Source organism: Capra hircus, chromosome 5 (assembly GCF_001704415.2).
Source record: "Capra hircus breed San Clemente chromosome 5, ASM170441v1, whole genome shotgun sequence".
Classification (NCBI taxonomy): domain Eukaryota; kingdom Metazoa; phylum Chordata; class Mammalia; order Artiodactyla; family Bovidae; genus Capra; species Capra hircus.
Genome location: NC_030812.1, coordinates 43648991 through 43721079, shown reverse-complemented (window position 1 = coordinate 43721079; position 72089 = coordinate 43648991). Strand labels below are relative to the sequence as shown.

The 72089-nt window shown below is 39.8% G+C and overlaps 2 protein-coding genes across 2 annotated transcripts; one reads left to right on the top strand and one right to left on the bottom strand.

Moving 5' to 3' along the window:
* On the top strand, nucleotides 16074-48087 carry LOC102185900 (lysozyme C, milk isozyme). Its single transcript, XM_018049034.1, has 6 exons — nucleotides 16074-16209; nucleotides 17654-17818; nucleotides 21153-21218; nucleotides 22502-22564; nucleotides 46093-46268; nucleotides 48070-48087. Exons 1-6 carry the CDS (start codon nucleotides 16074-16076, stop codon nucleotides 48085-48087), a joined length of 624 nt encoding a protein of 207 aa, XP_017904523.1.
* LOC108633237 (lysozyme C, tracheal isozyme) lies at nucleotides 47883-53229 on the bottom strand. The gene is made up of 4 exons (XM_018047957.1): nucleotides 52995-53229; nucleotides 51647-51811; nucleotides 49935-50010; nucleotides 47883-48747 (listed from the first exon to the last, which is right to left on the bottom strand). The coding sequence occupies exons 1-4, from the start codon at nucleotides 53212-53214 to the stop codon at nucleotides 48681-48683; spliced, it is 528 nt and encodes a 175-aa protein (XP_017903446.1). The 5' UTR covers nucleotides 53215-53229; the 3' UTR covers nucleotides 47883-48680.

The window sequence follows — 72089 nt, the reverse complement described above, 5'->3', positions numbered from 1 at the left end:
TTTGATGTTAGCAATACTAGACTTTTTGAGTTAATGAATCTTCTCTTTTGTTATAAGATCACTGTACTTTATTATAAATCACTATGAATCACTGTGTCCTTGCTATGCAAAAATGTAACTTTATCTCTATCGTAAAACAAAATAGATCTTAAGGGGAACATTGGTGAAGGGTTTACATTTGTTGAGCCAATATTTGCTGCTAAATCTCCATATTCCTGCCCTTATAATGAATATAACTAGCATATAGGAGAAATAAGTATTAACCTTTAAGATAGGAATTTACCTTAGGTTAAGTAAATTCCTTTCTTGATTGTAACTCACTACACCCTCACCCTATAGGAATGCAACTTTATTTGGAGGGTGGCGCCTGATTTAAGAAAAAAAATCACCCCTGGAAAAATAAGTTTTCTGGTTAACTGACCAGTATCAGAAAGGGCCATAAAATGTCAGCAGACCTCATGGCTAAAAGATGATGAAACTCATAAGACCTTTGTATAATTTTATATGAAGCACCTGCTGTGACAAGGGTCAGGTCTGCTGACCCCCGCGTGACTCTGTATTCATCCCTATGTATAACAAAAAGGTATATAAACAAACCTGAAAAATGAAATCAGATCAGTTTCTGGAAAGACTGATTCCCCCGTGTCGTTTCTTTCTCGCTCCCCGTTTTCCTGGCTGAATTCCCATCTGAAATGTGGGTACTCACCAAGCCTGCTAATTCTGCCTGGGCTTCTGAGATCGGACCAGGGAGGCCTCAGTGCCTCCTCTCCTTCGGGAGAATGAAAAGACGCCTGTGGCCTACATAGGTGGTGATTGGTATTCCATGTAAACCAGTTATTCAGCCTCTTTTCTCCACTAATTCTCCTACTACACTAACTGTTTCTAATCTCCCTCTATATCTGTAATTAAATAAGTTTTTTCCAGGACGCCGACTCCGTCCCCACCTTCGAATCACCCTGGATCCACCGGGGCTGGACCCCAGCAGTTTTGGGTTATTGAAAAAAGGGGAAATTTATTAACAGGTCTTCCTTGATTTACTGTGGGGTTACATTCTGATAACCCATCATAAGTCAGAAATAACATAAGTCAAAAATGCATTCTACACATCTAACCTACCAAACATCATAGTTTTGCCTAGCATACCTTAAACCTCCCTGGGACACATTCATTAGCCTACACTCAGGCAAAATCATCTGACACAAAGCCTGTTTTAGAATCAAGTGTTGAATATGTCAGGCAATATTGAATATGCTCCTGAAAGTAGAAGACAGAATGGTTGTCTGGGTACAGAATTGTCTTAAGTATATTGGTTGTTTACCCTTGTAAACAAAAGGTAACACTAGCCTGGGATAAGATCACATTTCAAACTCCAAGTATATTTTCTACTGAATGCATACCACTTTTACGCCATCGTGAAGTTGAAAAACCATAAGCCATGTTGAAGTTGGAAGACCTTCTGTATGGTAACAGCAAATTCAGACACAGTGCATGCCATGTCCCAGGCATTATTCTAAAAAGCTTAATATGTATTAACTCACTTAACTCCCCTTGAAAAAGGTATTGTCAACATTGGCATTTTACAGATGAGGAAACAGAAATTCACTGAAGTACAGCAGTTTGCCCACAGCCCCTCTGGGAGTGAGTAAAAGGCCCCCCTGCCTGTCCACCTGCTTTTCCTGTAAGCTCCACCCAACACTTCAGTAAAACTACCTATTAAAGGCCCATCAGAGTGCCTCTAACAGGAAGTTCATCTGAAAGCAGACCAGTTAGAAGAGTTGGGATCTGCGGGAAGTGGAAGGACAGGCTTGGTGTCAGAGTGCTGTATCATCCTTTTGTCATCGCTATTCACTTAGCATTCCATTTAAGTGGTCATACTAAGTTACATAGAAGGAGACGCCTACCTATGTTTTTGTTTATAGGTTCTTTTGCATGCAAGAAGCTGACAGGTCACATAATCAAACTTTGTGATCATTGTGCTCATTGTTACTAGGGTAATTCCCTGGCTCCACCCAAAAAATAGCTTCAGGGAGAAGTCACAGTTCCCAGGAGCCTCCAAATACTTGCAAAGGCTGGAGTTTTCACTTCCTCATCAAGAATGAGCCTCTTCAAAGAAAGACTGGAAACTAAGTATGCAAATTCTTGAAAGTATACATTTGCTTAGTTAAGAAAACAGCTTTGTATAAGGATGGGGGGAGAAAAAGGGACAGGAGGTGGTGGAGATGGTGCTGGAAAGGAATGGACAGGATAAATAACTGTTAGGGCAAATGTATTAATTCTATCTGCAGAGTTTTTTGGTTTTTAATTTTTATTGGTTTGGGGGTTTTGGAGGGTTTTTCAGGTTTTGGTATCATTTTGATTTGTTTTTTGGCAGATCTTTCTCTTTAATTCTGCAAGGTGAGAATGACGAAGCAGAAAACAGACCCTCTGATCTTAGTGATGACAGCTTCCAAAGTTACTTGTTACTCACTTGGTGGCTGTTGAACTCTGAAATCTCCTCTTTTACTTTCTGAGAAAGGTGAGAATTCCATTTTTAAGTTTGCAGACAGAAAACATCAGGATTCTGTAAACTTCATAAGAAGTTGGGTTTGGGCTTTGTGTCTGGGAGGGAGTCCCTTTATCCAGGAGAGTTGGTTTTGATCTTTCTAGGCAACGAGGCTTACCGTGGATGCTCCTCTCTCTTCAGCAGCCACAGGTCTGCTTGCGGCCTGGCGTGTGCACCCTCCCCTCGTTTTAGCCACCCTGTGTGGACACAGGAGATTAATTAAACCCTGTGCAGTTCCTTTTCTTTCAAGTTCTGCTTGAGAGAACGTTCTGATTTTCAAGTGAAACAATTTGTTTAAGTTCTAGTCATTCTGGAGCAGCATCCTGAGGTGTCTTGCCACAGGTTAGAATCCTTGAATTATAGGCCGGGAGGCGATAGCTTAAATTCAAATCTTTTTCTTGCATGTGTGATCTCTCAAGGAAAATGTTCCAAGTCCATGACTTATAGGTAAAACTGAGCATGTCATTAAATGATGGAGGCTAATAAAAAATGGAGGCTTCTCTTTTGGCTCAGTGGTAAAGAATTAGCCTGCCAATGCAGGAGATGCAGGTTTGATCCCTGGGTCAGGAAGATTGCCTGGAGAAGGAAATGGCAGCCCACTCCAATGTTCTTGAGTGGGAAATCCCACAGACAGAGGAGCCTGGTGGGCTACAGTTCATGGGGTCATGAAAGAGTCAGACATGACTTAGTGACTATAACAACAGCAACAATGAAAGAGGCTTGTCTGAGAATTTACATGGCAGGCTTAGAAATCCAGGAACTTGACTGTCATCCTTCAGAAAAGCCCAAGCCTCATTGCCTTTGTTCCAGACAAATTTTCTGTGGGCATTTGTGTGTTTGGAAAGGGTATGTGCTTCAAGGAAGACAAGGAGCAGTGTGCAGGGTGTGGGTGAGGCTGGGAATGGTGTTCCTGTCCCTTCTGTCACGCCTGTGTCACTTTGTGCCACCCTCCACTCCTGGCTTGCTTTTAAAATTTCTGTTGTTTTGCAAGCAAGGTGAGCCAAGTAGAGGCACTTGGGGGATAAGTTGTTGTGAAGCTTATAGTTGGGAAAGGGTGGTGTTTAAGATCTGTTAGATTGTATTTTAAGACAAAACAGAGGTAATTACTCTATTTCTTTATGGACCACCTGCAGAACTACTGGAGGTACTGACTTTTAAAAAGAAGAGTTTTCTATACCCCACCAAATTTGATATTAAGCCCTGAGAATCTGTTACTTTAACAGGCACGCCATGTTTTTCAAATATTAACTGTAAATCTTAGAGCTTCGCAGAGTATTTCATAGACTGAAGGGGTATATACATGGGCACAGTTCTCTCTCTTTAAAAAAATTACTTCCACATTGAGAGTAATGGCCAGCCTGCAAAGAGATTCCCTATCCTGCCTCACTTAGCCCTGGAAAGGATTCAGTTCAGTTCAGTCGCTCAGTCATGTCCGACTCTTTGCGAACCCATGGACTGCAGCACACCAGGCCTCCCTGTCCATCACCAGCTCCCGGAGTCTACTCAAACTTATGTCCATTGAGTCAGTGATGCCATCCAACCATCTCATCCTCTGTCCTTCCCTTCTCCTCCTGCCTTCAATCTTTCCCAGCATCAGGGTCTTTACAAATAAGTCTGTTCTTCCAATCAGGTGGCCAAAGTATTGGAGTATCAGCTTCAGCATCAGTCCTTCCAAAGAATATTCAGGACTGATTTCCTTTAGGATGGACTGGTTGGATCTCCTTGCAGTCGAAGGGACTCTCAAGAATCTTCTCCAACCCCACAGTTCAAAAGCATCAATTCTTTGGCACTCAGCTTTCTTTACAGTCTAACTCTCACATCCATACATGATTACTGGATGGACCTTTGTTGGCAAAGTAATATCTCTGCTTCTTAATATGCTGTCTAGGTTAGTCATAGCTTTCCTTCCGAGGAGCAAGCGTCTTGTAATTTCATGGCTGCAATCACCATCTGCAGTGATTTTGGGGCCCAAAAAACATAAAGGCTGATACTGTTTCCTCTGTTTCCCCATCTATTTCCCATGAAGTGATGGGACCAGAGCCATGATCTTAGTTTTCTGAATGTTGAGTTTTAACCCAACTTTTTCACTCTCCTCTTTCACCTTCATCAAGAGGCTCTTTAGTTCTTCTTTGCTTTCTGCCATAAGGGTGGTGTCATCTGCATATCTGAGGTTATTGAGATTTCTCCCAGCAATCTTGATTCCAGCTTGTGCTTCTTCCAGCCCAGCGTTTCTCATGATGTACTTTGCATAGAAGTTAAATAAGCAGGGTGACAATATACAAACTTGATGTATTCCTTTCCCTATTTGGAACCTGTCTATTGTTCCATGTCCAGTTCTAACTGTTGTTTCCTGACCTGCACACAGGTTTCTCAAGAGGCAGGTCAGGTGGTCTGGTATTTCCATCTCTTTCAGAATTTTCCACAGTTTGTGGTGATCCACACAGTCAAAGGCTTTGGCATAGTCAATAAAGCAGAAGTAAATGTTTTTCTGGAACTCTGTTGCCTTTTCAATGACAGTTCCATGTATATGTTACCCTGTGCCCTGACCATTGCTAACTGGATTTTAGTTAGACCTGGGATACAGGTTTGTTGATCAATTAGAATTTCTTAAAATTTAAAGTAAATAAACAAAGCAATTGTCGTTAGTCCATGATGAGTACTCATAAACCAGGGGACTGAATGCACCAATGGGCCTTGTATCAGGGGCAGAGAGAGATTACAAACAAATTTAGCCTCTACCACTAGACAGCTTTGCCCTGTCCAGGAACCTGCAGTTGAACAGGTTTTGGCAAAAGGTTTGTCCCAGTTTCTCATGGTAAACCAGGTTTGGTCATTATATTACTCACACATTGCCAAAGTTAGTTACAAAAGTTTTTTTGTGTGATGATGTTAAACATGTACTTTCAACAAATTTAAATGTGCAATAGAGTAACTGCCGGGAGCCAGCGTGAGGAAACCCACCCATGACAAGGTCATGTGGAGAGACCTGATGGGCAAGGCGAGTCAGGCCTCAGGGTTTCCCCCTGGTATTTCCTGAGCATGTACCCCCCAAAATAAGAATCTGCCTGCCTTATTGTATTGTACTTTTCCACTCTTCTGGCACACTCTGGAAAAAGTTAACTCAGGACTTTAGTCTTCTGCATTTGAAAGGAATGTTTCAGTTCAAACCCCCTCTGATAACACTCTAGCCTGCCTACAGGACTCTTACAGCTGTGCATGTGATTGTTTACAGTCTCGCAACCACCAGAGGCACAGGAAGCTTAAAACATCCTAGGAATGCAGGGGCTTCCGAGGTGTCAAGATCATTAGAATAAAACTGATTAAGCGTTTCATTGTTGAGCCAATACTTGCTGCCAAATTTTCGTATCTTTTATTTGTTGATATAGTTGGTATATAGAAAAAACAAGTAGTAACAAGTAACTATAGTCACTGTGCTGTACTTCGTATCCCCAAGACTTGTTTTGTGACTGGAAGTTAGTACTTTTGGACCTCCTTCACCTTTTCTTCCACTGCCCACCACCTTCCCCCACTTCTGGCAACTTTTCCTCTGTTCTCCATATCTATGAGCTTGGTTTTCTTTCCTGTTGTTGTTGTTTTGTTTGTTTATTTATCCCATGCTGGGTCTTTGTTGTAGCCCTTGGGATCTTTGATCTTCACTGGGGCATGTGGGATCTTTAGTTGCAATACTTGGGATCTCTTTTTTTCTTCAGTTGCATCTTTGGGATCTAGTTCTCTGACCAAGGATCAAACCTGGGCTCCATGCAGTGGGATTGTGGAGTGTTAATCACTCCACAACAAGGAAGTCCCTGTTGGCTCACATAGTAGAAGAAGAACTTTCAGAGTTCAACAGGCACCAAGTGAGTCACACGTGACTTTGGAAACTAAGATCAGAAAGTCTGTCTGCTACCTGGACATTCTCATCTTGTAGAATTAAGAAAAAGATCTGCCAAAAAAACAAACCAAAATGAAACCAAAACCAAAAAAAACACCAAATATTTAAAAACCACAAAACCCTGCAGATGGAATTAATACTGTAGGTAGGCAGAATAGGGAAAAGGAGTCCAAAATGGCGGTGGCTAAAAGACAAAGAAGGGAAAAGCCCATGAAAATAGAGCAAAAGAAGGTCCGAGGACCAGAGTGAGGACCTCAGGTAAAACAAACAACACTCCTGGCTGGCCCAATTTACACAGGACAGGCCCAGGGAGAGATAAACATATAAAAAGAGGAGCCAAAGCTAGCTCTCTCTCTCTCTCTCCTGCATGCTGGGACGCTTTTCTCCTCGTGTCTTTGGATCACCCTCATGCCTCAGAGATGGATTTTCCTGCTATCTTCTAAATAAAATAAAGCTGTAACAATGAGCTGTAACACTGCTTTGTCTAAAAGCTATAACATGGTCCATTCGAGACCTGAGAGCTATGACACAGTCTATCCAAGACCTGAGAGCTGTGACACACCGAGGGGGCTTTAATGTCCATCACTCCAGATCTCTGTTGTGACGAGACAAAGAACTGAGGAACATACACTCACGTGACAATACATTTCCCCTGACAGTTATTTAACCTTTCCACTCCTTTCCAGCACCATCTCCACCACCACCCTCTGTCCCCATTTCTCCCCCATCCTTATTCAAAGCTGTTTTCTTAACTAAGCTAGTAGTTATTCACTCCAGACAATGTATACTTTTAAGAGTTTGCATACTTAGTTTCCCATATTTCTTTAGAGAGGCTCATTCTTGATGAGGGAGTAAAATTCCAGCCTTTGCAAGTATTTGGTGGTTCCTGACTTCTCCCTGAAGCTATTTTTCTGGTGGAGCCAGGGAATTACCCTACTAACAATGAACACAATGAACACATGGTTTGATTATCTGCCCTGTCAGGTAGGCCTCGCCTTCTGTGTAACTTAGAATAATCACTTGGATAGAATGCTAAGTGAACATCAACAATAAAAGGAAGTCTGATAGAGCACTCTGACATCAAGCCTGTACTTCCATTTCCCACAGATTCCAACTGCTTTCTGATGAACCGCCCATTAGGGCCATTTTGATGGGCCCTGATTAGGCAGTTTTATTGAAGTGTTGGTAGGGAAGCAACAGTTAGAACTGGACATGGAACAACAGACTGGTTCCAAATAGGAAAAGGAGTACATCAAGGCTGTATATTGTCACCCTGCTTATTTAACTTCTATGCAGAGTACATCATGAGAAACGCTGGACTGGAAGAAACACAAGCTGGAATCAAGATTGCCAGGAGAAATCTCAATAACCTCAGATATGCAGATGACACCACCCTTATGGCAGAAAGTGAAGAGGAACTAAAAAGCCTCTTGATGAAAGTGAAAGAGGAGAGTGAAAAAGTTGACTTAAAGCTCAACATTCAGAAAACGAAGATCATGGCATCTGGTCCCATCACTTCACGGGAAATAGATGGGGAAACAGTGCAAACACTGTCAGACTTTATTTTTTGGGCTCCAAAATCACTGCAGATGGTGACTGCAGCCATGAAATTAAAAGATGCTTACTCCTTGGAAGAAAAGTTATGACCAACCTAGACAGCATATTCAAAAGCAGAGACATTACTTTGCCGACCAAGGTCCGTCTAGACAAGGCTATGGTTTTTCCATTGGTCACGTATGGATGTGAGAGTTGGACTGTGAAGAAGGCTGAGCACCACAGAATTGATGCTTTTGAACTGTGGTGTTGGAGAAGACTCTTGAGAGTGCCTTGGACTGCAAGGAGATCCAACCAGTCCATTCTAAAGGAGATCAACCCTGGGATTTCTTTGGAAGGAATGATGCTAAAGCTGAAACTCCAGTACTTTGTCCACCTCATGCGAAGAGTTGACTCATTGGAAAAGACTCTGATGCTGGGAGGGATTGGGAGCAGGAGGAGAAGGGGACGACAGAGGATGAGATGGCTGGATGGCATCACGGACTCGATGGATGTGAGTCTGAGTAAACTCTGGGAGATGGTGATGGACAGGGAGGCCTGGCGTGCTGCAATTCATGGGGTCGCAAAGAGTTGGACATGACTGAGCAACTGAACTGAACTGAACTGAAGTGTTGGGTAGAGCTTACAGGAAAAGCAGGTGGACAGGCAGGGGGGCCCTTTTGCTCACTCCCAGAGGGTCTGTGGGCAAACTGCTGGACTTCAGTGACTTTCTGTTTCCTTACCTGTAAAATGCCAATGTTGACAATACCTTTTTCAAGGGGAGTTAAGTGAGTTAATACATACAAATAATGCCTGGAACATGGCAAGCACTATGTCTGTATTTGCTGTTACAGTACAGGAGGTCTCCAACTTCACAATGGCTAAAGGTTTTTCAACTTTACAATGGTGTGAAAGTGGTATGCATTCAGTAGAAAATATACTTGGAGTTTGAAATATAATCTTGTTCCGGGCTAGTATATATTTTGTTTACAAGGGTAAACAACCAATATACTTAAAACAATTCTGTACCAAGACAACCATTCTGTCTTCTGCTTTCAGGAGTGTATTCAATATATTACATCAGATATTCAACACTTAATTCTAAAATAGGCTTTGTTGCCCAATCATAGGCTAATGTATGTGTCCCAGGGAGGTTTGAGTTATGGTAGTCAGAAGTATGATATTTGGTAGGTTAGGCGTATGGAATGCATTTTTTATTTACATTATCTAACTTATAATGGGTTTGTCAGAATGTTACCCAACTGTAAATCAAGGAAGATCAGTATATAGACTCCCTTCTTCTTTCAGAAACACAAAACTCCTGATAAAAATCACCTGGCAGAGGCCCAGAGCAGTGTAAATTCATGAGAACTAATTTTGAAACATAAGAATATTCATTTAAACAATGGCATCGCTGGGTGTCCCAGAGGGTGAAGAATCCACCTGCAATGTGGGAGACCTGGGTTCGATCCCTGGGTTGGGAAGATCCCTTGCAGGAGGACATGGCAACCCACTCCAGTATTCTTGCCTGAAGAGTCACGGCAGGCCTTAGTCTATGGGGTTGCAAAAGTCAGACACAATGGAGCAGCTAAGCACAGTAAATTCCTAGGGCAAGAGCTAATTCCCTTCAAATGATTAAAAATTCTAAAACATTCCCCCTGCACTTTGTCTGGAAGTTATAAAAAAATAGTTTTATAAAAGAATATAAGGAAGTAGCTACATTCTTATAACTATTAAGCAAGAATTTGTTGCTATTGTTCAGCCGTTAATTTGTGTCCATCTGTTTGCAATCCCAAGGACGGTAATCTGCCCAGTTCCTCTGTCCATAGAGTTTTGGCAAGAATAATAGAGTGAGTTGCCATTTCCTTCTCTAGTAAAGCAAGAATCAGTTCAGTTCAGTTCAGTCACTCAGTCGTGTCCAACTCTTTGTGACCCCATGAATCGCAGCACACCAGGCCTCCCTGTCCATCACCAACTCCCAGAGTTCACCCAAACTCATGTGCATTGAGTCAGTGATGCCATCCCAGCCATCTCATCCTCTGTTGTCCCCTTCTCCTCCTGCCCCCAATCCCTCCCAGCATCAGGGTCTTTTCCAATGAGTCAACTCTTCACATGAGGTGGACAAAGTATTGGAGTTTCAGCCTCAGCATCAGTCCTTCCAATGAACACCCAGGAATGATTTCCTTTAGAATGGACTCGTTGGATCTCCTTCCAGTCCAAGGGACACTCAAGAGTCTTCTCCAACACCACAGTTCAAAAGCATCAATTCTTCAGTGCTCAGCTTTCTTCACAGTCCAACTCTCACATCCATACATGACTATTGGCAAAACCATAGCCTTGACTAGATGGACTTTTGTTGGCAAAGTAATGTGCTGTTTTTGAATATGCTATCTAGGTTGGTCATAACTTTCCTTCCAAGGAGTAAGTGTCTTTTAATTTCATGGCTGCAATCACCATCTGCAGTGATTTTGGACCCCCCAAAAATGAAGTCTGACACTGTTCCCACTGTTTCCCCATCTATTTGCCATGAAGTAATGGGACCAGAAGCCATGATCTTTGTTTTCTGAATGTTGAGCTTTAAGCCAACTTTTTCACTCTCTTCTTTCACTTTCATCAAGAGGCTTTTTAGTTCCTCTTCACTTTCTGCCATAAGGGTGGTGTCATCTGCATATCTGAGGTTATTGAGATTTCTCCTGGCAATCTTGATTCCAGCTTGTGCTTCTTCCAGCCCAGCGTTTCTCATGATGTACTCTGCATGTAAGTTAAATAAGCAGAGTAACAATATACAAGCCTTGACGTACTCCTTTTCCTATTTGGAACCAGTCTGTTGTTCCATGTCCAGTTCTAACTGTTGCTTCCTGACCTGCACACAGATTTCTCAAGAGGCAGATCAGGTGGTCTGGTATTCTGTCTTTTTCAGAATTTTCCACAGTTGATTGTGATCCACACAGTCAAAGGCTTTGGCATAGTCAATAAAGCAGAAATAGATGTTTTTCTGTAACTCTCTTGCTTTTTCAATGATCCAACAGTGGTTGGCAATTTGATCTCTGGTTCCTCTGCCCTTTCTAAAACCAGCTTGAACATCTGGAAGTTCATGGATCACGTATTGCAGAAGCCTGGCTTGGAGAATTTTGAGCATTACTCTAGTCAAGTGTGTGCTGCTGCTGCTGCTGCTAAGTCGCTTCAGTCGTGTCCGACTCTGTGCGACCCCATAGACAACAGCCCACCAGGCTCCCCCATCCCCGGGATTCTCCAGGCAAGAACACTGGAGTGGGTTGCCATTTCCTTCTCCAATGCGTGAAAGTGAAGTCACTCAGTCATGTCTGACTCTTAGCAACACCATGGACTGCAGCCTAACAAGGCTCCTCCGTCCATGGGATTTTCCAGGCAAGAGTACTGGAATGGGGTGCTATTGCCTTCTTCCAGTCAAGTGTGTGAGATGAGTGCAATTGTGCGGTAGTTTGAGCATTCTTTGGCATTGCCTTTCTTTGGGATTGGAATGAAAAATGGCCTTTTCCAGTCCTGTGGCCACTGCTGAGTTTTCCAAATTTGCTGGCATATTGAGTGTAGCACTTTCACAGCATCATCTTTCAGGATTTGAAATAGTGCCACTGGAATTCTATCACCTCCACTAGCTTTGTTCATAGTGATGCTTCCTAAGGCCCACTTGACTTCACATTCCAGGATGAGACTGTGGCTCAGATCATGAACTCCTATTGCCAAATTGAGACTTAAAGAAAGTAGGGAAAACCACTAGACCATTAAGGTATGACCTACATCAAATCCCTTATGATTATACAGTGAAAGTGAGAAGTAGATTTAAGGGACTAGATCTGATAGACAGAGTACCCTTTTCCTAAGGGATTCCTGCCCACAGTAGTAGATATAATGGTCATCTGAGTTAAATTCACCCATTCCAGTCCATTTTAGTCCGCTGATTCCTAGAATGTTGACAGTCACTCTTGCCATCTCCTGCTTGACCACTTCCAATTTGCCTTGATTCATGGACCTAACATTCCAGGTTCCTATGCAATATTGCTCTTTACAGCATTGGATCTTGCTTCTATCACCAGTCACATCCACAACTACGCATTGTTTTTGCTTTGGCTCCATCCCTTCATTCTTCCTGGAGTTATTTCTCCACTTATCCCCTGTAGCATATTGGGCACCTACTGACCTGGGGAGTTCCTCTTTCAGTATCCTATCATTTTGCCTTTTCATACTGTTCATGGGGTTTTCAAGGCAAGAATATTGAAGTGGTTTGCCATTCCCTTCTCCAGTGGACCACATTCTGTCAGACCTCTCCACCATGACCCACCCATCCTGGGTGGCCCCACATGGCATGGCTTAGTTTCATTGAGTTAGACAAGGCTGTGGTCCGTGTGATTAGATTGACTAGTTTTCTGTGATTATGGTTTCAGTGTGTCTGCCCTCTGATGCCCTCTCGCAACACCTACCATCTCACTTGGAGTGTGAAGACAAACGAGTCTGAAATACAGTACTTGAATGCCATCTCAAAAATGACAGAATAATCTCTGTTCATTTTTCAGGACAAACCATTCAATATCACAGTGATCTAAGCCTATGCCCCAACCAGTAATGCTGAAGAAGCTGAAGTTGAAAGGTTCTATGAAAGCCTACAAGACCTTTTAGAACTAACACCCCCAAAAGATGTCCTTTTCATTATAGAGGACTGGAATGCAAAAGTAGGAAGTCAAGAAACACTTGAAGTAACAGGAAAATTTGGCCTTGGAATATGGAATGAAGCAGGGCAAAGGCTAACAGAGTTTTGCCAAGAGAATGCACTGGTCATAGCAAACACCCTCTTGTAAGGAGGCCTTACAAATAGCTGTTTAAAGAAGGGAAGTGAAAAGCAAAAGAGAAAAGGAAAGATATTCCCATTTGAATGCAGAGTTCCAAAGAATAGTAAGGAGAGATAAGAAAGCCTTCCTCTGTGGTCAATGCAAAGAAATAGAGGAAAACAACAGAATGGGAAAGACTAGAGATCTCCTCAAGAAAATTAGAGATACCAAGGGAACATTTCATGCAAAGAAGGGCTCAATAAAGGACATAAATGGTATGGACCTAACAGAAGCAGAAGATATTAAGAAGAGGTGGCAAGAATACACAGAAGAACTGTACAAAAAGATCTTCATGACCCAGATAATCACAATGGTGTGATCACTCACCTAGAGCCAGACAAGCAAGAATAATTGGATATAAATGGTGTTTCTGGCAGATGGAACAAGTTAGGTTTACCCACCCAGAAAGTTGAATCCTTTTACCAGTATTTGTGGGGAGACATTTTAAGGTTTTTACTTGCCTGTTTTTAACTTTAATTTTTAAATGGGGGGAAATTGCTTTACAATGTTGTGTTGGTTTCTGATGTACAACAACACAAATGAGCCATAATTATACATGTATCATCTCCCTCTTGAACTCAGAATTGCTCTTCTCCACAGAAATTTTTAGTAAAAGGTGAAAGATTTATATGATAGGAAGAGAAGCAGAATATTACTTGCCTTTAATAGATAATCTTATGGGGGCTGTGGATAAAATTTGTGGCAGTTACAGAAGTTGCAGAAATATCAAGTAAACAGTTTGCTGTTTAAAACCTCTTTCTCTCTCTCTTTTTTTTTTTTTTCCAGTCCCAAGCAAGGATGCTTTAGCCAACCATTTGGATGCTCCATTTCAAAGATATGATAAGATCAATATTTCCAAGGGACTAAGAATCATAAGTTTTATCTAAGGAGGAAGTCAGGAACATATTTGCCTGTTATCGGAAATCTAGGATAAGTACTATAATCTTTTTTATTTTCTTTAATAGTCTGTAGATTAGTTCAATATTTTTTGTGTGTGAAGTGCTGTCCCCAAATACACAAAGATCTGGACCTGGTGGGGTCTGCTTACAGAGTAAGGGACAATAAATCAAGCCTTTCAGTACATTTCCTGGACTTTTGTCAAAGCAGTTTCCTGGCTATCAATATTTACATAAGTTTTATACTTGCTGTGTGCCATTGTAGTTCTTGACATCAATATTTAGTTTTATACTTGCTGTGTGCCATCTGTAGTTCTTGACATTTGTTCTCTGATTTTCCCCTCTTAATCTTGTAGAAGCAATAAAGGGCCCTTATAACATCTTTATAAAGACAAACTTTCCTGAGACCCAGTGTGGTTAGTTAGACAAAGAAAATGTTGACTGTTACTTCATGTCTTAGGGTCCTAACTAGTTACTGAGGCAACCTGCACCCCTCAAGTGGCAAAAATGAGAAGGAATACTCTCACTGGTTACAAAAGTTCTCAGTACATACTGCTGCTGCTGCTAAGTCGCTTCAGTCGTGTCTGACTCTGTGCGACCCCATAGACAGCAGCCCACCAGGCTCCCCCATCCCCGGGATTCTCCAGGCAAGAACACTGGAGTGGGTTGCCATTTCCTTCTCCAATGCATGAAACTGAAAAGTGAAAGTGAAGTCGCTCAGTCATGTCTGACTCTTAGCAACCCCATGGACTGAAGCCCCCCAGGCTCCTCTGTCCATGGGATTTTCCAGGCAAAAGTACAGGAGTGGGGTGCCATTGCCTTCTCCGTCTCAGTACATAAAACAAGACAAATAGAGATTCTTGTTTTAATGTTTTTCATTCCTGTGACAAATGAGAGAGACAAAGGAAAGCATGACTCTTTCTGGGAGGCTAAGAATCAATAACCATAGGTGTTGATGACCAAAAACAAATTCACAAGAGGCATGATTCAAGATCTATTTTCACAAATGTTTTTCTCCTGCCAGTGTGAATTTGGAAAGGAACAGAGAAGGAGAAATTTTTATCCTCCTCTCTTGAGTGCACTACAGAGAGCTGGGAGACTGACATGGTAAGAATCCTTACCTTCTGCTGGTATCTTGTCGATTATTCCATATCTCAACTGCAGTTTGAGGAAAGAGGAGTGTTCTAACCTTTCCCTGTCCATCCTCATCACTAGAAACTCTACAGGAAGAAACGTGTTTCCTTTTGCCATTTTAAGGTTTTGGTTTGGGTCTCTGTAACAAAAGATTAACAAGAGAAAAGTAAATAAGTGCATTAACACACACATCTCATATATGCTTATGAGAAATGCTAGTAGGCATAACTCAAAAAGATGGCTAGAACTTAGACTTACAGATTATCTTAGCCAAAGAACAATATACTTTTAGAGTAGCAACAAGACAGAGGAAAAGAATGCTAGGCTTCAAGGCTGGCAGATTGTGGGATGATAATAAATACATTAAAAACTAATACTCAGTAAAGGTTGTTTTATTGAGTCCTCTGATGTTGTCTTGGGGCTGATAAGAGTCAAGGGTTGTTGGTGATTAATATCTGCACAAATTTATGTTCTGCTTTCAGGGAACTAGGGGGAGGGCAGAGAATTTTTCTTGGATCTGCTTCTTTTCAATTGCCTCAGTTCAAAATAATCCTTGTGCCAAAGGGGAAGATTTTTGGGTGGCATATACTGTTATCCTCCTGTAAGTTTTGCTGTTAAGTTCTTTTCCTTTACAATGACCCTTTATGTTCTAACATGGAAATGCGAAGTAAGGCATTGTCAGAAAGGAGTTAGGAATGTGTTCACAGGAGCAGTTTGGTTGAACAACATGGTGTGGTGCTACATACTTATCAGAATACCAGGCAGTATGTCATGTTGTTCTGTGGAAAATATATATAAAATAATTTTACGTGAAAAAGAAGACAACATAGTGAAAGCACATAAAGAAATTTAATGAAAGACTAGAGTTCTTTTTTGGTTGGATAAAATATTCATTCAGTAATCTTTTTCTTTATAGTTACTCAAATTCGTAATAAAATAGGAGGAAATTCTTCTTTGGGCTAGAGTGCTAATCCCAGTTCTTCCTGAGCAAGGTCATTAAGCAATATCATTTTAGTATTTTCTTGCTGGTTAATACTTAGGATATCAGCATATTCCTTTAAACATAAGGAAGAAAACTTTGGTCAGTGGACCAAAACACAGGACCTGCTTTCCACATGTCACCAAGGGTGGAGCCCCCAAACTAATCAGAGAAGGGGGAAGTGAAAAGATGTTAAATACCAAGTCCAGCCTAGATATCTGGCTTGTCAGTCAACATGAAGGCTGTCCTTATTCTGGGGCTTCTCCTCCTTTCTGTCACTGTTCGGGGCAAGAAATTTCAGAAGTGTGAGCTTGCCAGAACTCTGAAAAGACTTGGATTAGATGGCTATAAGGGAGTCAGCCTGGCAAAGTGTAAGTTAACTATTCCTCCTTCAAAATAGTGAGCCAAGTGTGGAACAGATACTAATAGAGGATGAATAATAAGAAAGGGATGTTGTGTAATGGACTTTTCTTATTTCTTTGAGGTTTTGTACATTCACAGTGGATAAAACATCAATGGTTCCTTTAGAATCAGATGTACCAGGTAAAGGACTGAGGCATGGGAGGGTCAAATTCTGTACCATTCTAAGCATGCCAGGTACTGCTATACTCCTCTAGAGCCACTGAATTTGCCAGCTGGCGTATGGAGGCTGACTATAAGATATATTTCAGAACCTGACATATGTCTGCTAAGCCCTTGGTATTTGACTCTAGCCATTTCCAGTTTGGAACCTGAGTTCTGCAAGCCTGAGTAAGGCAGTATTTTTCTCATTTTTAATGCCCTTACCATGATGTTGGGCAAAGTTTTTTAAAAATTTCATTGAACTCTTAAAACAGGGACAAATGGAACCTATTTCCCCTCAATCAATATCTATATAAGGATCCCTGAAATGCAGTAAGAAATGACATTATTCTGACTCTAGTTGATGAATTATTTTTCATTTTCTTCCATTCAAGATGTGTCCTAAGGAAAAGTGACTGTGTATTTTAGTCCATATTTGTCAGTCATCACTGTATTTTTCAGATTGAATTCAGACATTTCTCCTCCACAACTATTTTTAAATGAATGAGTAACTGGCTAGAAGGATGGTTGGATGACATAGTCTTTCCTATTCTATGACTCTTTTCAGGATTCTAATTTGATATCCAAATTCAACTTTAGGTATCATAAGAAATTTTTTTTTCCTCCCAGAAAAAAATACGTAAAAAAAATTTTCCCTAATATAAGTATTTTTCCATTAGTGTATGCATATGCCGCTAATTGGGCTTTCCAGATGGCTCAGTAAAAGAAACCATCTGCTGATGCAGGAGACGCAAGAGACATGGATTCGAGACCTGGGTTGAGAGGAGGGCGTGGCCACCCACTCCAGTATTCTTGTGTGGAAGTCCCATGGACAGAAGAGCCTGGCCGGCTACAGTCCATGGGGTTGCAAAGAGTCGGACACCACTGAAGCAACTTCGCTCACACATATACTGGTTATGACAAAATCTACTCAGTAACTCTGTTGATTTTTCTATTCTAGGCTGAATCTTACATGAGCAATGGGAGCAGGGGAAGGGTAATAGCAATAGAGGAAACATCTATTTTAATATTTTTAAAAATATGTTACTTGTTTCATTAGTATTAACAAATGTTTTGCTAACAAAAGAATTCTCTTAAGGGCCCTTTAACACGAAAGTGTTAAAATATTTTACAAATAAAATACATCTTTATACTTATAAAATAAGTTGTTAGTAAAATAGAATTAAATAGAACTAATTATGCTGTGAAGTATAAGTTATGTCGTGTTGCTGTTTACTATTAATTTTTTTTCAGGGATGTGTTTGGCCAGATGGGAAAGCAATTACAACACACGTGCTACAAACTACAATCATGGAGACAAAAGCACTGATTATGGGATATTTCAAATCAATAGCTGCTGGTGGTGCAATGATGGCAAAACCCCAAGAGCAGTTAATGCCTGTTGTATACCCCGCAGCAGTAAGACAAGATAATGTGGAGTGATGGCACAGGACTCACTTGGTTATACCTGTTGGGTTATCCAAAAGGTTCACTCAAGCTTTTCCATAAATATCTTACGGGAAAACCGGAATGATACTTTAGGTCAAGATTCAATAGAAATAATGAGTGATGTTGAGCATTTTTTCATGTGTTTGTTAGCCATCTGTATGTCTTCTTTGGAGAAATGTCTATTTAGTTCTTTGGCCCATTTTTTGATTGGGTTGTTTATTTTTCTGGAATTGAACTGCAGGAGTTGCTTGTGTATTTTTGAGATTAGTTGTTTGGCCATTGCTTCATTTGCTATTGTTTTCTCCCATTCCGAAGGCTGTCTTTTCACCTTGCTTATAGTTTCCTTTGTTGTGCAGAAGCTTTTAAGTTTAATTAGGTCCCATTTGTTTATTTTTGCTTTTATTTCCAGTATTCTGGGAGGTGGGTCATAGAGGATCCTGCTGTGATGTATGTCGGAGAGTGTTTTGCCTATGTTCTCCTCTAAGAGTTTTATAGTTTCTGGTCTTACGTTTAGATCTTTAATCCATTTTGAGTTTATTTTTGTGTATGGTGTTAGAAAGTGTTCTAGTTTCATTCTTTTACAAGTGGTTGACCAGTTCATTATCAGAGAAATGCAAATCAAAACCACAATGAGGTACCATTTCAAACCAGTCAGAATGGCTGTGATCCAGAAGTCTACAAGCAATAAATGCTGGAGAGGGTGTGGAGAAAAGGGAACCCTCTTATACTGTCGGTGGGAATGCAAACTAGTTCAGCCACTATGGAGAACAGTGTGGAGATTCCTTAAAAAAATTGGAAATAGAACTGCCCTATGACCCAGCAATCCCACTGCTGGGCATACACACCAAGGAAACCAGAATTGAAAGAGACACGTGTACCCCAATGTTCATCGCAGCATTGTTTATAATAGCCAGGACATGGAAGCAACCTAGATGTCCATCAGCAGACGAATGGATAAGAAAGCTGTGGTACATATACACGATGAAGTATCACTCAGCCATTAAAAAGAATACATTTGAATCAGTTCTAATGAGGTGGATGAAACTGGAGCCTATTATACAGAGTGAAGTAAGCCAGAAAGAAAAACACCAATACAGTATGCTAACGCATATATATGGAATTTAGAAAGATGGTAACGATAACCCTGTATGCAAGACAGCAAAAGAGACACAGATGTATAGAACAGTCTTTTGGACTCTGAGGGAGAGGGAGAGGGTGGGATGATTTGGGAGAATGGCATTGAAACATGTATACTATCATGTAAGAAACGAATCACCAGTCCAGGTTCGATTCATGACACTGGATGCTTGGGGCTGGTGCACTGGGACGACCCAGAGGGATGGTACGGAGAGGGAGGAGGGAGGGGGGTTCAGGATGGGGAACACGTGTATACCTGTGGCGGATTCATGTTGATGTATGGCAAAACCAATACAATATTGTAAAGTAATTAACTTCCAATTAAAAAAAAGATTTAATAGAAATAAAAAGGTCTTGAGGGGCTCATTAGGGACCTAAAAAATCTCCATCTTAACTTCTAGAAGCTCTTTACTTTGCTCCTCATAATTCCTTAAGTTAGAAATTAAAGAGCTGGTATCATGAAAGTTTGCTGTTTGTTAACATACCAGAGTTTCTGGAGTGACCTATCACTTCATCATAACTGGACATATTAATGCTTTGTAAAGAACAATGCCATTCCTCCTACTTTCCTTGTTTGTGAAGGTTTAGGGATAATTTGGTTGTGTGGGAGTTTGTTTGTTTTCTTCAATGTACCCTCCTTTATTAAAAAATAAAAGTATTAGTGGTTAACCAAAAAGAGGAATATATGTGGTCTTTTTAAAATATAACTTTTACTTTTTATTGTGAAATGTTTTAAATATTTGGAAAATTAGAAATATTAGCATAATAAACATCAATTTGCTCATCATGTACTTTTACAGTTACTTACATTTTGTCATATTTACTTCTTTTATGTATATCATATATATGGGATTGTTTGCTGAGTGATTTTAAACTGATTTAGAAACATTATGACATTTCCTTTCTAAATTTTTTGGTTTGCATCTTCAGAAAATCCAGTGCCTATATAAGCATAATCATTCTAATAAGCTAATTAACAGTTTTGTGTAAATGGGGTGAAAAAAATATTCTATTGAGTTCCTTTTAAATTAGAGATAACATATGAATCTTTACTGCATAAAATATTGAAGAAATATTGAAAAACTGATAGTTATATTTTAAATATTCAAAATCCTAATAAAAGATTAATCTTTAGAATATTATTTTGTATGCAGTTAATTTATTTTATACAAATATTTTACATTATAGAATAACCTGTGGTCATTGAATAGAAATTCTTACTACCAAGAGATGCATGAACACTGGTAACTTTTGGTATCCATATCTTCTTTCAGAATCTACATCACTCATGTAAATGAATTAAAGCTATATTATGCACATTTGTATCCACATATGAACATGTAAGCAATGTGTTTCAACATAAAAGAAATTGTACTAAATTTATAGCTTTACAATTTGCTCTTTATTACACAAAACTATTTTTGTTACCAAATACCAATCTTTATTATTTTTTAAGATGAATAGAGTTATACTGTGTAGATGTTCTATAATTTATCAATCCACTTCTTTTTTAACATTTGTTTATTTTTGGCCATGTGAAGTCTTAGTTGCCACAGGCAGGATCTTCATTGTGCCATGCAGGCTTCTTTCTAGTTGGGATGTGCAGGCTTAGCTGCCCTGCAGCATTTGACATCTTCCTTCCCCCAGAGATTGAACCAGCATCCCCTGCACGGGAAAGTACACTCTTAACCACTGGACCATCAGGGAGACCCTCAGTCTATCTCTCACTGTTAAGCACTTAGGCTGTTTTGATTTTCTCCTTTTATATTAACTGCTATGAAACATCTTATACACACATCTTTGGGTACATACCATGACTTTTTTAAGATAAATTTCCATTAGAATTGCTAAGTAAAAAACTCTAGACCTGTTTCTGCTTGTTTGTTTTGTTTTTACACTGCCTAGTAAAAAGGGTTCCTTGTATCACATTAGTTCATAGTTCCTGAACATCTACTGACTTTGGTAAAGGAGAAACAGAATGCTTTATTTCATACCAAAGGAGATGGAATGAAGAAAGAGTTTCCCTCCAACATTCACACAGATACATGGACTTTTAAAAAATAATTTTAGTTGTTCTTTCCTCAGCCTAAGAGAAAGCTGACTTAACCTAAACTTAAAATGAAATTTCTATGAAGATTGTTTTCACTTCTCACCACTTCTTTTTCAGATTTGCTGAAAGATGACATCACTCAAGCTGTAGCAAGTGCAAAGAAGGTTGTCAGTGATCCACAAGGTGTTAGAGCATGGCATGTTTTTTTTCCCCCTTTCCAGTTTTACTGAGATGTAATTAACATACAGCACTGTGAAAGTTTAGGGTGTACAGCATAGTGATTTGATTTATAGTCATCATGAAATGATTATCACAATAGGTTTAGTAAGCATTGATTATCTCATATGGATACAAAATTAGAAAAATAGAAGAAAAAAATTCTGTGTGGGATGAAAAGTCTTAATAATTTACTCTCAACATCCTTTATATACATATAACATATAGCTGTGTTAATTATATTTATCACATTGTATATTGTGTTGTTGTTTAATTGCTAAATCCTGTCCAGTTCTTTCAGGACCCCATGTACTGTAGCCCGCCAGGCTCCTCTGTCCATGGGATTTCCTATTCAAGAATACTGGAGTAGGTTGCTATTTACTTCTCCAGCGGGTCTTCCCGACCCAGGGATCAAACTTGGGTCGCCTGCACTGCAGCTGCAATCTTTTGCCACTCAGCCACCAGGGAAGGTCTGTTGTGCATTACATCCCTACTATTGTCTTATAACTGGAAGTCTATAGTACCTTCCACTGCCTTTGTCCAGTTCCTCACCCCTCACCCCGCCCTAAAGCCCCACTCTGGATAACCACAAATCTGACCACTCTTCTATCAATTTCTTTGTACATTTGTGTTTGAAATATAATGGACCTACAACACTGTGTAAATTAGTCTTTAGAATAAGACTAATCTTATTAGTCTTTAGTTCCTGTTATAGAGCACAGTATGCGTTAAGCACTAAAGAGGAGAGCTGATTCATCCTGCTGTTATGAGAGAATTGAGGGAATATTCCCAAAGACCCTGGTAAAACTGTAGCTTTAGGTTTATGCTAAACAGTGTATTACATAGAAACAACATTTTACCAGATTCAGAAGCTTACTCTTTTACTACTCAATTTTTTTTAGGGAATTTCTAGAGGCTTTACAATTCTCCATATAATACCAATACCTTGTCATATCTCAAAATTAGTTTTGGAATTAAGTAAATGTGGACTGCACTTTGCAGTGCTGTTGTGGATTGCACAAGACTCAACATTTGTGTTCAGCATTCTGTGCCCTAGTGAAGCCTTGGGGGAGATGTGAAGGCCTTGGTATACATGTCTCCAGTTAATAAATAAGCAACACTTGGATCTGTCTGTATCTTGATTTCATGTACTGATTAACTATTTTGTTCTGGCAAAGGAGTTGAAGTATCTATAACACAATGAAGATATGTTTCAACCTTCTTACCATATGTTTCATCTTTTTCTACAGGGTGGCATGGAGAAACAAATGTCAAAACCAAGATCTCAGGAGTCATCTTCAGGGTTGCAGAGCGTAACAGTGGATTTTTCACTTCAGCTCATTTTGTCTCTTTTTGATATAAAGGAAGTAATAGTTGAGTAAAAGGTTACACTACCACTCTTCAAACAAATTATGTTTTTATAGAAGCAAGAGCATGCAGTCTTTCTTCTGAGAGGCTTGGCGTTTACCTCACGTGTTTATTGTTTGATATTAGGCCTACAACATTTTTCAGCTTGCTAACAGAACTAATGCTGGTGAATATTTGTCTAAAATCTTCATTATCAAATGTATCTAGTACATTCAGTTCTTAATCAAAGAAATAACCCAGACTTAATCTTGAATGATACAAGTACGCTCCAGTATTCAACAAAAATATAATGAGTATCTTTAAACAAATTGATCTTAGGCAAAGTCCCACCTGTGTAGGCATGTAAACCTTCATCTGTTCAGTCAAAAGGAGCAGAACAGTGAAAGCACGGAGTCTTAACCATGGGTGTTTGTGTTAGTCACTCAGTCATGTCCACTCTTTGCAACCCCATGGACTATAGCCCGCCCAACTCCTATGTCCATGGAATTCTCCAGGCAAGAATACTGGAGTGGGTTGCCATTTCCTTCTTTAGGGCCTAACCATGGAACCACCAAGGAATTCCCCTCACCTTAACCTCATAAACATAAATTTAAATTGGGCCCTCAAGTCGGCCTAGTCATCTTAGTCACTTCTCTGCAATCCTTCTGTGTTGGTGTCCCCACTCACCAAAACGATGGTCACTAATTTTTTTTTCTTTTCCTTTTTTGACTGTCACTATTTACCTCTCTCTTTTCAAAGTCCCAGCACATACGCCCAACCACTGGCCTTCTACACCTGCATTCAACTAGATGATCTAACCTCATTTCACACTGACAGAACAGAAGCAACTCATACAAATTTTTACCCTCCTGGCCACCGTAATAGAGTTCGCGTCTTTCCCTGGGCCCGCCTTCCCTTCCTTCCCCTTTATGGCTAGGATGAAGGGCCTCTGCTCCAGCCAGTGGCAGTGTCTCCACATGCAGTCCATCACCATGCTGCCCTGGTAACCTGGCTTGTTACACAGAACTCTCCGTGGCCTCTACGTAACCCTCCAACTGCAACGTCATTCTCTGCTCCCTTTCCAGTAACACCTCTGGGGTGCGATATCTATTTCACCCACTCCATGCTCTCACCTCCCTTTGTGTTTTCACCTCTCCTTAATCTGACTGCGGTCCTCACTCAGCTGAAAACGGCTCCAACGTGACTCCTTCCAGGATGCACTGGGGCCAGTTCTAGTGATCAATTGTTTTCTGCTCACCCTACTTGATCTCTCAGCAGCATTTCACAGAGTGAACCACTTCCTATTTCTGAAAAGTTCTTCTTCAGCTCTCCTCCTTTATATTCTGTCTCATTGATGGTTCCTACTCAGCCTTTCTTGGCTGGCTGTTTCTCTGCTGACTGATTTTTAAATGTTGGAGTATCCCAGGGCTCAAGCCTGTAACCATTTTATACATGTTTTACTTATTCTTTTATTTATTCTTTTTTGATGAAGTATAACTTTCAAAGGAATAGTTTTTCCCACTTTTTAAAGAGACTGAAATAATCTCATTCTTTCCCCAAATTTGCAAATACAGTACAACCTTTTATGTTTTCTGAACAGTTTGAGAATACACTGCCAACACAGTGCCCTTGGCTCTGAATCCTTCAGTGTTTAACTCCCACAGAACCTGAAAACGTCATCCAAATCATCAGGTGAACACTGACAAGTTAAGACCACCTAGTCATCTGATCTATGCAATTTCATCGATTGTTCCATAAACCCTTTATTAAAAGGTCCAGTTCAGAATCACATGTCATATGTGGTTGTCATGTTTTCCTGTTTCCTTCAGTCTAGATCACTTCTTCATCTTTTCCATGACGTTTATGACCTTAACCCTTTTGACGACCTCAACCATCTATGGTGTAAAATGGCCTAAGGTTTTTCTGATATTCTCTGGAGTAGATTAGGTTATGTGTCTTTGGCAGGGATGCCACAGATGTGATATCATGCACTCTCATTGTGTCCTTTTAGGTGACATGCAGTTTTGAAATGTTCTGTTATGGATGATGTTCACACTGATCATTTGATTAAGGTAATGTCTGCAAGTCACCTCCACTGTGAGGTACTTGGGAGAGGATGAGGTACTTTGAAATCTGAGAAATTTGAGAAATTTTCTTCCTCATCAAAATGTCAGTTTTTGCATGTACTTATTATATCAGTATGGACCCCTGGCTTCCTACTTTATTCCAATTATAATGAGTCATAATCCATTGCTATCATTTATTTTGATGTTCACGTTGTTCCTTATATTTCTCCTTTCAGAAAGCCTCTGCAAGCTAGCTTCTGCGTCATCTTGACATGACCTCATCATTCTTTGGGCACTTTTTTGTTTTCTGGCACAAGCTATTGTAATGCTCACCTTGTTCTCTTCCTGCTTCAGCCTAGAATCAGGTATTTCTCTAAAAGCTCTTAGCCCTCACAGTTGATAACAGTATTAAAAAACCAGTTCTGGGCACTAGAGTGGCACTGTTCCCATGCCCCATCAAAGGAAAGAGCTAGAAGATGTATGTATTTGCCTAATTTTATCTACTCTAACTGAGTTCATAAAATACCTCCAATTCCAATGCCATATTACAAGGTTAATTGTAGATTTTCTTTTATGTTGATAACTTCCTTGTAATACAGTCAGAAAGCAGGTACCCATTTTTCTTAAAATTCTTAAAGCATATCCTGATCAGTTTGCCTGTATGTAACCAATCTCCCAACACTGCCACACAATGGAATAGATGGTCTCCACTCAGGCTTTGATACTCCTCAGGCAGTCACCCCTTCTTCCACATTGGGACATCTTTACTGCATTTCATCTCTGACATACCATGCTGGGACACTGTTTTTACAGCAAGGAGGGCAAAAAGTTTTTCCTCTTGTTTATGCCCACATTCCCAATACCTAGAACTGTGCCTGTAACGTGATATATGGTCAATAAAAACCAGCTGCTTGAATGAATCTCCCTGAGGATTTAGTATATTCCCCCATGCTGGTCATTCTGAGAGTTTTTTACTCTCCAATCTCACTTCTAGTATAGCAGCTTCTGTGGCTTTAAGGGCCAGGTCTCAAATCTATGTGACCAGTCCCCTGGAGGACAGCAAAGGGGCCCAACTCAGGTGCATCCTAAGATTTCAGGATTCTGGGAGCATTTTGATATGAATCAACAGGAAAGAATGGGTTTATTCATATCAGGATATCCAGGGGTGCATGAAGAATGAGTCAAGGTAGGGGAGAGAGGCTTGAAGAGTAAGAGCTCAGATGCAGAGATAGGATGTATCTGAGAAGCACCAGGACTGAACCATGACAATGGCTGACTGAAGAAACAACCAGAGATTAGCAAAAGTTGGCCTAAGAGAGAAAGCAATTCTTGTTGGAGATTTTGCTTAGTGCTTTTGATAAATGTCGTGTCTTACTTATACCTGTTATTTTAATGCAATCAAGTTCCCAAACCAAATTTTCACCCTTATTTAGAGAACGAAGTAAAAACAGATATGAAAGTTTCATCATTTTTAAAAGAAACTCAATTCCGATGTTGCTTAGTTTCACTTCAGGATATTACTTGAAATGCTGAGTGATATTACAGATTAAAACTGGGCTTTCATGTGGCACTAATTATAGTTGAGCTCTGAGCACATTTCTTCCACTTTTATTTCAGTTCAGTTCAGTTCAGTCGCTCAGTCATATCCAACTCTTTGCAACCCCATGGACTGCAGCACACCAGGCTTCCCTGTCCATCACCAACTCCTAGAGCTTGCTCAAACTCATGTCCATCGTGTCAGTGATGCCATCCAACCACCTCATCCTCTGTCATCCCCTTCTCCTGCCTTCAATCTTTCCCAGCATGAGAGTCTTCTCCAATCACTTGTATTTAGGAGACTTTAAAAATATTTTTTAAAAGTTGCTAAGGAGCTTCCCAGGTGAATCTGCCAGTGCAGGAGATGCAAGAGATGCAGTCACTGGGTTGGGAAAATCCCCTGGAGGAGAGCATGGCAACCTACTTCAGTATCCTACCCAGAGAGTCTCATGGATAGAGGAGCCTGGCAGGCTAGGGTCCATAGCCACACACAGAGTCAGATATGACTGAAGAGACTTAGCAGGCACAAAGGGAATTACTTAAAGTTATAGTCATGAGTGACTAATATCATATATTGATACAATGTTTTCAATTAAATATATGTCTATTAAACAAATTATATTTTAAATCATTTAACAATTTTATGAGGTTATAAGTTAATGTTTATAGTCAGATAGTTCTACAAGATTTTTATGTAACTCCCCATTTTTCCCTCTTCACATGAAACAGTGTTCTACTCTTTTAGCTTAATGTTAGGAAACCTAGGCAGCAGGCACCGCAACTACTGAGCCCCTGGGCGGCAATCACTGAAGCCCACACGCCCTAGAGCCCATGCTCTCCAACAAGAGAAGCCACTGAAATGAGAAGCCTGAGCACCACAACTAGAGTGTAGTCCCCACTTGGTGCAACTAGAGAAAGCCCCTGCGCAGCACAAAGACCCAGCGCAGCCAAAAAATAAATTTAATTAAATTTAAAAACAAATCCTAGGAAGTTCCCTGGTGGCCTACCTGTTAGGTCGGTGCTTTCAGTTCCATTGCCTGGATTCAATCCCTGGCCTGGGAACTGAGATCTCAGAAGCTGTGAGATATGACCCAAAAAAAACAAAACAAACAAAGAATTTTACATTTTCTCCCATGGTTTTATGTATCAGGCTCGTATTGTTCCTGATGTTGGTTCCTAAAGTGGAAGTTAAGGATTAAGTTCTATTTCCTCCTTCTGTATCTCATCACACATGGCACCTTTCCCTAAAACCCATCCTTCCAATGTAATTCCATATACTTTTTAAGATCAATACTCAGTATTTGCATAGTTGTAAATACAATTACTTTCTTCTCTTATGCAAGATTGTATTTTCCCTAGAGCCAGTAGCTGCATATTTGTTATACTGGCTTACCTTTATTTGTATCTATCATTAGTTCAATTCCCAAACTCTAGGGCTCTTTTTTCTTTATTGAGGTATGGTTCATGTACAATATTACTAAGTTTGAGGTGTACGACATAGTGATTCACAGTTTTATAGGTTATATTTCATTTAGTTATTATAAAATATTGGCTATATTCCCTGTATGGTACAATATATCCTTGTAACTTATTTATTTTGGACTGTGCTGCATGGCTTGTGAGATCTTAGTTCCCAAAGCGGGGATCAAACACATGCACCCTGCAGTAGAAGTGATGAATCCTAGCCACTGGACAGTCAAGGAAGTCTCAGTTTATTTTATACATGCTAGTTTGTACCTCGCAATCCCCACTGCTCTATGTCTTCCATTTAAATCTCCTCTAGGTCTTCAGAGGCAATGAGAATTTCATTAGTCTAACCTTGCTCTGAGTTTGTTTTTTTCATTTCTGTTATCATAGCTTTAATTTCCAACAACTCCTTTTCATTTTTGAATATTCTTTTATCATTGTGTCATGTTTGCTATTTCTTATTTTGTATACAGTATTAATATGGGCTATATTTACTATATTTTGTATATAGTAATAATAAGAGCTTCCCTGGGAGCTCAGCTGGTAAAGAATCCACCTGCAGTGCAGGAGTCCCCGGTTCAATTCCTGAGTCTGGAAGATCCCCTGCAGAAGGCATAGGCCACCCACTCCAGTATTCTTGGGCTTCCCTGGTGGCCTGGATGGTAAAGAATCTGCCTGCAATGAGGAAGACCTGGGTTCAATCCCTGGGTTGGGAAGATCCCCTGGAGGAGGGCATGGCAGCCCACTCCAGTATTCTTGCCTGGAGAATCCCCACAGACAGGGGAGCCTGGTGGGCTCTACTCCATGGAGTCACAGAGTTGGACATGACTGAGTGACTAAGCACAGCACACAGCATAGAAATAATAACAGTTTGGTTGTTTTTGGTTTTAGTTGACTTCTCTATGTTTCCTTGTTTGTTTACTGTGGATTATATCTTTCATACCAGAGTCATTTTTCTGTTATTTGGCAATCCTTGGTTATCTACTTAAATTTAAGATTGGGAAACACTACTATTCTTAAGGAACAAAAAAGTAATTCTGTAAATGCTATTGGAAAAATTGATAACTTTTGAGAAGAAAACTTCATTTAGATTGTGCTTCATAGCACTTACCAAAACAAATTCTAGTTTTATTAATGATAGTTAATTGTTTGGGGTTTTTTGGGGTTTTTTGCCACACCATGTGGCATACAGGATCTTATTACCAAACAGGGATCAAACCCATGCCCCGTGCATTGGAAATGCAGTTTTAACTAATGAACTGCTAGGGGAGTCCCTAAATGTTTCTTTAAAATCTATTTACCTGTTTAAAAAGTTAGAGAAATGATTGTCTGTCCTGGCTAAGGCAGACTTTCTAAATTTGAGGTGTTAGAAGAAATTATATTGAAAGAAAGACCAAAAAAAATTTTGCAAGATGTGTATAACTTACACATTTCAAAAGGGCAAAAAAAAAAAAAAAGGAAGAAGGAAATTTGTAGAAAATATGAGGCAGGATTAATATCTTTAAAACAAAAAATTTAAAAAAATAGAATAAAGTTTTAAACTGCAGTTGATAAATGGACAAAAGACATGGACAGACAGATGAAAGAAGAGATGGCTAGTAAATAGAAAGGGAAAGTATTTGACCTTGCTAGTAATTATTAAAATGCAAAACAGATAATAATGGGTGGTTATATTTGTATCAGATAAGCAAAGAAATATTTCATAGTTGGGCCTGTTAAGGATGTGGTGAAACCTGTGTTCTCATGAATTGTTTGTGAGTAGACCTTTTGGGAAAGCAATTTGGGAATGTTAATTAATGATTTAAAAAAGATAGGTACACTTTTGCTTGTATGAGAGCATTATATTCAATATTTGATAATAATATCAGATTTATTGAGTGCTTACTATTTGGCATCATCTAAATCTGTGCCTGTATAAACTCATTTACATCTATAATAATTTTGTTAGGTTATCCATTTGGCAAAGGACACTGAGGCATAGGTTGGTAAGAAGTCTGTAGAAGTTAACATGAGTTAGTGATAGAGCCAGGACTCCTGGGCAGTCCTCAGAGCTTAGGTTCTGAAAACATTGCGATATTTTTAGATAGAGTAATAGTCAAGATGCAGACTGCTCGTTATAAAGCAACATTAAAAGTTTGTAAAGATATTTTTTATTGGTAAACCTGTGGAAATCTACTGAAGCACCAATTATCTAGATTTTAACTGAAATTGCTTCACAAGGAATAACTAAAGTGATAGGGAATCCTTAATGGGAGCTTCAGTTCAGTTCAGTTCAGTTCAGTTGCTCAGTCGTGTCCGACTCTTTGCGACCCCATGAATCACAGCACGCCAGGCCTCCCTCTCCATCACCAACTCCCGGAGTTCACCCAAACTCACATCCATTGAGTCAGTGATGCCATCCAGCCATCTCATCCTCTGTTGTCCCCTTCTCCTCCTGCCCTCAATCCCTCCCAGCATCAGAGTCTTTTCTAATGAGTCAACTCTTCGCATGAGGTGGCCAAAGTATTGGAGTTTCAGCCTCAGCATCAGTCCTTCCAATGAATACCCAGGACTAATCTCCTTTAGGATGGACTGATTGAATCTCCTTGCAATCCAAGGGACTCTCAAGAGTCTTCTCCAACACCACAGTTCAAAAGCATCAATTCTTTGGTGCTCAGCTTTCTTCACAGTCCAACTCTCACATCCATACATGACTATTGGCAAAATCATAGCCTTGACTAGACGGATCTTAGTTGGCAAAGTAATGCCTCTGCTTTTGAATATGCTATCTAGGTTGGTCATAACTTTCCTTCGAAGGAGTAAGCAACTTTTAATTTCATGGTTGCAATTACCTGTACTAAATAAGTGCTTTTACATATCTTAACTTTTTGAATATCCTTAACAATCCTTGGAGGAAGGTACTGTTAGCCCCATTTTGCAGAGAGATTTGATATCTTGCCTCAAGTTACTTAGCAGAGCCAAGATTTAAACCCATGCAGAATCTAGACTGTTAACCAACATATAGAGTTGTATCTCTTTGGGCTTCCCTGGTGGCTTAGAGGCTAAAGCATCCTCCTGGAATGTGGGAGACCTGGATTCGATCCCTGGGTCGGGAAGATCCCCTGGAGAAGGCAAAGGCACCCCACTCCAGTACTCTTGCCTGGACAATCCCATGGAGGGAGGAGCCTGGTAGGCTACAGTCCATGGGGTTGCAAAGAGTCAGACATGACTGATCGGCTTCATTTCACTTCACTTCACAATCTAGTTACATTGTAAGTTACATTGACTTTGCAAAAATAACAATTCTTCTTTGAACTGATTTACTGTAAATTGAGGCTTCATTTGGAAATTTGAAATATTTTATATATATTTATAAACATACACACATATATACATACATATATAATGTATGTATAAGCATTTAATCTAAAGAAACAGAAAACTAAAATAGGCTAAAAGAAGTTTTTAAATGTTTTCCCCTAGGATCTCATTGCTATTTAACCCAGTTCTTCCAATATATGGTACCCTTTAGAATCTTCTGATTTGTCAATAATAAAGTGTAGTGACTAAATCAAACAACAAAAATCCATGTATGTAGTGATGCAATCCTCTGACAAATGAGTTAAAATCAGATCCTCCTGACTAGATTTTTTTTTTAATTTTTATTTTTACTTTATTTTACTTTACAATACTGTATTGGTTTTGCCATACATTGACATGAATCCGCCACAGGTGTACATGAGTTCCCAAACATGAACCCCCCTCCCACCTCCCACCCTATATCATCTCTCTGGATCATCCCCATGCACCAGCCCCAAGCATCCTGTATCCTGTATCAAACATAGACTGGCAATTTGTTTCTTACATGATAGTATGCATGTTTCAGTACCATTCTCCCAAATCATCCCACCCTATCCCTCTCTCTCAGAGTCCAAAAGTCCGTTCTATACATCTGTGTCTCTTTTGCTGTCTCGCATACAGGGTTATCATTACCATCTTTCTAAATTCTGTATATATGTGTTAGTATACTGTATTGGTGGTTTTCTTTCTGGCTTATTTCACTCTGTATAATAAGCTCCAGTTTCATCCATCTCATTAGAACTGATTTAAATGTATTATTTTTAATGGCTGAGTAATACTCCATTGTGTATATGTACCACAGCTTTCTTGTCCATTCGTCTGCTGATGGACATCTAGGTTGACTAGATTTAAAACTACCTGTTACACTCAGGCAGTCCTTGTTGTTTCCCTAATCTTTCTGTACTATTTCCAAGGCCTGCTATATCCAATCATCCAACTTCTTTCTTATTCTTTAAAATTCAGTTCAGATTTTACTACTGCCAAGAAGCCTTCCTTAATGTACACACACACCATTTGCCTTTTTGTAGGACTCCTATCTGCTCTCTTAGCTCCCTGACTACTTCATGACACTGTAATGCATTTTTCCTTCTTATCTGTCTGCTACTTCTGCTGTATCTGCTGTATCCCACCCAGCATCTAACAATGTGTTTTTACTCTGCATGTGTTTTAAATTGATATGGTGGGGGAGGGTTGAGGGGGAACAGGAAGATAAAAATTTCTACATACAAAAAAAGCGCATTGTCAACAAAGTCTATAGACAGACATACCATGAAGAAATAGTGTATTTATACCCCACATGACTTTTTTCTTTGAAGCAGAAACAGCTCCTGCACTTCATTAAAAAAGTCCACTAACCAATAACTGAAAGGCCCCTGCACAGCAAAGGAAACCATCAACAAAATGGAAAGGCAGCTTACTGAATGGGAGGAAATATTTGCAAATTATGTATCTGACAAGTCCAAAATATATTTTTGTTTTTATCAAAAGTACATAAACGCATGCAACTCTGTGGCCAAAAAAAAAGCATAAATTTCAATTAAAACTGAGCAGAAGAGTTAAATAGATATTTTTCTAAAGAAGACATGCAGATGCCAACAGATACACAAACATGCTCAATATCACTAATCATCAAGGAAATGTGAATCAAAAACACAACACACTATCACTTCATATCAGTTAGAAAGTCTATTATCAAAAACACAAGAAATACCAAGGTTGGCAAGGATGTGGACAAAAGGAAACGTTCGTGCAATGTTGATTGGTACAGCCGCATCTAGACTGTATATTGTCACCCTGCTTATTTTACTTCTGTGCAGAGCACATCATACGAAATGACAGGAGGGATGAGGCACAAGCTAGAATCAAGATTGCTGGGAGAGATATCAACAGCTTCAGATATGCAGATGATACCACTCTAATGACAGAAAGTGAAGAGTAACTAAAGAACTCTTGATGAGGGTGAAAGAGGAGGGTGAAAAAGCTAGCTTAAAACTCAACATTCAAAAAATGATTTCATGGCATCTGGTCTCATCACTTCATGGCAAATAGAAGGAGAAAAAGTGGAAGCAGTGACAGATTTTATTTTCTTAAGCTCCAGAATCACAGTGGATAATGACTGCAGCCATGAAATTAAAAGACAATTGCTCCTTGGAAGAAAAACTATGACACACCTAGACAGTGTATTAAAAAGCAGAGACATTACTTTGCAGACAAAGGTGCATATAGCCAGTGCTGTGATTTTTCCAGTAGTCGTGTACAGATGTGAGAGTTGGACCATAACGAAGGCTGAGCGCCAAAGAATTGATGCTTTCAAATTGTGGTGCTGGGAGGACTCTTGAGAGCCCCTTGGACAGCAAGGAGATCAAACCAGTCAATCCTAAAGGAAATCAACCCTGAATATTCTTTGGAAGAACTGATGCTGAAGCTCCAATACTTTGGCCACCTGTTGGGAAGAGCTAACTCATTGGAAAAGACCCTGATGCTGGGGAAGATTGAAGGCAGGAGGAGAAAGGGGCAGCAGAGGATGACATGGTTGGATAGCATCACTGACTCAATGGACATCAGTTTGAGTAAACTCTGGGAGATAGTGAAGGACAGGGAAGCTTGGGGCCCTGCAGTCCATGGAGTTGCAAAGAGTCAGACTTTCCCCCCATTCTTTTTTTTAGTCTATCCCCAGGCTCTACCTTACACCATGGGCCCTGGGGTAAGAGGGAGGGGGAAGTCGAATGATGCCTGGCACAACTAGAAATGCCATCTCGAACCCCCGAGAGGTCCTCTGATAGCAGTTTCAGACCACAGAGAGAGCTTTGTACACCCTCCATAATGCTTATAAAGGTTGCAACACAAAAACATAAAGTGACAAAGTAAAAATTAACAGCCCGTCAGGGAAAAAAATTAACAACCCATCAGGGCAGATAGATAAAAAGTAAGTCAAGTGGCTAGTTATAATTCTACAGAATGCACAAGCATGTATCTGCACTAGGCACAAGCATGGTTTCCATTTTAGGAGCTTTCTAAGATTAATATTATATGATTTCCAAAATCATTTCCTACTTACTGTTGATCTAGGTCGCCAAGATGGGACAGCCAACATGGCCTTAAAAATTAATCACCACTACTATTCAGATTAGATGACTCAAAAGTAGAGGGCTCACCATGTGGATCTGAGCAGGACAGGGGATAGATCAGAAAAAGAATAAGGGGAAAGTCCCATTCTACTTGAAACCTGACATGGGAGAGCATCCCTCCATGAGCCTAGTTGGATTACCCCCAAGAATGTGTTTGTTCATAAAAATAAAGTTCATGGAGGTAGTTTGACTTTTTACATGGTGAAATACAAGTACAAAATACATCGTCATGACTTCTTCTTGCCATTTGTCAACTCTTACTTCTATGTTGGCTTTAATCCAAGTAGATTTCCTCTAACCCAAGTGTACACAGAACCATTTTACACCCACCATGATGCTTATGATTATTTGCTTATTTTTGTTAATTTTGCCTGCATTGTGTCTTCATTGCTGTGTGAGAGCTTTCTCTAGTTGTGGTGAGTGGAGGCTACTCTGTGCTGAGGTCCATTGGCTTCTCACCGCAGTGGCTTTTCCTGTTGCAGAGCACAGGTTCCAGGCATGTGGGCTTCAGTAGTCATGGCTCATGGGCTCTAGAATGCTGGCTCAGTGGATGTAATGCATGGGCCGTGTTGCTCTGTGGCATGTGGGATCCTCCCAGACCAGAAATGGACCCCATGTTCTCTGCATAGGCAGGTGGACTCTTAATCTCTAGACCACCAGGTCAGCCCTGGATGCCTAAAATTTTAAAGAAAACAAAAATAAGTTGGTGAGGATGTGGGGAAATTGGAACCCTCATACATTGCTGATAGGATGTAAAATCGTACAGCCACTTTGAAAACTGGTTTGGCAATTCCTCAAAGAGTTGGTTGCTTTAATGGCCCAGCAAGTACTCTCCTAAATGTGTACCCAAGAGAAATGAAAATATTCACATAAAACTTGAATGTACCTGTATGTTTGAGGCAGAATTATGTGTGATAGTCTCTGGAGAAGGAAATGGCAGCCTACGCCACTATTTTTGCCTGGAGAATTCCATGGACAGAGAAGCCTGGCAGGCTACAGTCCACGGGGTCACAAAGAGTCAGACATGGCTGAGTGACTCTCACTCACTCACTCATGCATTTGAGTGAAAAAAGAAACCCCAAATAGTCATCAGCTGATGAGCAAATGAATAAAAGTAATATATCTAAACAATAGAATAGTATACAGCCGGAAAAAAGGAAGTAAGTATTAATTGTGCTATACAATGAGGAATCTTGAAAATATAGGCAAAGTGAAAAGCCAGACACAAAAGCAACAAGCTGTATGTACGGATGAGGAGTTGCTTCAGTCACATCCGACTCTTTGTGACCCTATGGACTGTAGCTTGCCAGGCTCCAGGATTCTCCAGGCAAGAATACTGGAGTGGGTTGCCAGGCCCTCCTCCAGGGGATTTTTCTAACCCAGGGATCAAACAAATCCAAATCTCTTACGTCTCCTGCATTGGCATGCAGGTTCTCTAACACCAGCATCACCTGGGAAACACACTATATTTCCATTCATGTGAAATACCCAGAATAGGGAAATCTGTTAACAACAACAACAACAAAAAAAAATAATTGTTTAGGATGGGGACAGGGGGATTACTATTTGGGGTGATAAAATGTTCTGGAATGAGTGGTGATGATTCAATAATCCTGAACATATGACAAAAACTCACACTTGTAATTTTTTCTCAGTTGTACATTTTAAAAATGTTCCCAATGAACACTGTGTGAATTTTACATCAAGAAAAATTTTTATACAGTCAACTGTCAAATTTTGTTTAAAATTACAAAAATTTAAAAAATATTCTACAAGGTCTTGATTTCTATTTCCCCATTCTTCTACAAGTAGAAGAGAATATTTTCCAAAGATTGATTACTTCATTAAGATAAAGACAAAGAATAAGAAAAGGAAACTTGTCCAGTTAGGCAACTCTGTTCTTTTTTTAAAAAAAAAAACACTATAACAGACTTTAGTTCAGTTCAGTTCAGTTCAGTTCATTCTCTCAGTCGTGTCTGACTATTTGCAACCCCTTGAACTATAGCACGCTAGGCCTCCCTGTCCATCACCAACCCCCAGATTTTACCCAAACTCATGTCCTTCGAGTTGGTAATGCTATCCAACCATCTTTCCCTCTGTCATCCCCTTCTCCTCCTGCCCTCAATATTTCCCAGCATCAAGGTCTTTTCAAATGAGTCAATTCTTCAATAAGCAGGGTGATAATATACAGCCTTGATGTACTCCTTTTCCTATTTGAAACCAGTCTGTTGTTCAATGTCCAGTTCTAACTATTGCTTCCTGACCTGCATACAGGTTTCTTAAGAGGCAGGTCAGGTGGTCTGGTATTCCCATCTCTTGAAGAATTTTCCACAGTTTATTGTGATCCACAGTCAAAGGCTTTGGCATAGTCAATAAAGCAGAAATAGATGTTTTTCTGGAACTCTCTCACTTTTTTGATGATCCAGTGGATGTTGGCAGTTTGATCTCTGGTTCCTCTGCCTTTTCTAAAACCAGCTTGAACATCTGGAAGTTCACGATTCACGTATTGCTGAAGCCTGGCTTGGAGAATTTTGAGCATTACTTTACTAGCGTGTGAGATGAGTGCAATTGTGCGGTAGTTTGAGCCTTCTTTGGCATTGCCTTTCTTTGGGATTGGAATGAAAACTGACCTTTTCCAGTCCTGTGGCCACTGCTGTGTTTTCCAAATTGGCTGGCATATTGAGTGTAGCACTTTCACAGCATCACCTTTCAGGATTTGAAATAGCTCCACTGGAATTCCATCACCTCCACTAGCTTTGTTGTAGTGATGCTTTCTAAGGTCCACTTGACTTCAGATTCCAGGATGTCTGGTTCTAGGTGAGTGATCACACCATTGTGATTATCTGGGTCATGAAGATCTTTTTTTCTGTCTACAGTTCTGTGTATTCTTGCCACCTCTTCTTAATATCTTCTGCTTCTGTTAGGTCCATACCATTTCTGTCTTTTATAGAGCTTATCTTTGCATGAAATGTTCCCTTGGTATCTCTAATTTTCTTGAAGAGACCTCTAGTCTTTCCCATTCTGTTGTTTTCCTCTATTTCTTTGCATTGATCGCTGAAGAAGGCTTTCTTATCTCCCCTTGCTATTTTTGGAACTCTGCATTCGACGCTTATATCTTTCCTTTGCTCCTTTGCCTTTCCCTTCTCTTCTTTTCACAGCTATTTGTAAGGCCTCCCCAGTTCAGTTCAGTTCAGTTCAGTTCAGTCGCTCAGTCATGTCCGACTCTTTGCGACCCCATGAATCGCAGCACGCCAGGCCTCCCTGTCCATCACCAACTCCCAGAGTTCACTCAGATTCACGTCCATCGAGTCAGTGATGCCATCCAGCCATCTCATCCTCAGTCGTCCCCTTCTCCTGCCCCCAGTCCTTCCCAGCATCAGAGTCTTTTCTAATGAGTCAACTCTTCGCTTGAGGTGGCCAAAGTACTGGAGTTTCAGCTTTAGCATCATTCCTTCCAAAGAAATCGCAGGGTTGATCTCCTTCAGAATGGACTGGTTGGATCTCCTTGCAGTCCAAGGGACTCTCAAGAGTCTTCTCCAACACCACAGTTCAAAAGCATCAATTCTTCGGCACTCAGCCTTCTTCACAGTCCAACTCTCACATCCATACATGACTACTGGAAAAACCATAGCCTTGACTAGTCGGACCTTAGTTGGCAAAGTAATGTCTCTGCTTTTGAATATGCTATCTAGGTTGGTCATAACTTTTCTTCCAAGGAGTAAGCGTCTTTTAATTTCATGGCTGCAATCACCATCTGCAGTGATTTTGGAGCCCCCAAAAATAAAGTCTGACACTGTTTCCACTGTTTCCCCATCTATTTCCCATGAAGTGATGGGACTGGATGCCATGTTCTTCATTTTCTGAATGTTGAGGCCTCCCCAGACAGCCATTTTTCTTTTTTGCATTTTTGCATTTCTTTTCCATGGGGATGGTCTTCATTCCTGTCTCCTGTACAGTGTCACAAACCTCTGTCCACCAGGCACTCTATCTATCAGATCTAGCCCCTTAAATCTATTTCTCACTTCCACTGTATAATCATAAGGGATTTGGTTTAGATCATACCTGAATGGTCTAGTGGACTTCCCTACTTTCTTCAATTTAAGTCTGAATTTGGCAATTAGGAGTTTTGACCTGAGCCACAGTCAGCTCCCAGTCTTATTTTTGCAGACTGTATAGCGCTTCTTCATCTTTGGCTGCAAAGAATATAGTCAGTCTCATTTCAGTGTTGACCATCTGGTGATGTCCATGTGTAGAGTCTTCTCTTGTGTTGTTGGAAGAGGGTGTTTGCTATGACTAGTGCATTCTCTTGGCAAAATTCTATTAGCCTTTGCCCTGCTTCATTCCGTATTCCAAGGCCAAATTTGCCTGTTACTCCAGGTGTTTCTTGACTTCCTACTTTTGCATTCCAGTCTCTTATAATGAAAAGGACATCTTTTTTAGGTGTTAGTTCTAAAAGGTCTTGTAGGTCTTCATAGAACCATTCAACTTCAGCTTCTTCAGTGTTACTGGTTGGGGCATAGACTTGTATTACTGTGATATTGAATGGTTTGCCTTGAAAACAAACAGAGATCATTCTGTCCTTTTTGAGATTGCATCCAAGTACTGCATTTCAGACTCTTTTGTTGACCATAATGGTTACTTCATTTCTTCTGAGGGATTCCTGCCCACAGTAGTAGATATAATGGTCATCTGAGTTAAATTCACCCATTCCAGTCCATTTTAGTTCGCTGATTCCTAGAATGTCGATGTTCACTCTTGCCATCTCCTGTTGACCACTTCCAATTTGCCTTGATTCATGGACCTGACATTCCAGGTTCCTATGCAATATTGCTCTTTACAGCGTCGGACCTTGCTTCTGTCACCATAGTTCATCATCAAAGCCAGTTTTGTTCCTTAAAATGTCTGTTAAAAATGGCACCCCAAACAAGGAAAAGAGAATAAAATAGTCAGGAATGAGATAGGAGGATATCATAGTTCTTGCAGATAGTAAAAAATGTTGTCAGCAACTTGAATAGGTATAAAACTTCTGAAGAAAATATTAGCAAGTTAACTCAATATATGGTGGTGTTGGAGAAGACTCTTGAGAGTCCCTTGGATTGCAAGGACATCCAACCAGTCCATTCTAAAAGAGATCAGTCCTGGGTGTTCATTGGAAGGACTGATGTTGAAGCTGAAACTCCAATACTTTGGCCACCTGATTGGAAGGGCTGACTCATTTGAAAAGACACTGATGTTGGGAAAGATTGAAGGTGGGAGGAGAAGGGGATGACAGGATAAGATGGTTGGATGGCATCACCAACTCGATGGACATGGGTTTGGGTGGACTCCAGGAGTTGGTGATGGACAGGGAGGCCTGGCATGTTGTGGTTCATGGAGTTGCAAAGAGTCGGAAATGACTGAGTAACTGAACTGAACTGAACTGAACTAACTTAATATATACAAACGTTACTACATGAACAAATTGAGTTTAAGATATAGCACAATATCGGTTTAATATAACTTTCCACACTAATTTTATAAAGGTGAAAAATTGTCTGATTATTTTGTTGTACTAGAAAGTATTGATTGGGATTAGCATTGGTCATGATAGTAACTCTTATTATACTAGGAAGAAAAGAAAAGAAAGTTTTCTTAATCTGAAAAAGATATCCACCCAAAAGTCTACAGTATAGTTTACATATGTGGCCTCCAAATCTGTAATTAAAGCCTGTGTCCTGTCAAAGGTCATCCTGACCTCATTCAGACCTCTGCTGTTCCATTCGGCACTTAATTGCTCATCTTCTCTATGATTTCATCAAAATTGATAGAATAAAAGAAAACTGAAGGGAATACTTTTTATGTTTAATACTATATAGAGTGCCTAAAAAGACATTATGAGCAGGTTAAATATCATTATGATTTTAAGTTAGAATTGCCTGAGATCATACCTGTATTGAGAGAAATGCAGAATTGGAAGAAAGGGTCAGTTTCAGAAGACAGGCCAAGGGCAAGATCTAGGGCAAGCTGAGAGGATGAGTAGCTGTCATAGGTCCAAGGATGCTATGTCCAGAGCCCAGGAAATGCAAGCCCACTGCGAGAGGCAGGGCTATTGTTTCCTTGGAGGACAGAGGCTAACTAAGGTACTACTCTAGGCAGCTCTCTAAAGAAGACCGAAGTGTAAGTCTCATTTTTCTAAGCAGTGTGGTAGGTGTTACTATCATTATTTTATAGATAGGAGATTAAGGAATTATAGCTAGATGCTGAGTCAACGAGCAGTGTGACTCAGACCATCTTTCTGCCACAGTAATACTTATATTTAAAGACTCAGCATTTTTAATTGTCTGATGCTCATGCCTAAATATTTGTCAAATCTCCTTTAACTACTTGGGGAAATTTAAAGAGTACTTATGAACATCAGATGGCATGAATGTGAAACAATGAGGTAAGAATCTTGCTAACCATTAGTAACATGGAAAGAAAATTCTGGTGTTAAGTCCTGTTGGATGGAATATTAAAGAACAGATATTTGAAATTTCTCGTAGAAGTCATTTCAGGTACCTGTTCCTTGGCATTACCCTGCCGCTGCTGCTGCTAAGTCGCTTCAGTCGTGTCCAACTCTGTGTGACCCCACAGATAGCAGCCCACCAGGCTCCACCACCCCTGGGATTCTCCAGGCCAGAACGCTGCAGTGGGTTGCCATTTCCTTCTCCATGGCATTACTCTACATGTCTCCAATTTGATTTTTGTCTTTGCTGTTATATATGTATTTAAAATTTTTGTATATTTATTTGGGGCTGGGCTAGGTCTTTGCTGCTGCTAGGGCTTTTCTCTAATTGTGGGAAGCAGGGGCTACTCTCCAGTTACTGTGCTCAGGCTTCTCATTGTGGCAGCTTCTCTTGTTGTGGAGCACTGGCTCTGGGGTGTATGGGCTTCAGTAGTTGAGCTCCCGGGCTCTAGACCACAGGCTCAATAGTTGTGGTGCATGGGCTTAGTTGCAGCAAATGGAATCTTTCTAGATCAGGGATTACACCCTATATCTCCTGCATTGGTAGGTGGATTCTTAACCACTGAGCCTCCAGGGAAGCCTTGTCTTTGCTTTTTAAGAAAATAGTTATAGTTCATATTCTGAAGATTGAAACCAAAGAAAATGAGACCAGACAGGTACTATCCAGAAAACAATGAGTAAATATTTTTCTGAAGTTGGAAAGTTCTTTTAAAGCAGGGTGGGGAACTCAGAGATCATAAAATTCTAGATTTCAAAGGAGTTTAGGAATCTCCTGGGATTTGATTTAAAATGATCTGGGGAATGGGAGATGGCAGAGGGAATAGGGCTCATAGATAAAGCAAGGTAGACCATATGTTCAATTTTTGAAGCTAGGCAATGGGACATGGGAATTATTTCCTCTACTTTTGTATATGCTACAGATTTTCCATAATAAAAGGGGCTTTTTAAAATTAAGTCTGTTTTTTTTTAAATTTAAATTTCTTTTCTTGGAATGTAGTTGCTTTCCAATGTTGTGTTAGTACCTGCTGTACTTTAAAGTGAACTAGCTCTATGTATACATGTATCCCCTCATGGTCCTTCCTCACACCCCATCCCATCCATCTAGGTCACCACAGAGGACCGAGCTGAGTTCCCTGCATTGTACAGTAGGTCGCCACTAGGTATCTGTTTTACACGTGGCAGTGCACACACACCAATCTTGATCTCCCAGTTCGTCTCACTGACATCCCACCCCCATGTCCATAAGTCCTTTCCCTCTGTGTCTGTCTCTATTCCTGTCCTGCAAACAGATTTATCTGCCATTTTCCTAGATTCCACATACAAGTATATTTGTTTTTCTCTTTCTGACTTTACCCTGTATGTCACACTCTGGGCCCATCCACTTATCTACAAATGACTTATTTCTGTTCTTTTTTATGGCTGAGTAACATTTCATTGTGTATATGTACCCCATCTTCTTTATCCATTCATCAGCCAATGGACACTTAGGTTGCTTCCATGTCCTGGCTATTGTAGACAGTGCTGCAGTCAACACTGGGGTTCACGTGTCTCTTAGAATTACAATTTTCTCAAAGCCTGTGCCCAGTAATGGGATTGCTGGATCATATGGTAGTTCTATTTTTAGTTTTTTAAGAAACGTCCATATTGTTCTCCATAATGGCTGTTAGTCTACATTCTCACCAACAGTGCAAAAGAGTTCCCTTTTCTCCACACCCTCTCCAGCATTTATTGTTTGTAGATTTTTTTTGATGCTGGCCATTCTGATCATGTGAGGTGATACCTTATTGTAGTTTTGATCTGCATTTTTCTAATAATTAGTGATGTTGAGCATCTTTTCATGTGTCTTTTTGTTGCAATGGTAAATGGGATTGTTTCCTTAACTTTATTTTCTGCTTTTTCATTGTTAGCATACAGGAATGCAAGAAATTTCTGTGCATTCACTTTTGAATCGTGCAGCTTTATCAAATTCAGTGATTAGCTATGGTAGTTTTCTGGTGACAGCTTTAGAATTTTCTTCATATAGTATCATGTCATCTGCAAACAGTGACAGTTTTACTACTTCTTTTTCAATTCGGATTCCTTCTACTTCTTTTTCTTCTCTGATTGCTGTGGCTAGGACTATCAAAACTATGTTGAATAATGGCGAGAGTAGACATCCTTGTCTTGCTCCTTATCTTAAAGGATATGTTTTTGGTTTTTCACCATTGAGAATGATGTTTGCTGTGGGTTTGTTGTTTATGTCCTTTATTATGTTAAGGTAGGTTCCCTCTCTGCCTACTTTCTAGAGAGGTTTTATCATAAACGTGTATTGAATTTTCTCAACTGCTTTTCCTGTACCTATTGAGATGATCTTATGGTTTTTATTCTTTAATTTGTTAGTATGGTATGTCACATTGATTGATTTGTGTACATTGAAGGGTCCTTGTATCACTGGGATCCAACAATCCTGGTATGATTCTTTTAATGTGTTTCTGGATTCTGTTTGCTAGTTATTTTGTTGAAGATTTTTGTGTCCATGTTCATCAGTGATATTGGTCTTTTAATTTTGATTTAATTTAAAATTTATTGGTCTTTCATTTTTTGGTGATATCTTTGTCTGGTTTTGGTATCAGAGTAATGGTGGCCTCATAGAATGAGCTTGGGAGTGTTCCTTCCTCTGCAATTTTTTGCAAAAGTTTGAGAAGGATGCATGCTAATTCTTCTCTGAATGTTTGTTAGAACTTGCCCATGAAGCCATCTGGTCCTGGACATTTGTTACATAGCAAACACTAACATAGAATTGTAAAGGAATTAAGGTGAAGTCACTCAGTCATGTCCGACTCTTTGTGACCCCGTGGACTGTAGCCTACTAGGCTCCTCCGTCCATGGGATTCTCCAGGCAAGAATACTGGAGTGGGTTGCCATTTCCTTCTCCAGGGGATCTTCCCGTCGCAGGGACTGAACCCAGGTCTCCCACATTGGAGGCAGACGATTTAACTTCTGAGCCACCAGGGAAGCCCAAAAATCAATTTAAAAAAAACGCTAAGCAAAATCTTTAGAGACATTGCTTTCCCTCTTGGGCCAGCTTTTACTAATCTGTCCTCGCATGGCTGATCACATAGACTTGAGACCTGACCCTTGGAGCCTCAGAAGCTGCTGTACTGGAATCATGTGGGATGAGAAAGTAAGAAAGCTATCGCAATGCCCAGCTTGGGGGAATATGCTAAATAATTGGAGAGATTGATTCAATCAACTGATATTTATTGGTCATGTATCATGTTATGGGCACTGTTATAGGTGTTTGGAATATGGATGTAAACAGGATTAAAAAATTTCTGCCCACCTTCCTGTAAGGACAGTGGCCAAACATGATGTGTTAGAGATATAACACAGTAGAGAAGGTGTCCAGATGTGGAAGAAGAGGTGACCCAATGAGAGGTATCAACGACTGTGTGGAAAGCATCTATTCCATAGTATGGCAGTGTTGAAAGATTGATTACATATAGGCAAATTGATCAAATCTTTGCATATGCTCAGATACATTTAAAGATATTAAAGACAGTGGGAGCTTGGTTTCTCACTGTCATACTATGGAGTTAGTGAAAGTGAAGTCGCTCAGTCGTGTCCAACTCTTTGCGACCCGTGAACTGTAGCCCACCAAGCTCCTCCATCCAAGGGATTCTCCAGGCAAGAATATTGGAGTGGGTTGCCATTTCCTTCTCCAGGGGATCTTCCCGACCCAGGGATTGAATCCAGGTCTCCCACATTGCACTATGGATTTACCAACATAGAAAAGGAAATTTAATTAATAACTACAGTTAACCTTGTAGTGTGAGATTGGAATAGGACGTATTATATGAATTCAGTTTAAATAGATAAGATTATGTAATTACATACATTCTCCAGCTCTATCCATGGACGGAACCTGGGAACAGTGATACTCTAGTGCCCAGTGCTTAGTTTTTTAAATATCATTGTCCTCTGTGAGGAATAAGGGCTTTTTGGCAAAATACCTGATTCCAGGCTGAAGGAGGAAAAGAACAAGGTGACTCTTAGAACATCCCGTGATAGAAAACAAACAGGTGCCCAGAGAATGATGGGGACAAGTCAAAATGACAAAGTTAGCTGGCAGAGACTCTCATGGCCAAATCAGGGACAATATGAACATCAAAATAAATGATAGCAATGAATTATGATTCATTGTAATTGGAGTAAAGTAGGAAACCAGGGGTCCATACTGATATAACGTGTGCTTGCCTGTTCTTTGCAACCCTATGGACTACAGGCCACGAGGCTCCTCTGTCCTTGGAATTCTCCAAGCAAGAATACTGGAGCATATAACCAGTCCCTTCTCTAAGGGATCTTCCTGACCCAGGGATCAAACTCATGTCTCTTGCGTCTCTTGCATTGGCAGACAAATTCTTTATCGCTGAGTCACTGGGGAAGCCCATGCTGATATAATAAGTAAATATAAAAAAAAATTTTGTTGTGCAACAACATTTCTCAAAGTACCTACCCCTCTCCCAAATACTTTACAGTGGAGGTGATTTGCAGGCATCACCTTAATCAAATGATCAATGAGAATGTCATCAGTAGTAGAACATTTCAGAACTGCATGTCATTGAAAGGATGCATTGGGAAGAACACAGTATCACATCTGTGGTATCCCTGCCAAAGGTGCATAACCTAATCTACTCCAAAGAATAACAGAAAAACCTTAGGCTGTTTTACACAATGACTGGTTGAGGTCTTCAAAAGGGTTAAAGTCATAAAAGTCAAGGCAAAGGTGAAGTGAACTAGACTGAAGGAAACTGAAAAACATGACAGCCAAATTATAACACTTGATTCTGAATTAGACCTTTTCACTAAGAAGGATTTATGGGACACTTGATGAAATGGCATAGGATCAAATGATTAGGTGGTCCTAATTTGTCAGTGTTCACCTCCTGGTTTGGATGATGTTTTGAGGAGTTACACACTGAAGAATTCAGAGCCACTGGTCACCATGTTGGCAGTGTATTCTCAAACTGTTCAGAAAACATAGAAGGCTGCACTGTACTTGAAAATTTGGTGGGAAACTGAGATTATTTCAGACTTCAAAAAGAAAAGTGAAAGTTGCTCAGTCATTTCCAATTCTTTGTGACCCCATGGACTATACAGTCCATGGAATTCTTCAGGCCCAAATACTGGAGTGGGTAGCCTTTCCCTTCTCCAAGGGATCTTCCCAACCCAAGGATCAAACCTAGGTCTCCCACACTGCACGCAGATTCTTTACCAGCTGAGCCACAAGGGAAGCCTAAGAATACTGAAGTGGGTAGCCTATCCCTTCTCCAGCAGATCTTCCCAACCCAGGAATCCAACTGGGGTCTCCTGCCTTGCAGGCAGATTCTTTACCAACTGAGCTATCAGAGAAGCACTTCAAAAAGTAGAAAACACTCTCTTTCGAAAGAGACAAACATATGAATAGATAAAACATGTCTATCTTATGGTTATAGGCTTCAGCCCTGGGATGCTCCAACATTTAAAAATCGATCAGCAGAGAAACAGCCAGCCAAAAAGGGCTGAGAAGAAACCATCAGTGAGGCAGAATATAAAGCAGGAGAAGCTGAGGAAGAAAAAGTTTTCAGAAGTAGCAAGTGATCCACTCTGTCAAATCCTGCTGAGAGATCAGGTAGGATGAACAGAAACCAGGTGATCACTAGAACTGGCCCCAAGGCATCCTGGGAGGAGTCATGTTGGAGGCGTTTTCAGCTGAGTGAGGACAGCAGTCAAATGAAGAAGAGATGAAAAGAGAAAGGGAGGTGAGGACGTGGAGTGAGTGAATATAGATATCTCACCCTAGAAGTGTTTTTATAAAAGGGAGTCGAAAATGTTGTAGTTGGTTGCAGGGGTTAATAGTAAGCCACACGTTGCTCTGGCTAAGCCATGAGAAAATCACCATGGGAAAAGAATAAAAGCAAAATATAACAATGCAGCATAACCCAAACAAAAGCACATCAGGTTGATTAGTTGGGGTCATCATGCCCTGCTAATCTAAGGAAAAACATGATGTGGCCCTTGGAACACCAGGTCAGCGCAAGTTCAGATCACTGCTTGTGCACACACCTAGATGTTTTCCCAAGATGTTTTCCATATGCAGGTCTATGCCCTCCAGCTAGACGATACCCCTTGTATAAGAAAATAACAAAGATAGTTTAAAGTCATCAATAAAATGGGAGACATGACTGGGGACACAGGAGGCTGACTTCATCGCCGCACCACAGATGCTTTCTGTTGCCAAGACACTAAATAAAAGTGATGCTCCGAAGAACAGGGCTCTTGATCTAAGAGGTCTTGAGTCCCCTGGTCCCATCTTTAAAACTTTAATTCTGACTCTAGTTCATTGTTCCCAAACTCTGCATCTACCACTTTTGATCCCTTCCTGCTGCACTGGCCGAAGCAGTTAGAGGGTTATATAGAGCCTATGGAGAGTTCTTTGTAAGATGAAACGTTACCAGGGCAGCTCATTCAGTGATGGGGATGATCCAGCAAAGGGGAAGAAATTCAGGATGCAGGAAACCCTCAGCCTAAACTGGGGTAGAGAGAGGGCTGTGATGAAGACTGTATTTGGAGACTGTCATTTGAGGAGCAGAGGCCCTTCATCCCAGTGATAAAGGGGAAGGAAGGGAGGATGGGCCCAGGGAAAGATGTTAGCCCTGTTATGCTGGCCAGGAGGGGAGGATTCTGTATAAGGTTGCTTCTCTTCTGTCAGTGTGATATCATCTGACAGATGACTTAACTGTAAGACAGACTCAAAAGTCATCTGCTGAGAGCAGAGTATGGAAGGCCAGTGGTTGGTGTGTGTGCTGGGACTTTGAAAAGAGAGAAGTAAACAGGGACAGTCATTTTGGAGAGTGAGGACACCAACACAGAAGCATTTCAGAGAAGTGACTGTGATGACCAGGTAGACTTGAGGGCCCATTTGAGATTTGTCTTTGTGAATTTTAAGTGAGGGGAAATCCTTGGTGGTTCCATGGTTAGGCCTCTGTGCTTTCACTGTTTAGAGTAAGAAGTCAAGCCCTCTTGGGGAACTAAGGTCCCAGAAGCTGTGTGGCACAGCCAAAACAGATTAAAAATTTAAAACAATAAGTAAGATATTAGCATGCTTATGGATTTCTCTAGCAGTACCCACCTGTTTCAGTACAGGTGAGGATGTAGGAAATACTAAGTGTCAGATCATTATTTCCCAATACACACGTATTTCTTCAGAGGCATTAAATGGCTCTAAACAAAGGAAGACAAGGTATGAACTGCAAAGCGTTTAATGAAAATGTTTTTCTTTTACAACATGCATAATTTCACATCAGTTTAATAGCAATTAATTCAATGCTTGCAAACTCATCTGCCTCTGAATTTAGTCATAATGCATGAATTTAAGCTAATAAAACTAAGGACAATCAACAGCTCATCTAATCCTTCTTTATATTCCTCAGGAGCAGCAGGATGCATAAATGAGTTCTTTATAAAGGCTAAAATAGGTGGATGTATCAATTGTGAGTTTATTTTTAAAAAGCTGTGTAAATGCACCATTTCTACGAAAACATTTAAACCAAAGGTCACACTTATGAAAACAAAATTCTTGATTTGGGCTGTTCCCATTTTTAGCCATTTGACGTTCTGCTCTTTTTGACTGAACAGATGAGAGTTCACATGCCTACACAGGTGGGATTTTGCCTAAGATCCATTTGCTTAGAGATATTCTTGTGTTATATTTTCTTGAATATTGGGAAGTAGTTATATCATTCAAGATTAAGTCTGGGTTATCCTGTTGAAGAACTAAATGTACTAGAGATACATTTGATAATGAAGATTTTAGACAAATATTCACCAGCATTCGTTCTGTTAGCAAGCTGAAAAATCTTATAGGCCTAATATCAAATAAACACGTGAGGTAAACATCAAGCCTCTTAGAAGAAAGACCACGTGCTCCTGCTTCTGTAAAAACATTATTTGTTTGAAAGAGTGCTAGTATAACCTTTTACTCAACTGTTATTTCTTTAATATGAAAAACAGACAAAATGAGCTGAAGATGAAAACTCCACAGTTACACTCCGCAACCCTTAACATAACTGGTGAGATCTCGGTTTTGACAGTTGTTTTTCCATGCCACCCTATGAAGAAAGATGAAACAAATGATGATAAGATTGAAACATATCTTCATTGTGTTATACATACTTCAAATCCTTTGTGAGAACAAAATAGTTAATCAGTACATGAAATATAAGATACAGACAGATCCAAGTGTTGCTTATTTATTAACTGGAGACATGTATACCAAGGCCTTCACATCTCCCCAAGGCTTCACTAGAGCACAGAATGCTGAACACAAATGTTGAGTCTTGTGTAGTCCACAACGCAACTGCAAAGCGTATTCCATATTTACTTACTTTCAAAAATAATTTCAAGAGATGACAAGGAATTGGTAGAGTGTGGAAAATCTTAAAAACTCTGGAAGTCCTTCAAATACATTGAGGTTAAAGTAGATTGTTTCTATGTAATACACTGTTTAGCATAAATCTTAATGTTTTAGATTTTCAATTTTCAATTCCCTTGGTCTTAGAGAATATTCCCACTTTTCTCATAACAGTAAGATAAAACTGCTCCCTACCCTCCCACACACCCTGTTTTTGGCCACACCACATGGCCTGTGGTATCTTAGTTCCCCAACCAGGTACCAAGTCCCCTCCTCCTGCATTGAAAGCATAGAATCCTAACCACTAGGGAAGACCCCAGATCTCTCCTTTAATGCTTAACCCATATCTTGCTCTGTGAAGGGAACTTACATAGTGTTGAAGGTTCATTATACTTGAAACACAAACTCAGAAAAAGAAATCAGATTTGTGGTTACCAATTGTGGATATTGTGGGGGGGATGAGGGGAGGGGAACTGGATGAAAACATTGGAAAGTACTACAAACCTCCAATTATAAGATAAGTAAACACTGGAGATGTGATGTACAACATGAGGAATATAATTAACACTGCTGTGTCTTACATATGAAAAGAGATTAGAGAATAAACCTCAAGATTTTTCATCACAAATTTTTTTTCTTCTGTTTCTTCAATTTTGTTTTTTTTTTAATTTATTTTTAAATGAAGGATAATTGCTTAACAGTATTGCATTGTGTTTCTTTAATTTTGTATCCGTTGAGATCATGGATGTTCACTAAAATTACTGTGATAATCATTTCATGATGTATGTGAGTCATTATGCTGTACACCTTAAATTTATGAAGTGCTGTGTGTCAATTACATCTTAACAACACTGTATGGAAAACAAAAACAAAAAAAGAACATACCATGCTGTAATGCCTTGCTGACTGACAATCTTCTTTGCACATGCTACAGCTTGAGTGATGTCATCTTTCAGCAGAGCTGAAAAAGAGGTGGTGAGAAATGAGGACAACGTTCACAGAAATCCATGTGAATTTTAGGTTCAGCCAGCTTTATTCTCTTAGGCTGAGGAAAGAACAACTAAACTTATTTTTTTAAGAGTCCCTATATCTGTGAATATTGGGAGAAAACTCTCTCTCTCCATTCTATCCCATTTGGCATGAAATAAAGCATTCTGTTTTTCATTTGCCAAAGTCATTGGAAACTCTGGAACTGTTAACTAATATGACAGAAGGTTCTTTTTTCACTGGACACTGTGAAAACAAAACAAAAACTAACAAGCAGAAACCAGTCTAGCAGTTTTTTGCTCAGCAGTTGGAAAATTTATTCCAAAAAAAGAAAAGTAATAAGTGAGGTACCCAAGATGTATGTATTAATACAGAGTTGGATTAATACAAATTAATAAGATTGATATTTGTTGAGAAAAATGATATTGTGTAATAGCAAATTGTAAAGTAGTAAATATAGTACAATTTCATTTTTGTTGAAGCATATTGCTTACAGGTTTGTATGTGGGTACAGATGTGGATTATATGGCTTTTTACATTCATGTACGTGAGTGATGTGTATTCTGAAAGAAGATGTGGATACCACAAGTTACCGTGGTCATAAGTCTCTGGGTAGCAGAACTTTTACTCAATGACCACAGATTATTATATAATACAAATAATTTTTTAAACTATACTAACTCTATATAAAAGATATGTCTAGAAACTAATCTTCTTTATTAGGAATTTTAATATTAAAAATGAAACAATATCAAATTTGCAATACTTCTCCAATATTTTATGCAATAAATATTGATGTGCACACGTGCGTGTGTGACTCTTTGCAACCCCACGGATTGTAGCCCCCCAGGCTCCTCTGTTCATGTTGATTTTCTAGGCAAGAATACTGGAGTGGGTTGCCATACCCTCCTTCAGAGGATCTTCCCAATCCGGGGATTGAACCTCTATCTCATGTCTCCTGCATTGTCAGGAGGGTCCTTTACTACTAGTCCCACCTGGGAAGCCCTAACTATTGCATATGTTATCTCAGTTTTAAAAAGAACTCAATAGAATATTTGTTTCACCCCACTTAAAAATAAATCCATATATTAACTTGTTAGAATGACAGTGATTGAATAGGAAGTGTATGTTTTAGATATGCAAACTAAAGAATTTAGGAATGCAATGTGATAATATTTCTAATTCACTTTAAAATCACTCAGCAAAAAAAAAAAAAACCCTACTGTATAATATATACATAGAAGAAGTAAATATGACAAAGTGGAAAAAAGACCACACAACCAAATTATCCCTAAACCTCTCCCATACCAGGTAAATTAGTAGGAATGGCATTGTTCTTTACAAAGCATCAACATGTCCAGTTATAATACAGTGATAGATCATTCCAACTCTTGTATGTCAGCAAACAGCAACCTTCTATGATACCAGCTTTTTAATTTCTTACTTAAGGAATTATGAGGTAGACGATAAAGCAGTTTCTAGAAGTTAAGATGGAGTTTCTCTGGGTCTCTCATGAACTCTTCAAGACCTTTTCATTTGTATTAAATCTCTCTTCTTATAGGTACCACCAAATGGGCCCTGTGCCATCCCTCAACATTATCTTATCTTACCACTGCAGGATACACCACAGCCATTAACTGCTTTTGGGGTTTTGCCATCATTACACCACCATTTACTGTTGATTTGAAATATCCCATAATCAGTGCTTTTGCTTCTAGGATTATAGTTTATAGCTTGTGTGTTATAATGGCTTTCTCCATAGGCCAAACACATCCCTGAAAAAAAAAAAAACCATATTATTAGTAATAAACAGCAACATCATATGACTTATCTTTCATAGCACAATTCTATTTTACTAATGACTTATTTTAGAAGCATAAAGATATATTTTACTTGTAAATATTTTAACATTTGGTGTTAGGGGCCCTTAGGAGAATTCTTTTGTTAGCAAATCATTTGCTAATACTAATGAAACAAGATAACACGTTGTAAAAAATATTAAACTAGCTGTGTCTTCCATTGCTCCCATGCCCCAGGTAAGATTGAGCCTAGAATAGAAAAATCAACAGAGTGGTTAAATGGGTTTGGTCACTAGCAGCAGATGCATATGCTAATGTAAAAATCTTTGTACTAGGAAAAATCAGGATTTACTAGGAGAAAGAAAATTTCTTATGATACCTAAAGGTGAATTTGGATACCAAATTACAATCCAGACAATAAGACTCATAGGACAGGAAAGACTATGTCATCCATCCATCCATCTAGCCATTTGCTCATTTATTAAGAAATAGTTATGGAGCAGAAATGTCTGAATTCACTCTGAAAAATACAATGTTGACATTGACAGGTATGGACTGAAATACAAGGGAACTTTTCCTTAGGGCACATCTTGAATTCTGTGGAAGAAAATGAAAAATAATTAATGAACTAGAGTCAGAATAATAGAATGTTATCTCATGCTACATTTCAGGGATCCTTATGTAGATATTGACTGAGGAGAAATAGGTTCCTATAGTCCCTGTTCTAAGAGTTCAATGTAATTTTTTATAAAACGTGGCTGTTAAAAACCGGGCATCATGGTAGGGGGATTAAAAATGACAAAAATACTGCCTTACGCTTGCTTGCAGAACCCAGATTCCAAGCTGGAAATGGCTGAGGGCTGAAGTATATGTTATAGTCACCCTACAAGTGCCAGCTGGCAAGTTTAGTGGCACTAGAGGAGTACAGCAAGACCTGGCATGCTTAGAATGGTGTAGAATTTGACCCTCCCATGCCTCATTCCTTCCCTTGGTACATCTGATTCTGAGCTGAAGTTTTTGAGCCATTTGTAAATGCACAAACCCTTCAAGAAAAAAAAAAAAAAAGCCATTCACTCAAAGTCCCTTTCTTCTTCTTCTTCCTCAATTCGTATCTGTTCCACAGCTGGCTATTTGGAAGGATGAAGAATAGTTAACTTACAGTTTGCCAGGCTGACTCCCTTGTAGCCAGCCAATCCAAATTTCTTCAGAGTTCTGGCGAGCTCACACCTCTCAAATTTCTTGCCCTGGACAGCAACAGAAAGGACGAGAAGCCCCAGAATAAGGAGAGCCTTCATGTTGACAGAAGCCAAATGTCCAAGTTGACCAGGTGAGCTGGACTTGGTATTTAACATCTTTTCACTTCCTTCTTTTCTGACCATTTTGGGAGCTCCACCCTTGGAGACATGTGGAAAGCAGGGATTGTTTATTGCTTCACTTACACTAAAAGTTTTGATGTCCTAAGAGTTAATTGCAAGAAAATAATGAAATGATATAGCTTGAAGACATTGCTCAGAAAGAAGTGGGATTAGCTCTATTGCCCAAAGAGGAACTTCCTCCTATTTTATTATGAATTTGAGCAACTAGGAGGGAAAAAAACCTGAATGAACATATTACACAATGGAAAATTGCTCCCATCTTTGATTCACATTCATTTGCATTCAGTTTTTGATGTGCTTTCATTATGTTGTCTTCATCTTTTTCACTTAGAATTATTTTATGTACACTTTCCACAAAGAATGTGACACACTCCCTGTTGTTCTGATAGGCATATAGCTTTTAAAGCACCACGTTGATCACAGATTCCTATACTGACTCTTTTGGTTGTTTCTCAGTTCTTAATTTGTAAATCAATATTTTACTGTTATAAGTAAGCCTCATGTGAACATTCCTAAGTCCTTTCTGACAATGTCTTACTTCACTTTTTCATGTTAGAACATAAAGAGTCATTGTAAAGCAAGAAAACAGTATAGTAAAACCTACAAAAGAATAGCAGAATCATGCCACCCCAAAATCTTCCCCTTTGGCACAAGGATTATTTTGAGCTGAAGGCAGTTGAGAAGAAGATTCAAGAAAAGTCCTCTTCCTCCCTCTATTTTCCTGGAAGTAAAACATAAATTTGTGCAGAAAGTAATCATTTAAAACACTAGACACTTATCAGCCCCAAGACAGCACCTGAGGACTCTGCAAAAGAGCCTTTACTGACTAGCTGTTATCTTCCATTATTTTCTAATGTATTTATTGTCCCACAATTCCCAACTCTTGGAAGCCTAGTACTCTGTTCTCTGACTTGTTGCTCACTTAAAAATATATTGTTCTTTGGTTAAGATAATCTGTAAGTCCAAATTTTGGCTTCCTCCTTGAGTTAGTCATCCCTGCATTTCTTACAAGTATACATGAGATGTATATGTTAATATACTTGTTTACTTTTCTCTTGTTAATCTGTCTTTGGTTACAGAGCGCCAGCAAAAAAAATGAAAAGGGTAAAAGGAAACACATGTTTCCTCCTGTACAGTTTCTAGTGATGAGGATGGGACTGTGAAAGGCTGGAACACTCCACTCTCCCTGGAGACTGCAGTTGAGATACGGGATAACTGATAACAGACCAGCAGGAGGTAAGAGATCTTACCATGTCAGTCTCGCAACTCTCTGTCTATAGTGCCTAGTCAAGAGAGAAGGAGAAAGATTTCTCTTTGTCCCTTTCCAAATTCATAGTGGCAGGAGAAAAACATTTGTGAAAATGGATATTGAATCATGACTCTTGTGAATCTGATTTTGGTAATCAACACCTATGGTTACTGATTCTTGGCCTCCCAGATGGAGTCATGTTCTCCTTTATCATAAGGATGAAAAACTATAAGATGAGATTCTCCATTTGTTTTGTCTTCTGTATTGAGAGCTTGGCTTTATAACCAGTGAGAATGTGCCCTCTGGTTTCTGCCCCTTGTGGGGTACAGGTTTCTGTTCTACTTGCATCAGCAGCCAGCTAGAAGCCTAAGGCATGAAGTGACAGGCAGCATTCTCTGTCCAAACAAGCTGGCTCTCAGGGAAGTGTGTCTTAATAAAGTGTCCAAATTCATAAGGGGCCTTTTTGGTCTCTACCTTCATTGCCTGCTTCTGAGGGGGAAAGTCACACAGCATTATCACTTTGCTGGTAACCCAGGTTAGGAGGTCAGTGATTTAAGATGTCTCACTTTGTGAGAGATAGAGGTTTATTTGTCACCTGAGACAAGGAAGGTCTGTGCTTTCTTAGGCTTTCTCTGCAGAGGCTCTGCATCTTGAGAAGGCTACATTTCTTAGAGAACACCACTTGTATCCATGGCTAAACCCTAATATTTGTTTTAAACCATAAAAATACTCACAGGTTGGAGTCAGAACTGAGGTAGATATAGTGAAGATTTGGACTTTTACACCTAAAAGATTTTTTACATTTTATTTGTTTATTCACTTATTCATGTGTGGCTGCTCTGGGTCTTCGTTGCTGTCTGCAGGCTTCCTCTAGGTGCTGCTAGCAGGGGCTACTCTCTAGTTGTAGTGGGTGAACTCGTGGCAGTGGCTTCTCTTGTTACTGAGCATGGGCTGCATCCAGGCTCCCAGGTTCCGTAGTTGCAGAGTGTGGGCTCAGTAGTTGTGGCGCATGGGCTTAGTTGCCCCACAGCATGTGGAATCGTTCCAGATCAGAGGTCAAACCCATGTCCCCTGCATTGGCAGGGTTCTTAACTACTTTACCACCAGGGGGTCTCTAAAAGGATTTTTTTAAGTTTATTTATTTTATTCCTGGCTGTCGTGGGTCTTCATTGCTACGTGAGCTTTTCTCAAGTCGTGTAGAGAAAGTGCTGCTCTCTAGGGTGTGGGCTTCTCATCCCCATCGTGGTGGCTTCTCTTGTCTGGACCACAGGCTCTGGGGCACATGGGCTTCAGGAGTTGGGATCCATGGGCTCAGTATTGCAGGTCCTGGGCTCAAGAACATAGGCTCAGTCGTTGTGGTGCACAGGCTTAGTTGCTCTGGAGCATATGGGATCTTCCTGGTAGGGATCAAACCCATGTCTCCTCCATTGGAAGGCAGATTCTTTACCACTGAATCACGAGGGAAGCCTGCTAAAAGGATTTTTAAGGGAGCTCTAATCTAAAACAAATGTCCTCTTGGTACCTATAGGAAGATCAGATTAAAGAAGAAAGAAAGAAAGAGAAAGGAAGAAGAAAAAAGAAGAGAGAAGTATATACAGAATACCTTGGCTGTATATATACAAAACACTTCCTTAACATGTTTAGGAGGGGAAAATCAGAGAACCAAATGTCAAGAACTGAAGATGGCACTCAAGTTGGTGTGAAACTTATGGAAATATTGATAGTGAGGAAACAGATTTGACGAAGGTCAAGAAAGTGCATAGAAAGTCTTGATAGACTGTCCCCTCCTCTGTAAGCTGACCCCACCAGGTCCAGACTTTCCCATATTTGGGACAGGTATTACTGAAAAAAAAAAAGATTGAGCTATCTTATCCAACCATTAAAGAAAAGAAAAACATTATGGTAATAATCCTAGATTTCTGGTAATAGGCAAATATGCCTCTGTGTTCCTTTTTCGAAATTCTTTCTTAGTCCCTTGGAAATATTGACCTTACCATTCCTTTGAAATGTAAGCATCCTAAAAGATAAATGTTGGCTAAAGCAAACATGGAACTGGGGAAAAAACCAAAAAAATGAAAGACAGATTTTTTTTAAAAAAAACAAATTGCTATTTGATATTTCCGTAAGCTCTTTCTTCAGATTTTGTCCACAGCCTCTATAAGATTATCTATTAAAGACAAGTAAAAATTTTTTCCACGAATATTGGTAAAATGCTTCAGCCATCTGAATGGGTATACTTAACTTGTTCCATCCTGCAAGAAACACCGTTTAGATCCAGCTATTCTTTTATAATAGTTATAAGAAATAACTACTCTACTTTTACTTTAAACTTATAAACCATAGAAGTTTCTTTCTCACAGCTCTGGGGGCTGGGAAGTCCAAGATCAAGGCACCAGCACATTGGATTCTTCTACAAGTCCTCTTCCTGGTTCATTACCAGTGCTTTCTTGCTGTTCTTCACAAGGTAGAAGGGTCTCTGTGGGGTCTGTTTTAGGAGCACACGAATCCCGTTCATGAAGGCCGCACCCTCATCACCTGAGAACCGCTCAAAGGCCGCACCTCCGAATATATCATCTTTGGGGCTTTAGGATGTCAACGTCTGAATTTAGGGATAATACAAACAGAATATAACTACTCTTATAAAGCTATTCTTTTGTAAGTTCATCTCAAGGTGTAGCGGAAATGTTTGGGAATTTTAAATCCCTCAAAATGTGTTAGCTTCCTGCCCTAGCAATTTGCTAACAGTTGATAATGGTTTAAATGAATATTGTTATGATGCAAGATTAGTTCTCAAGATTTTCAGTGTTCTGGGACTCTGTCCGGTGATCTTAATCAGGAGTCCTGGGTTATTGAAAAAGGGGAGTCTATTTACAGGTCTTCCTTGATTACAGTGAGGTTACATTCTGATAATCCTACTGTAAATGAGACATAGTAAGTCAAAGAATGTCAAAGAATGTATACTATACACCTAACTGACCAAACATCATAGTTCTGCCCAGCCTACCTTAAACTTTCCCGGGATAGATATATTAGCCTATAATTGGGCAAAATCATCTAACACAAAGCCTATTTTAAAACAAAGTATTGAATATCTCATGTAATATATTGAATACACTTCTGAAAGTGGAAGACAGAATGGTTTTCTGGGTACAGAATGGTTGTAAGTATATTGGTTGTTTACTCTTATAAACAAAAAATATCACTAGCCTGGGAAAAGATCACATTTTATATTTTCTACTGAATGCGTACCACTTTCATACTGTTATAAAGTTGAAAAACAAGAGTCAACATGAAGTTGGGGACCTTCTCTACTGTAATAGCAAATTCAGACAGTGCTTGCCATGTTCCAGGTGTTATTCTAAATAGCTTAATATGTATTAGCTCACTTAACCCACCTTGAAAAAGGTATTGTCAACATTGGTATTTTACAGATGAGGGAACAGAAATTCACTGAAGTACAGCAGTTTGCCCACAGCCCCTCTGGGTGTGAGTAAAAGGCCCCCCTGCCTGTCCACCTGCTATTCCTGTAAGCTCCACCCAACACTTCAGCAAAACTACCTGTTAAAGGCCCATCAGAGTGCCTCTAACAGGAAGTTCATCTGAAAGCAGGCCAGTTAGTAGAGTTAGGATCTGTGGGAAATGGAAGGACAGGCTTGGTGTCAGAGTGCTGTATCATCCTTTTGTCATTGCTATTCACTTAGCATTCCATTTAAGTGAGTATTCTAAGTTACAGAAAAGGAGACGCCTACCTGTGTTTTCGTATATAGGTTCTGTTTTCTGCAAGAAAATGATGGGGCAGATAATCAAATAATGTGTTCGTTGTGCTCATTTTTAGTAGGGGAATTCCCTGGATCCAGGAGAAGAATAGCTTCAGGGAGAAGTCACAGTTCCCAGGAGCCACCAAATACTTGCAAAGGCTGGAGTTTTACTTCCTCATCAAGAATGAGCCTCTCTAAAGAAACTCAGGAAACTGATTATGCAAACTGTTGAAAGTATACACTTGTCTGGAGTGAATCAGTACTTGCTTCATTAAGTGCTGAGTTAAGAAAACAGCTTTTATAAAGATTGGGGGAGATATGGGGCAGGGGGTTGATGGTGGATATGGTGCTCAAAAGGAGTGGGCAGGATAAATAACTGTCAAGTGAACTGTATTAATTCCATCTGCAGGTTTTTAGCTTCTGATTTTTGTTGGATTTGAGGAGGTTTTGGGGTTTTGGTATCATTTTGGTTTGATTTTTGGCAGATCTTTCTCTTTAATTCTACAAGATTAGAATGACCAGGTAGAGGACAGACCTCCCTATACTAGCTACAGTGTCTGATCTTAGTTATGGTTTCCAAAGTTCTTTGTTACTCACTTGGTAGCTGCTGAACTTAGAAAGCTCCTCTTCTATTTTCTGAGAAAGGTGAGAATTGCATTTTTAAAAGTTTGCACACAAACAGAAAACATCAGGAGTCTGTAAACGTCATAGAAGTTAGGTTTTGGCTTTGTGTCTGGGAGGGAGTCCCTTTATCCAGGAGAGTTGGTTTTGATCTTTCTAGGCAACGAGGCTTACCATGGATGCTCCTCTCTCTTCAGCAGCCACAGGTCTGCTTGTGGCCTGGCACGTGCACCCTCCCCTCGCTTTAGCCACCCCGTGTGGACACAGGAGATTAATTAAACCCTGTGCAGTTCCTTTTCTCTGAAGAGTTCTAGGAGACTCTGCTCGAGAGGCCGTTCTGATTTTCAAGTGAGAGAAAATTTGCTAAACTTCTAGTCATTCTGGAGTAGCACCCTGAGGTGTCTTGCCACAAGTCAGAATCTTTGAATTCTGAGGCGATAGCTTAAATTCAAATCTTTTTCTTGCATGTGTGATCTCTCAAGGAAAATGTTCCAAGTCCATGACTTATAGGTAAAACTGAGCATGTCTCTGAATGCCTGATTAATAAAAGATGGAGGCTTCCCTGTTGGCTCAGTGGTAAAGAATTAGCCTGCCATGGAGCAGACGCAGGTTTGATTCCTGGCTTGGGAAGATCCCTTGGAGAAGGAAATGGCAGCCCACTCCAGTGTTCTTGTGTGGGAAATCCCACAGACAGAGGAGCCTGGTGGGCTACAGTTCATGGGGTTATGAAAGAGTCAGATATGACTTAGTGACTGTAACAACAGCAACGATGGAAGATGCTTGTCTGAGAATTTACATGGCAGGATTAGAAATCCAGGAACTTGACTGTCATCCTTCAGAAAAGCCCAAGCCTCATTGCCTTTGTTCCAGACAAATTTTCTGCAGGCGTTTGTGTGTTTGGGAAGGGTACGTGCTTCAAGGAAGACAGTGTGCAGGGTGTGGGTGAGGCCGGGAATGGTGTTTCTGTCCCCTGTGTCATGCCTGTGTCACTTCGTGCCACCCTCCACCCCTGGCTTGATTTAAAATTTCTGTTGTTTTGTAAGCAAGGTGAGGCAAGCAGAGGCACTGTAGTTCTTAGGGGAAAAGTTCTATGTAGCTTATAACTGGGAAGAGCTGGTGTTTAAGATCTGTTGGATCATACGTCAAGACAAAAGTGAGGTCATTACCCAATTTCTTTATGGACCACCTGCAGAACTACTGGAGGTGCTGACTTTTGAAAGGAAGATTTTTCTGTACCTCACCCCAAAGCTGCTACTAAGCCCTGAGAATCTCCTACTTTATCAAGCACCCCATGTTTTTTCAGATACTAATAACTGTAAATCTTAGAGCTCTTCAGAGTATTTCATAGACTGAAGAGGTATGTCCAGGTACACAGTTCTCTCTTGTTACACAGATTACTTCCACAGTTGAGAGCAACGGCCAGCCTGCAAAGAGACTCCCTGCCCTGCCTCACTTAGCCCTGGAAAGGAGAGTTCTATGTATATGTTACCCTGTGCCCTGCCCATGGCTAATTGGATTTTAGTTAGACCTCAGTTGCAAGGCTGTTGATCAATTAGACTTTCTTACAATTTCACGTTAAGAAACAAAGCAAATGTAGTTAGTCCGTGATGAGTACTCATAAACTGGAGGACTGAATGCACCAGTGGGCCTTGTGTCAGGGGCAGAGAGAGGCTGCAGACGAATTTAGCCTCTACCACTGGAGAGCTTTGCCCTGTCCAGGTACCTACAATCAGATAGGTTCTGGCAAAAGGTTTGTCCCAGTTTCCCTTGGTAAATCAGGTTTGGTCATTATATTAGTCATACATTGCCAAAGCTAGTTACAAAGTTTTTTTCTTGGGATGAGAATGTTACACATGTACTCTCAACAGATTTTAAACATGCAACAGAGTATTGTTAACTATAGTCACTATGCTGTACATTACATCCCCATGACTTGTATTATAACTGGAAGTTGGTATATTGGGACCTCTTTCATCTATTTCTCCCACTCTCCACCCACTTATCCCACTTCTGGCAACCAACCATCTGTTCTCCCTATACGAGCTTGGTTTTCTTCCCTGTTTAATTTCGCATATAAGTGAAATCAGTCTTTCTCTGACTTATTTCACTTACCATAATGTCCTCAAGGGGTATCCACATTGTCACAAGTGGCAAATACATTCTTTATTTACGGCAGAAAAGTATTCCATTGTATGTATGTATTCTATTGTATTTGTACGTAATCTTCATCCATGCGTCTATTGATGGATAGATAGATATTCTTCTATACCTTGGCTATGATAAATAATGTTGCAGTGAAAGTGGAATTTCAAATTGATGTTTTATTGTTTTCAAATAAATACCCAGTAGTGGGAATGCTGGATCATATGGTAGTTGTATTTTTCATTTTTTGAGAAAACTCCATACTGCTTTCTGCAGTGACGATATCCATTTATATTCCCACCAAGAGTGCACAAGCGTTTCTTTTCCTTCACATCCTGGTTTTTTGTTTGTTTGTGTGTGTTTGTTTTTTGTTTTGGCCATACCACACTGCACAGCTTGCAGGACCTTAGTTCTCAGACCAAGGACTAAACCCAGATCTCTATGGTGAAAGCACCGAGTCCTAACCAATGGACTGCTGGGGTGGCCATTTTAGCAGGTATGAGGTGATATTCCAGGGGTTTTGATTTGCATTTCCCTCATGAGTAGTTGGGCTGAAAATGTACCCGTACCTTTTCATGCACCTGTTGTCCATCTGCATGTCTTCTTTGAAAAACTATTCATATCTTCTGCCTATTTTTTAATTCTTTGGTTTTTGCTATTAAGTTATATATATCCTTTACATATTTGGGATACTAACCCCTTCTCATCTATGATTTTAAATATTTTCACCCATTCAGTAGGTTGCCTTTCTATTTTGTCAGTGATTTCCTTTTGCTGTGCAGAAGCTTTTTAGTTTGATGTTGTTCCACTTGTTTTTATTGCTTTTGCTTATGAAGTCTGATTCAAAAAAATCACCATCAAGACTGATGTCTAGCAACATACAACCTATATTTCCTTCTAGGATTTTTATGGTTGCTAGTTTTGCATTCTTTAATCCATTTGAGTTAATTTTTCTGTATGGTGTAAGATAGTAGTCTAGTTTCACTCTTTGGCATGTGGTTGCCAGTTTCCCCAGAGCTGTTTATTGAAGATACTCTCCTTTCACCACTGGATATTCTTGGCTCCTTTGTCTTAAATTACCAAACCATATATGCATGAGGCTCTCTATTTTGTGCCATTGCTCCATATGTCTGTTTTTATGTCTATAGGAAACTAGGACAAACCTAAACAGTGTATTAGAAAGCAGAGACAATTTTGCTGACAAAGGTCCATATAGTCAAAGCTATGGTTTTTCCGGTAGTTGTGTATGGATATGAGAGCTGGACAATAAAAAAAGGCTGAATACCAAAGAATTGATGCCTTCAAACTATGGTGCTGATGGAGAGGACTCTTGAGAGTCCCTTTGACAGCATGGAGAACAAACCAGTCAATCCTAAGGGAAATCAACCCTGAATATTCACTGGAAGGACTGGTGCTGAAGCTGAAGCTCCAGGACTGTGGCCACCTGATGCAAAGAGCTGACTCACTGGAAAAGACCCTCATGCTGGGAAAGATTGAGGGAAGGAGGACAAGGGGCGACAGAGGATGAGATGGTTGGATGACATCACTGACTCAATAGATATGAGTTTGAGCAAACTCCAGAAAATAGTGAAGGAAAGGGAAGCCTGGCATACTGCAGTCCATGGGGTCGCAAAAAATAGGTCGCAATTGAACGACTGAACAGTCAAGACTGAGCGACTTAAACAGCAACCATAGAATTTTGATTAATGTCTCTTTGATAGTTTGAAATCAGGAAGCATGATGCCTCCAGATTTGTTCTTCTTTCTCAAGATTGTTTTGGCTGTTGTTTTGGAGTCTTTCATGATTTCACCCAAATTTTGGATTGTTGGTTCTATTTCTTTGAAAGATGCTTTTGGCATTTTGAGAAGTATTGCATTGAATCTGTATCGTAGTTTGGGTGGTATGGACAGTTTAACAATATTAATGTTCCAGTCCATGAGCACAGAATATCTTTCCATTTATTTGTGTTGTGTATTCTTCAATTTCTTTCATCAATGTCTTTTAATTTTCAGTGTGCATGTCTTTCACCTTCTTGATTAAACTTATTCCTAGGTATTTTATTCTTTTGGGAAGGCAGCTGTGCTCACCTTGTTGGTTTGCCAAGGCCGCACTATTTTATTCTTTTTGATGCGATTATAAATATGAATATTACATTTATTTATTAAATTCCTTCATTTTTCTGATAGTTTATTACTATATAGAAACAAAAAAATTTTTATCTTAATATTTGTATCTTGCAACTATACTGAATTCATTTATTAGCTCTAGCAGTTTCCTTGTTGGGAGTCTCTAGGATTTTCTGTATATGTCATCTGCAAATAATCCGTTTTAATTCTTCATTTCAAATTTGGAATCCTCTTTTTCATGCCTAATTGCTCTGGCTAGGACTTCCAATACTATTTGAATAAAAGTGGTGAGAATCCTTGTCTTTTTCCTGATCTTAGATGAAATATTTTAGCTTTTTGATGCCGAGTATGATGTTAGCTGTAGGTTTGTCATGTGTGACCTTTATTGTGTTGAGGTATGTTCTCTCTTCTGGAGAGTTTTTGTCATAAATGGGTGCTGAATTTTGTTAAAAGCTTTTCCTGCATCTATTCAGATGATCATACGGTTTTTATACTTCAATTTATTGATGTGGTATATCACACTGATTGGTTTATGAATACTGGAAAATCCTTGCATCCCTGGGATAAATCCCATATGATCACTTGGGTATGATCCTTTCAACATATTGTTGGATTCAGTTTGCAAGTATTTTGATGAGCATTTTTGCATTCAGTTTCATCCGTGATATTGACCTGTAATTTTTTTTATTTTGTGGTATTTTTCTCTGATTTTGGTATCAGTATGATGGTGGCCTCATAGAATGAGTTCCTTCTTCTGCAATTTTTAAAAAATAGTTTTAAATGAATAGGCATTAAAACTCTTCTCTAAATGTTTGTTAGAATTTGTCTGTGAAGCTATATGGTCTTGGACTTTTGTTCACTGTGAGTTCTTTAAACACAGTTTCAATTTCGGTGCTTGTGATTGTTCATATTTTCTATTTCTTTCTGGTTCAGTTTTTCAAGATTGTACCTTTCTAAGAATTTGTCCGGTTCTTGCAGGTTGTCCATTGTATTGGCATATAGTTGCTTACAGGAGTATCTTATGATCCTTTATATTTCTGTGGTGTAAGTTGTAACTGCTTTTTCATTTCTAACTTTATTGATGTGAGCACTCTGTTTTTTCTTGATGAGTCTGGCTAAATGGTTATCAGTTTTGTTTATCTTCAAAAGAACAAGCTTTTTTAGTTTCATTGATGTTTTCTATTTTTTTCTTCATCTCCATTTCGTTTACTTCTGCTCTCATCGTTATGATTTCTTTCCTTCTACCAACTTTAGGTTTTGTTTGTTCTTTTTTCTGTAGTTGCTTTAGCTGTGCTGCTGCTGCTGCATCGCTTCAGTCGTGTCCGACTCTGTGCGACCCCATAGACGGTAGCCCACCAGGCTCCCCTGTCCCTGGGATTCTCCAGGCAGGAACACTGGAGTGGGTTGCCATTTCCTTCGGCTAGGTTATTTAAGAGTTTTCTTGTTTCTTGAGGGGAAGATTCTACGGCTGTGATCTCCTTTTAGAACTGCTTTTGCTGTATCCCATGGGTTTTGTATCGATGTGCTATCATTTTCATTTGCCTCTAGAAATTTATTTCCTCTTATTTTGTAGCATGTTGTTTAACCTCGATGTGTTTGTGATTTTTACAGTTTTTTTCTCTTGTAGTTGATTTCTAATCTCATTGTGGAATAAAGAGAATCACGAGTTGTGAACATAAAAGATACTGATTTCTATTTTCTTAAATTTACTGAGGCTCTCCTAAACTTATTGATCCATATGATCAATGATGGAAGACATTCCATGTGCACTTGAAAAGAATGTGTCTTCTGCTGCTTTTGGATGGAATGCTTTATAAAAATCAATCAAGTGCATCTGATCTAAAGTGTCACTTAAGGTCTGTATTTTGTTATTGATTTTCCATCTGAATGACCCATTGGTGAAAGTGGGGTGTTAAAGTCCCCTGCTATTATTGTGTTAATGGTGCATTTCTACTTTTATGGCTGTTAGCATTTGTCTTATATATTTAGATTCTCCTATGTTGGGTGCATACATATGTTTACAATTGTTATATCTTCTTTTTGGATTGATCCCTTGATTATTATGCAGTGTCCTTCTTTGTATCTTGTAACTGTCTTTATTTTAAAGTCTGTCTTGTCTGATAATGTTATGATTTTCATGGAATACCTTTTTGTCATCCCCTCACTTTCAGTTCCCTATATTGGAAGTGGGTCTCTTATAGACAGCATATATATGGGTCTTGTTTTTGTAACCATTCAGCCAGTCTATGTCTTTGATTGGAGCATTTAATCCAGTTACATTTAAGGTAATTATTAATATGTATATGCTTACTGCCATTTTTTAAATTGTTTTGGACTTATTTTTGTAGGTCTTTGTTTTTCCCCTTCCTCTTTTCTTCTCTTCTCTCGTGATTTGATGACTAACTTTTTAGTGTTATGCTTGGATTCCTTTGTGTGCCTGTGTGTGTGTATCTATTGCAGATTTTTGGTTTGCATTTACCGTGAGGTTTGATACAGTACTCTATATGTAAACAACATGGTTTTAAGTTGCTAGTCCTCTAATTTCTAATGTTTTTCCAATATCTGCTTATAGTCTTCACACTGCTCTGGTTTTGATATTATATTTGTATATGAATGATTTCCTACCTTTATGTTTGCCTTGGTCACTGAGCTGACTCATTTGTAATTTTCTTGTTTCTAGTTGGGGCTTTTTTTCCCACCTAGAGAAATTCCTGTAGCATTTATTGCAAGATAGCCTGATGGTACTAAATTCTCTTAGCTTTTGCTTGTCTGTAAAGCTTTTGATTCTCTGTTAAATCTGAATAAGATCTTTGCTGGGTAGAGTATTCTTGATTATAGGTTCCTCCCTTCCATCCCTTTAATATATTGTGCTATTCCCTTTTGGTCTGAAGAGTTTCTGCTGAAAAATCAGCTGATAACTTTATTCCATTGTATGTTATTTGTTGGTATTCCTTTGTTGCTCTTAATATTTTCTCTTTGTCTTTAATTTTTGTCAGTTTGATTAATATGTGTCTCAGTGTATTCCTCCCTGGGTTTGTCCTGTGTGGGACTCCCTGTGCTTCCTGGATATGGGTGACTGTTTCTTTTCCTATGTTAGGGAAATTTTCACCTATTATCTCATCAAATATTTTCTCGGGCTCTTTCTCACTTCTCCATCTGGGACCCCTATAATGTGGATGTTGGCATGTTAATGTCCCAGAGGTCTTAGACTGTCCTTTCCTCTTTTCCTTCTTTTTTCTTTACTCTGTTCTATGGCAGTGATTTCCACCATTCTGTCTTCCAGCTCAGTTATCCATTTTTCTGCCTCATTTATTATTATAGATTCCATCTAGTATATTTTCCATGTCAGTTTTTGTATTGTTCATCTTTTTGTTCTTTAGATCTTCTAGCTCTTTCTTAAACATTTCTTGTATCTTCTCCATCCATGCCTCTGTTCTTTTTCCAGATCTTATATCAACTCTACTATCATTACTCTGAATTATTTTTCAGGTATATTGCCTATCTCAATTTGAATTAGCTGTTCTTCTGGCATTTTATCTTGTTCTCTCATATAGGACATATTGTTCTGCTGTCTCATTTTGTCTAACTTTCTGTGATTGTGGTTTCTGTTCCACAGGCTTCATGGTTGCAGTTTTCCTTGCTTCTGCCATCTGCCCTCTGGTGGATGACATCTAAGAGGCTTGTGCAAGCTCCTGGTCAGGGAGGCTGGTGCCTGCCCAGTGGTGGGTGGAGCTGGGTCTAGTCACTCTGGTGGGGGTGTTGTATCAATGTGTGTGTTTAGTGGGCAGCTAGTGGAAATAGTGTCTGACTTTATTCTTTTGGGCTCCAAAATCACTGCAGATGGTGATTGCAGCCATGAAATTAAAAGATGCTTACCACTTGGAAGAAAAGTTATGACCAACCTAGATGGCATATTCAAAAGCAGAGACATTACTTTGCCAACTAAGGTCCATCTAGTCAAGGCTATGGTTTTTCCTGTGGTCATGTATGGATGTGAGAGTTGGACTGTGAAGAAGGCTGAGTGCTGAAGAATTGATACTTTTGAACTGTTGTGTTGGAGAAGACTCTTGAGAGTGCCTTGGACTGCAAGGAGATCCAACCAGTCCATTCTGAAGGAGATCAGCCCTGGGATTTCTTTGGAAGGAATTATGCTAAAGCTGAAACTCCAGTACTTTGGCCACCTCATGTGAAGAGTTGACTCATTGGAAAAGACTCTGATGCTGGGAGGGATTGGGGGCAGGTAGAGAAGGGGATGACCGAGGATGAGATGGCTGGATGGCATCACTGACTCGATGGACGTGAGTCTGTGAACTCCAGGAGTTGGTGATGGACAAGGAGGCCTGGCGTGCTGCGATTCATGGGGTCGCAAAGAGTCGGACATGACTGAGTGACTGAACTGTGCTGAACTGATAGGCTCAGGAAGACTTTAAGCAGTCTGTATACTGATGGGAGGGGCTGTGTTCCTGCCATGCTGGTTGTTTGGTCTGAAGGGTCCCAGCACTGGAGCCTATAGGCTGTTGGGTGGGGCCAGGCCCTGGTGAAAAAATGGTGGCCTCTGAGAGGGCTCACGTCCTAGAACTACTGTCACCAGTGCCTTCATGCCTACAGTGAGCCAAAGCTGCCCCCCACCTCTGCCTATACCAGCACGAGGCCCTCCAATACCAGCAGGTAGGTCTTGCGCAGCCAGTCTGTGTTCCTTATGTCTGCCATGTCTCAGTTCAAGTTACTTGTGACCTTGTGTGCACCCTCCAAAAGTGAAGTTTCTGTTTCCCCAGTGCTCTGGAATTCCTGTGATCAAACCCTGGCCTTGAGAGACAAATGCTCTGGTGGCTCCTCCTCCTGATGCCAGAACCCTAGGCTGGGGAGTCTGACACAAAGTTCAGAATTTTCACTTCTGTGGGAGAACCTCTGTGATACAATTATTTTCCAGTTTGTAGATCACCCACCTGGTAAGTGTGCAATTTAATTTTATCATAGTTGCACCCCTCCTACTGTCTTGCTATGGCTTCTTCATTGTCTTTGGCTGTATAGGATATCTTTTTGGTAGGTTCCAGTGTTTTCTGGTTAACAATTAGTTGTGATGTGGGTGTTTCCATGAGAAAGGATGAGCTCACATCCTTCTATTCTGCCATCTTGTCTCCGTTCTCAAAACAACTGTTGCTCTTCAGCACATTATCTTACTTCAACAAGCCTCAGCTTCCTTCTATGAGAAGCTTGTCTTAGGCAGCCTCAAGATGAGTAGATCTCTGCACCCACTCAATAGAATCTTTAGGCCTATACAGAGGTTTTAATGGAGCTCCATCACATACATAGTCCAGATGGTCTCAACAACACCTTGTCTCTCAAGCCCTTTTCCATATAATTGGTTTGTTTGATTTTTAGTGTCTATTGATTTCTTTGGCTGCACTGGATCTTAGTTGTTGCCTGGGTGCTCAGTAGTTGTGGCATGCTGGCTTAGTTTCTTCGTGCAGGATCACATGTGGGATCTTAGTTCCCCAATCAGGGATCAAACCTGCTACCCCTGAATTTAAGACTGATTCTTTAACTACAACCAGTGGACCACCAGAGAAGTCAGTGGTTTTCTTTAATCAAAACTAACTGTCTTGCTCGCATTCTGACAGCTTATAGCTAAGACTCTAGATTCTGGCCTTAGTGATGTTAGCCTGAGCTATTTAAACTCCACCTGGTTTTTTTTTTCAAATTCCTTAACTGTAGCTTATTCTTACCTACCAAATATTTAGGCTTATAGAATTTTCTAGAGTTGGAGACTAGATATCACAGGCCCACTGCAGCCACTCCCTGTTGGAACACAATGCACACATTCATTTATGTATTGCCTGAAATGGCTTTTACACTTCAGCAACAAAGTTGATTAGTTGCAACAGAGACTGTGCGACCAACAAACCCTAAAATACTTTTTATCTGGTCCTTTTTTGAACAAAGTTGGCCAAGCACTGCTCTAAAATAATGCTAAGGGAGTTAGTTTGTCCCACAAGGTGGCAGATAAAAATAAAATACAATGCTATTTCCAGACTACACAACCTCCAGCCAGTCTGTGTTCATAATGCCTGCCAGGTTACCATCAGCATTGACTCTGATATCCCCTCAGATGAGAAATAAGTGTTCTTATGTGCCAGACATTTTACTTGAACTGCCTTCCAGCTTTATCGACAGCCGGGAGAGGTCAGTGACTTACCTAAGTTCATAATGAGCCAGATTCAAGCTCCTGTCTGAGGTGCACGCTTGTACTCGTACCTACCACAGTCTGTGTGTCTAAACTGTAAAAGATGACAGGGCTTTGAAAATACTAGAAGGGCTTTAAGCAAGGACTAGATTCTTCCACCAGGCTGTTTTATACTTTAGGGATTGCCTCCCCCCACCCACACACACATACACAAACAAAAGCTCAAACCTTTTCTCCTAACACCTATCAAGATTAGCTTTCTGTTTTTCCACTCCTCTTCACTTTCATTGTATTTGCTGACTTATGATGGAATACTCTAATTACTAACTCCTGCTTTGTATTAGACTTTCCCACTAGATCCTCTTCTGGTGATTTAGTTGTTCCTTTTGTATCCCTTCCTGCCAGTCTTTCCAGTTAATATTCTGAATGAAGTACTCAGTGGCTCATGACAATTGATGTCATATTGTTTTTTCTTTTTCTGTCCCCAGGTATAGGTTTGACCCTCGTTTCATGTTTAGCAATCATGGCAGTGTCAGGACTCAAAGGTTTTCAAAACAGCTTCTGTAGTACCTCTGTGGTTAGATCCCTGCTCATCTCTTTCTGATGAAGTGATTGGAGTAGCTGTCTGAAGCTAGTCTTCAAGACCACACCTGGAAGGGGTCTTTGGACTGGCGTTAAGTCCTATTTGGAAAAGCGACCCAAACAGCTGACTTCCTTGTGCAATGTATTACGCTGTGAACTTTGCCTGAGTGTCAGGAGGGGCTGTCCCTGTTCCCTTTATTCAGCTGATGACAATACTCCTGAGTATTGTCAGACTCCTGAGGTCTTTGTTCTTACCAAACCCTTTTTGTCCTGGGGCCAGGTTTCTGTTATTCCCCATGTGGTCAAAGTCTGGACTTGTAAATCTATTCAGATAAATGACAGTGCTTTTTGGGGGGAGGGGATGTTTTTGGTATCCAGCTTGACCTAAAATCAAGAGGACCTGCATAGCATTCCAGATTGAGCACTTCACTATCAAAAATACTAATATCACATGGCTTGAAGAACCATCAGAGCTGAACCATCTGATTAAGAACAAAGGCCACTGTTTTTTAGATTAATAGAAATACACTGTTTATAATATCCATATAATATGGTAAGGTCACAAATTCAAAATATGTTCATTTAGGGGGAATTCTGTACTGGTGCTCCGTTAAAATAGAACAGTAGCACTCTCTTGGTATAGGTTAACTCCAGGTAGTTACTGAAGGGAATGGACATCTACTTGGCAGTGACTGCTAACTACATGGAGTGCCGGTTAACACCAGGGGATATCAAAGGAATGAGTGTCTTCTGAAATCTGAAAAATAAAGTGGGTTAAGTATTTCAGCAGAGAAGAACTTCCAAAGGTTGGTGAAAGCTGTGTTTTCAAGGGCCTTCTGTAGGTAGGGCTTTTAACAGGATGATGAAGGGCTGTAAATTAGGTGTAGTAAGTGCCTGCCCAGCTGGGAGCCATGTGGGAAGTTATGACACTCCCTCTGCATTTTGCTGACATTCAGTTCATTTGTTATAAAATATAAGAATTTCTTAGGGTTGATGTAAAGTACCAACTGGTCTTCCCTAGTGGTTCAGTGGTAAAGAATCCACTTGCCAATGTAGGAGACCCAGGTTCGATCCCATGGTCGTGAAGATCCCTTGGAAAAGGAAATGGCAAACCACTCCAGTGTTGTTGCCTGGGAAATCCCATAGATGGAGGAACCTGGTGGGCTCTAGTCTATCGGTCACAAAGAGTCGGACACAACTTAGCCACTAAACTACAACAAAATACCAGCTATGTGGCTTCTTCCCTTTCAGATAATTTCTTCCTGAGTTTTTGGAATCTTGTGTAATTTGGGCTTCGTTCACTATTCCTCTGTCAAAACTAGATCTTGACGTTTTCTCACTGTTTAGAATGCCTACATTTCTGTCTCTTGGCTTGAAGATAATTTCTTATATTGTCTTCACAAGAAGGCTAATTGGTAGTGGGGCAGCAGGGGAGGAGGAACTGTGGTTTATAAGCTAACCAACACAGGCAGTCATTGATTTTAGCTTTATGTAAGGTCCTAGGTTGGGCATTTAGCCCTTTGTAAGACATGGCCATAAGTAACTTTCTATCACAATTTCAGATCTCCATGTTGGGTTAATACCCATTGGGTTTATTCCTTTACCTCACACAATCCCAATAACCCTGGTAATAATTAGAAGTGAAATGAATACTTCTGCCATGAACATTTTAGGAAAAGAAATTCTAACAGTTTGTAACTAAAAGCAAACGACAGTGTTGAGTGTGGTTATTGGCTTTATTCTATCCTTTGATTCTTAACATTAATCAGTCAGCTCCCACATTAATGAAAGTCGGCCTAGTTATTCCAGAATAAAAAGAAACCAACTCTTACTAGGTCTCGTGCTGTGATGTCATATTACTCATCTATATGATGCTGGTTCTTGAAAGCAGGTAAGAGTGACACAGATCGCGGGCTGCTCTTACACTCAGCAGACTTCTGTTTGTGTTGAGGGGGTGGGGGATGCACTGAAGCCCTTTTTTTGTATCTCTAATTTTTAAAAAGTATGGAGCATTTCACTAATCTCTATGTCATCCTTGTGCAGGGGCCATGCTAATGTCTATATCATTCCAATTTTAGTATATGTGCTGCTAAAGCAAATAACTGCACCTCTCATTTTTGAATGGCCTCTGATGGGACTTTCTTTTGGAATGGTTTCATTCTAGATCTGTGCTAAAATCATCTTTCATAAAGAAGCCTCAGATTATAGTTAAAAAC

Coding starts and splice junctions, on each gene's coding strand:
- LOC102185900 (XM_018049034.1), top strand. CDS start 16,074: ATGAAGGCTGTCCTTATTCTGGGGCTTCTCCTCCTTTCTGTCACTGTT. Junction 17,819..21,152: donor CTGTTGTATACCCCGCAGCA/GTAAGACAAGAT, acceptor CTTCTTTTTCAG/ATTTGCTGAAAGATGACATC. Junction 21,219..22,501: donor GGTTGTCAGTGATCCACAAG/GTGTTAGAGCAT, acceptor CTTTTTCTACAG/GGTGGCATGGAGAAACAAAT.
- LOC108633237 (XM_018047957.1), bottom strand. CDS start 53,214: ATGGTCAGAAAAGAAGGAAGTGAAAAGATGTTAAATACCAAGTCCAGC. Junction 51,812..52,994: donor GGGAGTCAGCCTGGCAAACT/GTAAGTTAACTA, acceptor TTTTTTTTTCAG/GGATGTGTTTGGCCTATGGA. Junction 48,748..49,934: donor CAGCAAGGCATTACAGCATG/GTATGTTCTTTT, acceptor CTTTCTTCATAG/GGTGGCATGGAAAAACAACT.